The sequence below is a fragment of the Juglans microcarpa x Juglans regia genome, chromosome 8S, assembly GCF_004785595.1.
Source record: "Juglans microcarpa x Juglans regia isolate MS1-56 chromosome 8S, Jm3101_v1.0, whole genome shotgun sequence".
NCBI classification, from domain to species: domain Eukaryota; kingdom Viridiplantae; phylum Streptophyta; class Magnoliopsida; order Fagales; family Juglandaceae; genus Juglans; species Juglans microcarpa x Juglans regia.
In genome coordinates, this window is record NC_054609.1 from 4,684,819 (window position 1) to 4,756,907 (window position 72,089).

The 72,089-nt window shown below is 35.6% G+C and overlaps 6 protein-coding genes across 6 annotated transcripts; 5 read left to right on the top strand and 1 right to left on the bottom strand.

Annotated features, from left to right (window-relative positions):
• The first annotated feature begins 1,408 nt into the window (after positions 1-1,408).
• LOC121244139 (protein FAR1-RELATED SEQUENCE 5-like) lies at positions 1,409-3,416 on the top strand. Its single transcript, XM_041142180.1, has 6 exons — positions 1,409-2,021; positions 2,115-2,250; positions 2,404-2,537; positions 2,651-2,766; positions 2,940-3,088; positions 3,200-3,416. The coding sequence occupies exons 1-6, from the start codon at positions 1,409-1,411 to the stop codon at positions 3,414-3,416; spliced, it is 1,365 nt and encodes a 454-aa protein (XP_040998114.1).
• An 8,486-nt stretch (positions 3,417-11,902) lies between these two features.
• On the top strand, positions 11,903-20,249 carry LOC121244140. Its single transcript, XM_041142181.1, has 11 exons — positions 11,903-11,956; positions 12,052-12,187; positions 12,742-12,796; positions 12,935-13,376; positions 13,473-13,646; positions 13,704-14,009; positions 14,720-16,212; positions 16,547-16,677; positions 16,780-17,627; positions 19,093-19,203; positions 19,576-20,249. Exons 1-11 carry the CDS (start codon positions 11,903-11,905, stop codon positions 19,585-19,587), a joined length of 3,762 nt encoding a protein of 1,253 aa, XP_040998115.1. The 3' UTR covers positions 19,588-20,249.
• Positions 20,250-28,408: 8,159 nt separating this feature from the next.
• On the top strand, positions 28,409-43,268 carry LOC121244034 (ethylene-responsive transcription factor RAP2-1-like). Its single transcript, XM_041142079.1, has 3 exons — positions 28,409-28,421; positions 36,752-36,755; positions 42,149-43,268. The coding sequence occupies exon 3, from the start codon at positions 42,530-42,532 to the stop codon at positions 42,977-42,979; it is 450 nt and encodes a 149-aa protein (XP_040998013.1). The 5' UTR covers positions 28,409-28,421; positions 36,752-36,755; positions 42,149-42,529; the 3' UTR covers positions 42,980-43,268.
• On the top strand, positions 32,442-33,500 carry LOC121244141 (probable carbohydrate esterase At4g34215). Its single transcript, XM_041142182.1, has 2 exons — positions 32,442-33,038; positions 33,303-33,500. The coding sequence occupies exons 1-2, from the start codon at positions 32,442-32,444 to the stop codon at positions 33,498-33,500; spliced, it is 795 nt and encodes a 264-aa protein (XP_040998116.1).
• On the top strand, positions 34,501-36,203 carry LOC121244033. The gene has a single exon (XM_041142078.1). It carries the CDS (start codon positions 34,677-34,679, stop codon positions 35,922-35,924), a length of 1,248 nt encoding a protein of 415 aa, XP_040998012.1. The 5' UTR covers positions 34,501-34,676; the 3' UTR covers positions 35,925-36,203.
• Positions 43,269-61,997: 18,729 nt separating the features above from the next.
• LOC121244142 lies at positions 61,998-62,603 on the bottom strand. Its single transcript, XM_041142183.1, has one exon. The coding sequence runs from the start codon at positions 62,601-62,603 to the stop codon at positions 61,998-62,000; it is 606 nt and encodes a 201-aa protein (XP_040998117.1).
• Positions 62,604-72,089: the final 9,486 nt, after the last annotated feature.

Here is a 72,089-nt window from a genome sequence, read left to right on the forward strand (position 1 = left end):
CCCTCGACAGCCCCTCCCCAAGTTTCCATCGTAGCCCTTCAAAGAAATCCGAGACCTAACCTCGATAGCCTGCTGCCCCGCCTCCTCTGTCGCCTCCTCCAGCACCAGCATTGCCTCCTCATGGAAAAGAAGCCTCTCATCCCCCTCAACAGCCCCTACCCTCATTTTCGTTACAGCCCCTCATTTTCGCGGGGCATCATGTTGGGTTTTTTCTGAATTTGTTTTGTTGTTTAGATAGGATGATGTTGGGGTTTTCTGAATTTGTTTTGTTGTTTAGACGATGTTGGGTTCTTTTTCTGGATTTTTGTTATTGTTTAGATTGTTGTGTTTTTCTGGATTTATCTTGTTGTTTGGATGACACAATCCCTTTGTGCTCAAGTTTTCATTTACACCTTGTCATGTGAGTTTGGTTTGAATCTTTGAAAACTCCTGGTAAAGCTTATATATTTTATAAAAATGGTTTCTAGACTTTTATTGTGTATGTGTAGAATGAGGGAACATAAATCATTCCTAGACCATATTGAAATCTAAGATTTATTAGGATTGTGAGGGAATTAAATAACTAAGTGCCTAAAAGGTTCGAGCATTTTGCTGAAGTTTCATCTGTTTTTAAGGCAACATATTGTGAAGGTAAAATTAATTTTTCTCTTTAAAAAAGAAACAAATAAAAGAAATATTTTTTTGATAGGTAACAAATAAAAAAAATATAAGCACATCCTCATTAATATAGCCATATACACTATTAGTTTTAGTTGGTACGAACCTTTTATACATGCCATGCCATTCCAAACATACAAGTACACACGTCATGTGTTTAGCCCCACATTTAAAAGTATCCTCTAGCATGCACACTCTTCTTAGCACCTTTCCGGGACCAATGAATGAAAATGATGTTGATTAGTTTTAGTTTTGCAAAATTATTCAGTACACTCTTTTTCTGGTTCATGAAGTCTTCTTCCTAGTTATTATTTGATGGCAAGTTGTTTGCTTTACCATATGTTGTACGTTTTCATTGAGAAGTCATTGCAAAACCATGTCTTCCATTTAGATTATATTATCAATGCTACTTACAAAAAAGTATCATATTATCAATGCTTATTCATTTAGCCTTTAATTTATGGAAGCACTTTTTTTTTTTAACAATTATCAGCCAGCTCACAAAAATGAAAAATTCATGTAAAGATGCTTTGCCACTTTACTGCCATAAGGGCATATTATGCTAGTTTATCTATGTTACTTATCTAATAATTATGCTCATTTATCTATTGCTTCTATTTAAGTAGAGAATTCTGTCAGATGAACCTAGAAATTATTTATCAATCTTGAACTTGTTCTTTCATATACAATGAATCTCTCTTGTATTCAAATCTGTTGTATCTTTGTAGACAATTTCAAAGTTGGATGGACAATGGTTGCCGACATGCTTCATTCAGATAATGAGTGTAATGAGGTTAGAATTGATATAGATATTGAATGTGATGAAACTATTGAAGAACCTACGGTTGAAATGAAATTTTTAAATGTAGAAGAAGTTCGGTCTTACTATTTGAAGTATGGTAAGCAGAAGAGGTTTGGGGTGTGTAAAATGAATTCTAGACAAGATGACAATGGGAATATCAGATGGTTATGCTTAGCATGTGCGCAAGGAGGCAGTTCAAAGAGTAAGGCTGTCAATGTTATGAAACCAAGACAGATAGAAAAGATGGGATTTATGGCTAGGATTAATGCGATATTGAATTATGAAGGTGGATATATCCTATCTAAAGTGACCTTGGATCACACACATGTTTGTAGTCCAAGAAAGGCAAGACATTTCAGATACTTTAAAAAGGTTGATGCTCGTGTGGCTAAAAGACTTGAAATAAATGACGAAGTAGGAATAAAATTGTCTAAAAATTTCAAGGTTGTGGTTGTTGAGGTATGGGATAACGAGAATGTGCTATTCGGAGAGAAAGAGTGTCGAAACTACATTGACAAAGCACGACAACTTCGCCTCGGGGTTGGTGTTGTTGCAGCTCTATGTAACTATTTCCAAGATATGCAAAAATGAAATCCAGATTTTTATTATAAGATAAATGTTGACGAGATGCGCTTAAAGAATGTGTTTTGAGCAGACGCCCGAAGTAGAGCCGCGTATGAATCATTCGAAGATATGATTACATTTGACACAACATATCTGACTAATGCGTATAAGGTGCCTTTTGCACTATTTGTGGGTCTGAACCACCATTGGCAGTCAATCCTATTCAGGTGCATATTGATATCCAATGAATATGCAAATACATTCGAATGGTAGTTTGAGTCATGGTTGCAGTGTATGAATGACCAACCGCCAAATGCAATCATCACATACCAAGATAAAGCTATAAAAATTACAATTTCGAGGGTGTTTCCAATGTCTAGGCATCGCTTCTGCCTGTGGCATATAATGAAAATGCATCTTGAGAAATTTGGATCACATTATCGATATGAGGAAATCAAGAGTACTCTACGTAAATGTGTTTATGACTCTTTCAGTGAGCATGAATTCAAGGAACGTTAGCGTGATATACTCATACGTATGATCAACATGAGAATGCATGGTTGATATCACAATATACTGATCAGCATTTTTGGGTGCCGACCTATGTTAGAGACACATTTTGGGCAGGAATCTCAATTACACAGCAAAGTGAAGGCATGAATGCATTTTTCAATGACTACGTTAACTCTAGAATAACTCTGAAACAATTTGTTGACCAATACGATTCAACTCTTGGGAGGAAGGTAAAGAATGAAACAATTGTGAACTTTAATTCATTTAACACGGAAATTCCTCATCAGTCGCCATCCTCTTGAGAAACAATTTTAAAAAAGCATATACAATTGCTAAATTCAAAGAAGTACAAGAGGAATTGCAAGGATTTCTATATTTGACTACCTCATTATTGGGATGTGAGGGTGGTAAAACTACATTCGTAGTTGCCAACGAGGTTCAAGTTGGTGATGATTTGTTAAAACGTGCAATCTTTACTGTCAAAGTTGATCAAGATCCCCTTGATGTTAAATACAGTTGCAAGTTGTTTGAGTTTAGGGGCATATTATGCAGGTACGCTCTTCGTATCTTGACTCAACTAGCCAAGCATATAATACCATAAAAATACATTTTAGATCGGTGGAGGGAGGATGTAAAGCGAAAATACACCTTTGTGAAAAGTAGTTATGACACCAATAGCATTGATGATGCCCGAATGTACGATAGGATCCCGAATTGCTTCTATAAACTGTGTTCCAATGTTTCAAAGGCCGAGAGCAGTTGTGTGAAATTGATTAGCCAGATAAAACAGTTGAAGGTACAGTACCTTGGTATCGCTGATCCAGCTACTTCCATGGGGGACACGACAGTTGATCTAGCTATTTCCATGTGGGAACAATAGGTAGAGTTTTTAGTCCATTGGTAGTTTAGAGTAAAGGTAGACCACCATCTAAGATAAAAGTACACCCCGTTGAGAAGAGTCTTAAGAAATCTAGTACGAGAAGACGATTACACCACGACTCAGCCAAGGTTCCTTTTTGTTAATGTTGTATATAAAGTGTTATATTTCTTATAATGATAAATTATTATCTTCATTCCAATAAACAGTGGAGTAGTCACGCCCCAGATGAATTCACTGTTAGCGGCACACAACATGAGGCTCCTCAAACCGAGGATTAACAAAGTCAAGTTTGGACACATGCGCTAGATTTTTTTGCTACTTCTTCGACTTCTACAGATTATTCTGGCATTGGACAGACAGCTCCCCCCTCACAGATAACTCAAAGAACATAATCATGCAGAAATTGTTAACACAGTTCATTTAACACTTTTCTGCCACTCACAGTACACGCTTCATTAAATATACACTACGGATTTTTTTGGTATTGGACAGACTGCTCCTCGCTCATAGGTAATTCACACTACGAATTATATTATTTAGGTATTATTTTTTTAAAAGTGCCAGTTGCCACTTTTAACATTTTTTTAGCTCCCCCTTAGGACACAACTGATCAAGTATACACTATGGAGGCTCTGAATATCGGACCGAGTACTCCTATAATGCAGGTAATCTCTTCCATGAAATACATTACGTTAGTTTTTTAGGATTTCCTCGTTGATAGTAGTGAATTTTTTATCATTTAGACACAATGGAGAGGATTACATGTCTTGGTATAGGATAATGATCCGAGAAATTAATCATATATGATGCAGATATGGTGATTGGAAGACGCCACGCTTCTGGACGATAGCTGGTTGCTTTTCTATATTTTGTATATTTTGGGAGGGACCAATGATATATTTTGTATATATTGGGAGGGACCAATGGTTCATTTTTATTAATTTTGTAATGAAATACCATCTTTTGGAGGAAAGTTTAGAACATGAAAAATTTGTGCAATGACACAGTCTATTCCCAATTGACTTCTAGCTTGCAAGCACTAACAGAGAATGTGGTCGTCACAAGCCACACAAAAAAAAAAAAAGTAACCAACCAAATTTATACATCATTTAACCAGCCAAAATTTAAATAACATCTGCTCCACAAGTTTATACATCTTTCACTTTTTCCTATTACAAAAAATTACCAACCAAGCAGAGTCATATTACATCTACCAAGCAACCAACATCTTATTTTTTTCAGAATTTCCCAAAATACATGCCTAAACAAAGTATCTACGACATTGAAATTACTAAAACTACACTGACCCAAACTTTCTCTTGCGCCTCTCAGTCTCTATTTCTAGTTGATGTCGAGTTGTTTGGATATCCATTGCTAGTTGTATCTTTCGAATTTCAGTTTTTAAACAGTTGATTCTCTTCTCGTCATATGGTGCTATTTTCGGATCATACCTACAAAAAAACCCGCAAGAATGCCCAACCTGCAAAATCAACCAACACATATTAGCAAACAAAGATTACCCATATGATTTTCCAAAAGCAAACCATATTTTGGTATGAATAAGGTTCATATTGCTTTTGAAAAAAGAAGCAAGTAAAATAGACTTTCTTTCACAAAGTAAAATAGACAAAGATTAAAAAGTAACTTCTTAGCAAACAATTAAATAACATACCTCAAAGTTTTGGCAACTGAAAAATCGACGCCTCTCATTATCCTCCGTATATGCAGTTCGTCGACATGCTTTAATACTACAAAAGCATTTTGGGTATTCATTTTGGCAAGACATTGTATCAATATTGAGTGTGAGATATTGATATTGCTACTGCGTGCTTCAGACATTGTGTCAATATTAAGTGCCTTTATTTCAAGACTACAAAATGTCGAATAGTTGCTAGCTATTTCTGAACAACCTATCTGAATGCATTACCCATCAGTGTATTAATCATAGCCACACTCCGCTTCGCAACCAAACTTCATTATTAAAGATGCGTGGATCGAATACCGACTCTTCCAACTTTTCATGAATAATGGCACTCATTCATCATAATTAAACAAGTTTCTATTACAAATGACAATTAAACACTCAATTCCACTTTATCAACAAATCAACAACACTCAGTTCCCTCACTCAAGGAGACAGCAATACAACATGCATAAAGCAACCTTGCTGTAGGACTTAACCCAATTGTAATAGAAAGAATGGCTAACCCCAAAGCAACAAAAAAGACTCAGAAAACCAACCTTTTTTTCTGGTGCCTCAGGTAATTGTCTACATCCCCCTAAACCATTTGATCAATATTAATATAGGAACCACAAATCATATTATATTTTCTTCCACTAACTTTTCTCTCTCTCTCATATATTTTTACTGTTTTGGAAAGATGGTCAGGGTTCCCATTATTTCGGCTGATATTTATCATTTTCTTTAACTTAAAAAAATGATAAGAATGCATGTATTCTCTTGTACATGAGATTGAAGAAGATTAATGTAAATCAACTATAGTCTAAACAAAATATGGAATATGTGCCAAAAAAATAGTGTATATACACAAAATATAAAATGCCATAGGACAAAACTAAATTAATAAAACAAAAATACATTTTTTTTTCCCATGGATTATTCAGAATTGCAGAAAATAGACCCAACAATGTCATCCAGCCTATTCTCTCTTTGCAACTTCTTGATCTGTCAAATAAACTACAAACTATATAACCAGAGCTCAAAACACATTAAGGTACAAGCATCTTATTTCTTGAAAACTTGAAGTAACCGCATTGCAGAAATAGCTTGAACAAATATGGGCTATCAATAATTTGGATCACTAATATATACAAATGAAAACACAAATCAACTATAGTCTAAACAAAATATAGAATATGTGCCAAAAAAATAGCATATATACACAAAATATAAAATGCCAGAGCCCAAAACTAAATTATTAAAACAAAAATACGTTTTTCTTTCCCATAGATTATTCAAAATTGTAGAAAAATAGACTCAACAAAGTCATCTAGCCTATTCTCTCTTTGCAACTTCTTGATCTATCAAATAAACTACAAACTATATAACCAGAGCTCAAAACACATTAAGGTACAAACATCTCATTTTTTGAAAACTTGAAGTAACCGCATTGCAGAAATAGCTTAAACAAATATGGGCTATCAATAATTTGGAACACTGATATATATAAATGAAAACACAAATCAACTATAGTCTAAACAAAATATAGAATATGTGCAAAAAAAAAATAGCATATATACACAATATAAAATGCAGTAATAAAAGCATCCATACTTATAAAGAAAAAAACATCCAATAATAAAAGCATAACTCAATTACCTATAACTTAGAATCTAGTTCCAGAAAATGGTGCAAATGGATTTATTAAGACCAATCGATATGCAAGCATTTTGGAAGAACAAAAACTGATTCAAACTTTTTTTTTTTTTTTTTTTTTTTTTTTGAGTTGGGATGGAAGATTCGATGCTGAGATTAGCCCAGGGCAGGGGAAAATGCTACGAAGTGGAGAGTGGAGTTAGGGCTTTTTTTTTTTTTTCGAGAGAAGTACCTAATTTCTTTAAGGGTCTGCGACGGAAACTTCAGGAAGGGGCTGTCAAGGGGGGATGAGGGGCTGAGTTTGCCGCGTAGACTAGTGGTTGGTGTCAGAGGAGGCAACGAAGGAGGACACAATGGGGAAGAAATGGAACAGAGAAGGATTTCGGAGCAGAGGAGCTTCGTTCTAAGCGTTTCATCCAAAATGGAGAAGACGCGAGATTGCTTTTCGTTTTGACAAATCTTGGTTTTCTTATATATATGTTATTAAAATATTGCCACGTGGGCACGCCAGCTCAAGTGGGACTCATAGTGGGGGTTGTAGAATTATCCTTATTAAATTACATAGCATTCAATCCTTTTATGCAAATGGTGTCAGAGTCATTTATGGACTCCGACGAGGAATTTATGGCATGAATGTTTCATTCTTTTAGTTTAGGAAAATGCTACTCTTCCTGCTAGAAGTTACTACTGGTACTTTTTTAATTTTTTTTATTATTTTTACTTAATGATTAAGTAAGTATTTTTTAATAATATGATGATTTTCTTTTATTTTTTAAAAAATATCTAAAAGTGTTAAAAAATACATGTAAAAAAAAGCCAAAAAGAAAAAAACACAAAACAACTAGTGGGAGCCCCCAGCAGTGAGAGTAGCACCAATCATTGGTTTAAGTTCGTGTTTGATGTATGGTTACGGGTTGGGTTGGCATAGAGGTAAGCAAGGAATCAATGAACGATTTCTACTTAAATCCTTCGTGTGATTATTAGGTAGGAGAATCAGAGTTTTAAATACCGTGCTATACTGGTTGGTACAGTTGGTACTGCTGGTATTTATCGTGCCGGGCAGTGATCAGTATAGGGAAGGTATGTGTTTTGTACCGGATCAAATACCGGTCGTACTAGTGCGTTTTGATCAATACCGGTCAATTTTCAGTGTACCGGTCGATTTTCAGTGTGCCAATTGAAATTTTATGTTTTTCTATTTTTAGTGTATTTTCACAATTTTCATTCCAATTCTCACATCTAAAAATTATTTTCTTAACTTTTTTTAAACTCCTTTGCTCGAGGACTGAAAATCAAATCTCTATTCCCCTTTTCACGATGAAAATGAGTGATTATTTTTTTTAATAATTGGATTGAGAACTTAAAAGAATTATTAAGTTTTATAAATTTGTGTTTTAACTTTTTAAGACTTACATTGATATTATTTTGAAATATAATTTATACATATATAATTTATTTATTTATATATAGACTATCCCGAAACGGTACCGGTAATGAAATATTCCGTTCCAGTATCTTAACTGAAATGGTTACCAAAACGGTATTCAAAACTTCAAGCAGAATAGTTGGCAAAATGTATTCGTTGGATTAAAAAATTATAAATATTATTGTTAGATAATTAAGTTGGCAAAAATGAAAATTAGAGAAAAATTATTATTGTTTAAAAAATAATATAATAATCCAACGCGGAAATTTTTTTAAATGACAACATCCAAATTTGACATTTTTACTTTGCCTGCAGCATTGCTAGTGCTCTCAGTTTCACTTCTCACTTCACGGATTGAAACCCCAAGGTCCCTGCTCCCGCTACTGCTAGCCCGTCGTCAACTCGCCATCGATTGCCTTTGGATCTCTACATCATCGTGCAGACGTCGTCCATCGACTCCCTATTATGGTTCTCAATGTAAAATGTAAAATAGAATGACTGAAGAAATAAAAATGGATGTACTATTGTGGAATGGTTGTAATCAGGAAAATGAATCAAGAGAAAATGGTGCGTTGCATGAGAAAAGTGAAGAGCCTATGAAGTGTTTAATAAAATGGGAAGATGAACTCAGAAACCTCAAATCGTCATGGGAGTGCTTCAAGGGCCTCCCAACCTCCTTACAAGTTTCCAAAAAATTTCAAATTCAAGATGATTTCGTCTCTTTCCCAACAGGCACATATCTACTAACAAACATTCGTTGGTTTGGGGGGTGAGACAAAATATAAAATTCTTATCTCATCTCATTATTACATATTTTTTAAATTCTCATACAAAATATAATAAACAATTCAACTTTTTCAAATCTCAAAATAATAATAATATTAAAAAAATAATATTTTAAACTTTAATCCAAAACCAAAAGTTCTCATTTTATCCCCCAAACCAGCGTAGCCTTATAAGCAAAATGCACAATATTGAGAATTACACATAAAAAGCAAAATGTATAACAGAAGAGCATTGGCATTGGACTAGCCAAATGCCAATGCATCTTCATATTTTGGCTAGGTATGAGAAAAATCATCTACATTGAACTAACCAAATTACTAAAACTCAAGATATGAGCTACAGTAAATTAAGGGGGCTAGTCATATTTGGAGAGTGACTGTTCACATACCAAACAATTATTTTAATGTTTTCCACCAACCATCCCTCTCTCTTTCCCTCACTCTTTTCTCCCTTGCAGGAAATGTTTTCCACCTCTGTGCATTCTGTGCATTCTTCTTTTATTTTCTTTTTGAATATTTTCATTTCCTCCTTATTTCTTTATTTATATATTTCCAGTAGGTTTGAGAATTGGGATCATTGTTTTTATTAATATTTTAAGCTGAAAGAAAGTTTGGTTTGTATGTGTTTGTTGGATAATTAGGTTGAGGAAGAAAATAGTTGAAAAATAATAATTTTAAGTAAAAATTTAATTATTAATTAATATATGAAGTGTATTTATAAAATAAAAAAAATTATAAAAAATTATTAAAATATATAATATTATATTATTATTTTGACTTTAAGATGACTAGTCCAATATAAATTCACCTAGCTAAAAATTAATGCTATAACTAAAGCTTGAAATTATAGTCAAAATTTGAACTTATCAATGGCTAGACCATTGCCGATACTCTAAGAGCATCTCAATGGATTAGCTAAAAGCTAAATCTTTTGAGTATTTAACTATTAGAAAACAAAATATGTTCACAATGGATTAGCTAAATTCCAATATTTGGAATTTAGCTACAGTGACTTTGAAAAGTTTTTCTAAATTTGAAGGTTACTGTACATACATCAAATACATATTTTATCAATTATTTATCTGCCTTTCTTTCTATCACATATTTTATCATAATTGATATATTAATTTGAGTTAGTGATATATTCATTTAATTAGAATATGATTATTAGTTAATATATAATAGGTAGAATAGTAAAATATGATAAAATTAAATAAATTAATAATTAAAAAAATTAAATATTTTTGAAATTATTAGTTACTCATTACTATATAATGAATAAATAGATAATCCAATGTGTTGATTTGATGTGAATAATCAAAATTAAATTCATCTTATATTATTTTATTATTATATAATGAAAAAATAGTTATTCCAATATAGAAATTTATGTAAATTGTATATCCAAAAGTCAAATTTCTCTTAGAGTACTCTTAATGAATTAGCTAAAGTTAAAGTACATTTTTTATGAATATAAGATGAATTTAACTTTTGGCTATTCCATTCACATAAGTCTTTATATTGGAATAGCCATTTTTTCATTATATGATAATAAAATAATATAAGATGAATTTGGTTCTGACTATTCACATAAAATCTCTACATTGGATTATCCATTTATTCATTATATAGTAATGAGAAATTAATAATTTTAAAAATATTTTAATTTTTTTAATTATTAATTTATTTTATTTTATCATATTTTACTATTCATAATATTATATATTAATTAGTAATCATATTCTAATTATTTTTTTTCAATTGATATAAAAGGGAGAGAGAAATAATTGATTTAAAATGTATTTGATGTATAAATAGTTTATTTCAAATTTAAAAATTATTTTAGAAGTGATTGTAGCTTTGAAATTTAGCTTATTCATTATGATGCCATTTTTTGTTCTAATATTTAAATTCACTGAGAATTTAGTTTTTACCTATTCATTGAGGATGCTCTTACCTTCATAAAAAACGTCCTTTTAACTTTGGGTAATCCAGTGAGATGCTCTGAGTAAGCATAACGTTAAAACAGGAGTAAACGGTGCCGTTTGGAGCTGGCTTTATTCAGTTCTTCATGTCTTCCGCATCTCCTGTCTCTCGTCTTTCACTACCCGAAGTCCCCCTGTTTCTGTTGTCTTCCTCGTGGTCCATAACACTCTCCCTCGCCTCTTGGTCTCTTCCACTCTCAGCGTCCTTACCCACTGCCCATCGAAGTGTCCAAGTCGGTAAGTGCCTCTTTTACCCATGTCTCTGACTCTTTGTTTGTTAGTTGTTACTGCAAATCCAACGATCTATTCCAAACAGGCGACATGGCAATGAGATTTTTCTTGTTTTCTTTCCCGGTTTTATAATGATTTTACACTGATCTATGCAACTTTGTTTGATTTTCCGTTACCCATGATATTAATTTTTACAGTCACTGATGCTTTTGATGAGATGAACTTGGTGATAGTTTCTTGATGATTTTGCGTTACCCAAAATCCGACTTCGTTCCGACTCCTTTCCGACAAGTCGGAGTTGGAGTCAGAGCGGAGGATGTACATCTCGGAGTCGGAGGTCGAAAGCCCAATTAATTTCAAACCTTGGAAGTTTACAACCCTCGTGGCTGTGCCTAACACGCGCACCAATAGCAAAGCGTGTGACCATTTAGAATTGAACCTTAGGTACTCTTCTGCCTTTCTATCATTGCTTCTTGTGCTCTTTAGAGATCTTAGGGTTTAGGGTTTTTGTCTCTTATCATTACGTCATTCAATGGGGTATCTCATCAACAAATCCATTCCTTTTTCTTGCCGATAAGCTTTAGGAAAGAAAATTTACAGAAAACAACATTTCGAAACATTACGCTTCTTTATCACCCTAAATATTTTGTTAATATATTTTCGTGGCTTTTGGCCTTGTTTATTTGTTTGACTTTGTTTCCCAAAGTCGTGAACCTGTAGAGATGGCGGCAGATTTGGCAGTAAAGCTTGAGGCGGAGAATCCCTGCTGTAAAGGGGTATGTTTTTCGCTCGTGAGTTCATGTGTGTGTGTGTTTTTTTAATGCGGTTTTATTTCATGCTTTTTTGTAAACAACCTCTTAGTTTTGACCAGAAACAAAATCTTGGTCTTCAGTGGAGGGAGAAATACTTGAATCTTGAAAAGAAGAGGTATGCGCTGTGGCAAGCGGTGAACATCCTTACACCACAAATCGATACATTTCAATCTGAGAATGCCATTCTCAAGAAAGGTTAGTGGGTTAAATTTTGATTTTATTCAGTCGTTCCAAAGTGGGTTCAATTGTAGATGAGATAATTGGGCTGGTGATAGGTGCTCATGTGTAAAGCCTATTCTGCGGTCTACTGAGTAGCTTTTGATTTCAACCTAAATGTGTTTGATTTATTTACATGTTTTATCCTTTCTTGTTTCCTTTGTATGAATAATTTCATGATAGAGTGATATGGCTATGGCATATAAATATTATGGCCTAATATCGCACTCATTCATGTCGAAGACAATGATGAGTGTGTAATAAGAGATATGAAGCGTCTGCACATGCCACTAGGCAAGTGAGTCTTGACATTATATGGTATGAATTTCTAGGATAGAAACAAATAGAAAAATTCAGAAATACTGGGAGGCCAAAAAGGAAAGAATGAGCAAAATTTTATGAAAAGTACTTATGAAACAAGTCTTTATGCTTTATACTTCAACTTTTTATGCATGTGTGTGTGGGTGCACACTGTATCTTGGTTTCTACATTGCACTTGTCTGCCCCCTTTTTGTAACTTTGTGCTTTTGCAGCATTTGAGGAGGAGCAGGCAAAAGCAGACAATGAGAAAGAGGGGCGGCTAAAAGAGTCTATAGCTAGAGTATCTTTGGAGAATGAAATCTCTGTTTTGAAATCTGAGATCTCTCAAGTAAAGCAGAAAGCAAGCTTAAATGCTATAGATAAAGATAAAAAAGTGAGGCTTCTTTAAGATTGCATTTCTGAAAGGGAAAAAGAAATCAATCGGCTTGAGGAGCTTTTTGAGAAAGAGAAAAAAAGGGCAGATACCGAAAGGAAGAATGCTGAGGGGGAGAAAAAGAAAGCTGCAGAAATGTTCAAATCTTTAAAAGCCGAGAAGGATGAAGAAAGAAGGATTGCCAGAACTGGAGCAGAGAAGGCTGAGCAGTACAGGCTTCAGCTGGAGATTTTGAAGAAAGAGGCTGATGAAGCAAAGTCAAAGTTAGCCTCTGAAACAATGAAGTTTGAACGAGCAAACAAAAGACTTGTAGAAGAAAGAAAGAAGGCTCTCAAAGAGAGAAAGCGGGCAGATTTGGAGAGGGCCAAAGCAGAGGAGCGAAGGAAGCTTGCAGAAGCTAATGGGAAGAAGGCTGTTGAAGAGAAATGTAATGTTGATAACTTGTATCGGCAGTTGGAAGAGAATAGACAAAAGGTAGAGGAGTTACAGGGGATACATGAGTTTCAAAATTTGGCTTTTCTAGGTGGCCAGACTGATAATAAGTTGAATCCTTAATCTGTTAAAACAAAGAACAGGCTTCACTGCGAGATATTAAACAGAGAAGTGGATGAACACAAATCGGTTTTGGAGCACTTGAAAGAGTCAAACAACATGTTTGAGGTTGAAAACCAGAAGGCAATCAAGGAGAAAAAACTTGCAGATTCAGAGATGGCAAAAGCAGAAGAGCAGAAAAATCTTGCAGATGTGAATTGGAAAAAGGCCATGCTATAAAAATGTTGTGCTGATCGGTTGTCTCAACAGTTACAAGAAAACAAAAAAAATGAACTTCAGCCCTCTAGAAAGTTGGTTGAGAGATCTTCTGTAGCACCAGCTAAAACTGTCGCTTCTGAAAATGCAAATGTGAAGCTTTTGAAAAAAGAACTGAAGTTTGAGAAAAAGCAAGCAAAGCATGCCAAAAGAGTGGCCAAGTTGGAAAAAAGCCGTAACTGCATCCTTCAACAGGAACTTGGTCACTTGAAGCTGGAGTTTGATCAATTTGCAAATCGCTTGGATATACTGAATAAGTCATTAGCACGTAGAGCTGAAGGTATTGATGACCCAGAAAAGGTTATTTTCCTATTTCATTAAATAGAATTTTTTCATTTTTTATTTGATTTTCGAAGTAATGTTGCTTTCCTTGGGAATTATTATTGAAACATAGGGTACAGATTTTGCTCTCTTACTTTCATCTGCTAGTGGTTCATTTTTTCTTAGATGCGGGGTTGATGAGAGTTGAACCCAACTATTCATTTGAATGGCTTTCTAGTGTAATAATCTGGTCGGTAGAACATAAGTTTGCTTTTTAAAACTACTATTAATGCATGGACGGCTTCAGAATTGTTCTCTGCTACACAGCCTAAGTATTCTTTGAAAGAATCAGTTCTCAGCCTAAATAAACTGATTCTTTTTTTTTTTTGATAAATTTTTACTTATAAAAAAAGAAAAAGAATCAGTTTATTGAAGTAGCCTGCCTTCTTGTCCCTTTCTCTTCTTGGTAATCAGGAAGTACTAGTCTTATATCTCATTTATTCTGTTAAATAAGTCAATAGTCCCAATTGTGTACACATTTGCCTTCTTTTTAGCTAGAATCATTTAAATGCACTAGCTGTTTGCTGCACAGTTGTGAGCATTTACGTTTTATTTCTTATTATTGGCTTGAAAATTTGTTCTCATGTTTCCTACTGCCCTCAAAACATGAACAAGCATCCACTCATGTTTTTTTTATAAGTGCATCTACTCATGTTCTTATTTATTGGATGGTTTAATGCGCTTTGCAGAATGTCTCAATTGCATATATGCAAAGGTTAAACATGATGAAGAAGCTCTGCAGTTTGGAACCAACTCGGGCACACCTTCAAAGTGAAAATGAACTTGTGAGACCTAGTTGCATGGATATGGATGTCTCATATCCTCTCAGGCAAAGCCTCCAACATCCTGCACATTTGCTACCTATACCTGGAGGAAATTTTGATGAGCCCATTTCAGGTATTAATTCTAAATTGGAGTCTCCGCTTGGATGCTCTAACTGGAAAATGTTACAGACTTCTGCAATAAATTCGAGTATGGCATCTTTTTCTGATGGACAGTTAATGGGCTCACAGGAGAAGGGTGCTCTTTCTGGTACTACATCCACAAAATTAGTTGAAGAGAACTTGAATGCACAACCAACAATATCCAACTTGTCTGGCAAAGTTACTAAATTGAGGTGCTGTGAAAAATCTGCAGTGGTGGGTGAAAATAATGTCAAAATTGCTGATAGCGATGATGTTGGCAGAGGTTGTGATCGTAGTAGGAAGAGAAAGTGGTTACCTGATTCTGCTGAGCCCATTGAATATTTGTATTCCAAGGGTAAGAAGTTGTGTGTGCAGATAGAAGAGAATCTATCTTTGTTGCATGGTATGTTAGACAGACGAATAGGCAGTCCCTTGGAAGAAGTAAGATGTCTGGCTCCTAATCTGCAATGCATTCCACACGGTATGCTTGATGGGTTGCACAAAAAGAGCAAGGTATCTCCTGAAGACGCACATAAGAAGCATTTTTGTGTCAGTGATGAGCAAAAGAAGACAGAAAAATCTGGAACCGAAGTCTTGGAGGATTCAAGTGATCTTGAAACTATGGCAAGTTTTGAGGATGTAGCTGATGGTGACTACAAGAAACTGCTGGACTTGGATGACGCTGCTGACGAGCAACATTACAGGATGGCAGCCGAAAGGCCTGTGTCACCAAGTCTACCTATTATTGACTTTGATAACAGGCAAATATTTGATGTGGATTGTTCTGAAGCTTTAGTAGTGGAATGGACCTATAAAGAGGTATCGACTGAGCACAGCTTTGATGTTATTGATGTTGAAATTGAGTCCAATAAGCTAAAACATACTGCTCTAGGAACTTCCTGTAATCTGTCACTGCATAAGATTGTAGGCCCTGCTGATTCCGTTGCTGTCATTGGGAATGGTTTCTGGACTGTAGAGGCAGGAAATGCTAGTCCTCAGAAGGTCCAGGACTCAGGTCTGGTTGTGGGCATTAGTAATTTGCCTAGATCAAGAGAAGAGGAAGTTAATTTTCCATTTGAAAGTGAATTTGGATCTGCATGTGACACTGTTCCAAAATACTGTGTCGTGTCTCCCAACATGAGAGATCGTAACGTCATTTCTAGGATATTTAAAACTACCAAAACTTGTATAGCTCGGTGCTGTTTGCTTTCTCAAACGGAGTGGGTGGTGCCAAAGATTCTGCTTGCTCTTATGATGGAAGAAAATCTTTTACTTGTGTAAGTGATTCATTGCCATCCAAGTTGATACGATTTTCTTGCTGTTAATAAAACTATACAAGACTCTTTATGGGCGGATGGCATCCATCAATAGTTTTTCTTTTTGGTAACTTTGTAGAATTTATGGGTGCCTTTTTGTTCCTCTTTATAAGTGGGGGTTTCTCTAGTATATTATTTGATGTGTATTGTTGTGCCCCTCTATGCTTTGATAAGATTGATTTATTTATAAAAAACTGCATGACCGGTCTTTAGTATGGAGGCTTTGAAGTCAGTGAGACAATGAGTTTTTTAAGGTTGGAACCAATTTATTTTTCATATCATTGATATGTTTCAGGGAAAGGGTCTGCGTATTTTTTACATTGGTGCTGCTCAATTTGTCCACCGCTGCTCCAAGGAAAGTTGGAAACTGCTTGAATACGGATTCCATCCTCTGGTTGGATTCTTTCTCTGGGCACATACGTGCAGGTCTGTTCATTTATTACGCATTATATATAATTTCCATAGTTGATACAATTGCTTGATTTGATTGTTTAGATTTATGTTAACTGGTCATTTTCTTTTTGGCAGTGATGTCTGATGTGGAGACAAGAAGCATGCTTGCAGATTTTGATTTCTTGGATGAACTTCTTAGTCTCATTGAGGAATTCCTTATAGACGGAAGAGTTCTGGCGTACACAAATATATCATCTAACACATTTATCGAATGTGATACAAGAATTAACTTCCTCATGGATGGTGTGACTATTAGTTTTTCATATAAAGTTTCTTCTGCTGATCAGTTGGTGGCTGGGAGCATTATATTAGCATCAATATGTGCAGCAATAGACCAGATTGGTTTTATATGTGAGGCATCCTACAACATCTTTCGGAGGCATGCTTGTGATTCTTCATTGGTGCTTAGCATTCTTCATGTTTTTGCTTATCTGTGTGGACAAAAGCTTTTCAGTGCCACAAAGTATGGTTTGATGGTGACTGTCTTCAAATCAATAGTGATGTTACTTGAGGGAGTAAATTCTTCTGATCCTGCTGCTTCTCGTTCTTTGTCTGTAAGCAAGGATCAATTTCTTTTCCATCCATGCACCAAATGCCCATTTTTGAAGGATGCTGTTTCTATAGATACTGTGACATCATTTCTCTTGAAATTCATCTGGAATAATGCTGGGTTGGAAACATCAAACTATGATGTGATTAAATCCTTTGATATGTTGAATTCTGAAGTTCTGTATAACAGTTTTAACTCTGAAGTAAGTTCAAGCCATGAAGGGTTTTATTGTGCCACCGATGTGAATTTTGGTACCCCCTGTTGCTTGGAAAAGTATGAGATGCCCACTACTCAATCACACTCTGTTGCTTGTATGCGTCTCTGTCACCTTACTGATGTTCTATCGTTGGTGGAGCTGGTTGCATGCAACATGGTATGGGATTCACTTTCTTATTGTTCCGCTATCTTATCACTCTTTGCTTTGTGTGTTTTAGTTGTGGATCGACCACGTATATCTTATTATCTTACCACCCTGAAATGTGGATTGTCTTAGCAGCTCCCTGTGAGGCTGTTATATTGGACTAATTTTCTTGAGTTTCAAATATATTTACACATGGGGCATTAGGTTTTAAAATTCAACCTGAAATAACTTGTCAAAAAAAAAAAAAAAAAAAAAAAAAAAAAAAAAAAACAACCTGACATAAAAGAGCTATTTACTTTTATTGTTTAAGAGAAGAATTTCTTGTGTATAAGGAGGTGATATGCTAGCATCCTTGCTAAGTGGTTATGTTTGACTTGGGCTTGATAATCACATCAAAGGTAATATATGAACTTTGCTGGTATTAGGTAATCAGATTTAGAGGTCATCAGGGGTATGTATAGCTCTCATGAAAATTAAATTGGTAAAAATGTGCTTAAAAATAAAAAAACAGTGATTATTGTATTTTGCAAAAAGAGGTGTCTACTTAAAATTAAGTCAATGTGAATGATGTGTGCTGCTGAAACACAATGACTGGATCCTATGCTATAGTGCAGCTCATTGACTTGTTAAGACAAAAATTTAAATAATTAAATCTACCTTTTCCCATTAGCTAAAACTATTGAGACAAGTGGTGATTCAATGTGTTTTCAGAGCAGAGGCCTTGAGTTCGAACCTTGATTCTACACTCTACCCCATTTGGTTAAATATTTCACGTGTTGGAAGAGTTTGGCCCACAAGTGAATATTAGTGTTGAAACAAAAATATAAATAATTAAATGTACTTCTTTATATTAGTTTAAGCTTTTGGCACAAGTGGTAATTTAACGAAGAGCATAATAATATTGTATCTGTGAGGTTGAAAATTCTCTTTCTAAATAGGTGAATGACTTTTATATGCCCATTTATTTGGATTGTGCCTTTTGCACTTCCAATGATTTTATAATGCTAAAAAAAATTATTTTGTATGTCTTGATGTGTAATCTTAGCTACTGGCCTTGGAAACTTGGTCCTTGCGTTTGATGTGGTGGCTTTCCCACGTCGAAGAGTTTGTTTGGGGTTACGATAGGGGTCTTAAAAAAGACTTTCAATGGCCGAAAATACTTAATACAACTTTCAGATGACCTTTTTTATGTCATTTCTATCACAAAAAGTATTTTTTTATATTGTTTTCAAACAAATGTAACATGATTGAAAGTGCTTTAGGCCTCGTTTCTTTTCATACTCTTATGAACTCATCTCATCTCAAATTATGTTGAGAAGAATTTATGTTTGATATCTTTTGAATTGTTACGAGGTTGATGTAGTTCATGTGTCGAAAGCTAAATTCTTTAGAGACTTAGTTCATGCCTTGAAGATTTGTTCTTGCGCAGAGCTGTTCTTCTGATTGTTATCATCTGCCTATTTTGTTTTTTTATCAGAGATGGGACTGGACAAGCATCAAAATGATCCCTCAGCTGTTGAAAATTTTGGAGTTGTGTGTTGGAGGACTTTGCTGCTGCTATTGTTGTTCTCCTTGGACAACTTGGGAGGTAGGTTTATGTTTAGTTTACTTTAATGTATTTTTATGGGTAATTTACTTTAATGTTGGCTGACATTTATGTTTGTGATTTTGGATATTGCTCCACCTTATGCTAAATTGGCAGCCTTGAAGTTCTGCCTTCTGGTTATATTTTTTGTTTGCTCTTTGATTTTTTTTTTTTTTTTTAAATTAAGATTTGAAATAATTATATTGATGGTAAAAAATTACTGATATATTATTTATCACAGCAAGAAGCAAGACCTTTGGGCATATCTTGATTTCAACCAGCACTGAGACATTGATCTTCATATTGGGCTGTCAGACTCAGTTTCATCGAGGTACTTCCTTTTATCTAATAATGTAATTCTGATTTTAATTTCAGGCTTGGAGTTGATGCTGGTGGATATGAAGATAAAGGAGTTGAAAATTTGAGATGTAATTTATATACTTTTCTTAATCGTTATACTACCATGAAAGCAGGTCTACACCTTCAAATAGCCACTGCCACTGCTTTGCTTGGGCTTCTTCCTGATGATTTTGATACACTCGTTCAGAGTAATGTGAAGATTCAGGTAACTGCAACTCCGTCTCTTCTTGCTGATTCTATGAGGAAGTGGTTTTCTTTGCTGAGCAAGGAGCAACGGGACTTGTCAGTACGGCTTTTACAACCGGCTGGTGCAAAACAAAAATAGGAACAGAGAATCTCTACAGAGTTGCGACTGGGTTTTACTACTAGGGTATTCTTACCTGAGTTTGAAGTGGGATATTGTGCAAGTTCTTTTATTCAATTGGAATTGAAGTAAGAAATTTTATCATTCACCATTGGGAGCTAGTGTATCACCAGAAGATGAAGATGCTGGTACTGATTTTGCAAAGGCATTATTTACTTGTTTGCTTATTTGATGGAGAAGTTTTTGATTTTTTAGCCACCGTCTACAGTTGCATTGTTTTGATGGCATTGAGAGCTATCATATACGAAGATTCTGGGACAGATTATGCGAGGCAGCAAGGGCATTTTTAGTTACTTGTTTGCTCATTTGCCGGAGAGTTTTTGATCCTGTTGCCACTGCCTGCAGTTGCATTATGTCTCAACTTACCTGTTTCCCAATTTGTAAGTTATTTACGAATAATTGTTTGGAATATCAGTGAAAATTGACATTTTGGGGCGGCTCTTATTTTATTTTGGTGTACCAGATTTTCTTTTGAGTCGTTTACTCCCAAGATCTTTACTACTTAATAATGTTTCTTTTGGGGCAATTTTTCCGGTCTCCTCACTCTTTTAGAACGTTACCTTTCTTTTTTGTATAGTTTCTTCATGGTATCTGTAATTTTGTTCTCTCCTCAATACAGGTTAATGCTATCTGTTTTACATCATTTCTGGACAAGTTTTTGGTTCTGGCAGACGCTTCTTCCACCTTTCTTATGTTGCATTGACACTTCGCCTGATCTCCTTGAATAAGGGTAACTTCTTCCTTGAGCATTTTTCTTCTTCTATTTCTTCCAATGCTTATAAATTTCCTGACTATGATGGTTAAGCCTGTTGAATTGTTGGTCCCTTCCTAGGATTGGTCTTCGGCAGTATCAGAAGCTAAAAATTGACATCTAATTATCTCTGGACTGTAGCTTTTCACTGAGTGTGATGCACATCCACCAACATATTTGGAGGCTTAGGAGGAGGTTTAGATAGTGTGAGTTTAGATGAGATGAGTTGAGTTGAGTTGAGTTGAAAGTTAGATGTTAAATAAAATATTATTAGAATATTATCTTTTAATATTATTTTTGTTTTAATATTTGAAAATGTTGAATTGTTTATTGTATTTTGTTTGAAAATTTGAAAAAGTTGTAATGATTTAATGAGATGAGCTGAGATGAGTTAAGGTAATTTTGGTATCCATACCACCATTTAATGGAAACTTTGTTTTTATGTTTTCCCCTTCACCGGTCTTGTAATCTAGCATGGCAAGAAATAGTGGCTCTATTGTTTTGTCATTTATAATTTTATATTCTTTCTCCAATCGACACAAGTTACATTGAAAAGGTCAAAAGGGTAGAGGTCTAAAATAAGATGGCTCTATTTTTTTGTCATCTATATAGTTCAAAGTCCATATGTTAATTAAGAACTAAAATCTAATATTATAAAGATAACTTACAAATCTTTTATACTTATTTTATAATTCTATTTTAAACTAAAATTACGTTATTTATTTTTTTGGTTACAAAATTACCTTATTAAATTAGCACAATTAAATCTTTCAGTTATAAAAGAATTATAAATATATTATCTTGTATTAATTTATAATTTAAACTATACATAAAGAGAGATGATATTTGACATCTTAAAGTGAAAAAATTTACTTTGGCATTTATTTTGTATAGTTCCTGTGTACATAGACTTTGTACTCTCTTTAAGAAAGAGTGAAAAAGTTTAAGACACATAATCAAATCAATTTTTTAATAGTATTTTTCTTTTTATCTTTCTCAAAAGAAGTGCGTGAAATTTGCCCTTGTATGACTAAATCTATCATTTTGCTAAAAAAAATTAAAAGAGTATTGTCAACTCAACAATCAATGGAAAAATGTAAAAATACAAGAAAAATAAGAAAAATTTTACTTGTCATCTCAAGCATTATACACTAATATGTGATTTATAATTTTTATCATTTTATTTAAATGTATATATTAATGTGTAAATATATATATTTAAATAGAATGATAAAAATGACAAATCCTAAAACCAATTACCGATCGATGTGAATTGAGATATTCGTACCTTCATATAGATGAAATGGCGAGCACGCAAAGAGGATGAGAAACAGGGTCGGCTAAATAGGTATGGGCCCGAAGGCAAGAATTTTGATTGAGGCTATTTTTATATAAAAATAAAATAAAATAAAATAAATTTATTTTAATTTTAATTTTTATATTTCATTTTTATTTAAAAATAATTCATATCCTTTTGCAAAGTAAAATTACTTATTAAGATTTTATACTACCTTTATTAGAAAATTTTTTATTTAGAGGATTTTATCAAATTTAGTTTTACAATACATGCTTTAGACTCTTAGGACTCGTTTGGGAGTATAACTATTCTCAGATATTATCAATTTTTTTTTCTCATTCTCAAAACTTAATAAAATATCTTAACTCAAATTATTTCATTACTATTTATATATATTCTGAGATATTTTTAATATCTAAATGAGCCCTATAAGAAATTATAATCATTATTTTCAATAAAGTTCTATAAATAACTTAAAACATTTGGAAAAGAGTGGCCCTTGCCTCTTTAAAGGATCATACAAAAATTTTTTATCAACACCTAAAAATTAGATTTTGCTATTTATAATTCTCACATTATATATTAAACTAATAAGAAGAGTGTAATCTTAGAATAAGTGTACCTTAAATAATTATTATGTGGGATAGTTTTAAAACTTATAATGAAATAATATCTATTTGATATTTTTTATGCTCTCTCATGCATTGAGTTAATTAGTTTTTTTTTTTTTTTTTTTTAAAAAAAATTCTACTTTAGACTTTTTTTTTGCGCCTTATTCCACTAGGGGAAGAACCAGTCAGGATGAGAAAGCCAACTATCATACTGACTTCTTTCTCTTTTCTCTAATGGAGAGCAGAGGAAGAGTATATAATGAACCATGAATCTTCTCCTCACGGCAATGGACAATCTCCCTACAATTTTCCTCCATAGGCCTACCTTCCCTTCATCTCAATCTCCCTTCCTTAGCTCCCCCATCGTATCAATACCTTCTTCATCTCTGTTGATGTCGTGTTTCATACCCTGGGCAACGGGATGTCTTCATTCCTTTGTGCTTGCAAGATTTAATGGAAGGGGCTCAATGGGTATGTGATACGTCCAATGCCTAAGGGCTTGTTTGGAAAAATATTTTATCCCAAAATTCTCATCTCATCTCATTCCTAAACATCATTCAAATACAAAATTTTTTAAACTAATTATTACACTTTTTCCAAATTTTCAAAAAAAAAAAAACATCAACATTTTCAAATCTCTAAACAAAAATAATATAAAAACCTATATTCCAACAATATTTTAACTTTATAGTATTTTTTTTATTCAACATTTTCTCTCTCCTTTCCCAAAACCCCATAAAACATTAACTCAAATTATCTCACTACTATTCACGAATAATATTACTACTATTCACAAAATTATTATCTTATCTCATTCATCAAGCTTCTCCGTCAGTATCCTTGCTCACAGTGGATACGGGTTGTAAGTTCAAAGAGAGGAGAGAGTCCCCCTTACCTATGTCCTTGGTGTATGTATCAAAGTTTTGAATACCGTTCCGGTAACCGTTTCGTTTAAGACACTGGAACGAAGTATTTCATTACCATATCGTTTCGAGATTAATTATATATTATATATAAATATATATATATATATATAAACTAACAACTAATAGAATAAATACATATATATATGTAAGTGTATATCATTTATATGTGTGTGTATATATATATATATATGGAAGAATTGAAGATTTATAAAATGAATATATGTTAAAAAAATCACAAAATTGAGTTGAGACACAAAAACAAAGAAAAAAAAGAACAAATAAATTATTAAAAATAATGATATTTAAGAGAGAGAGAGAATGGGGGGATATATTTAAAGTTACAAAAAAATTACAACTATATAAATACATTTAATATTCTAGAATTAATTAAATACCTTATGGATTTAAAATTTACAAAAATGACATCAAAGTACAAGAAAATTACAAAAGCAATCTGAAACGGAATGGGGACCCAATGCTCATTCCAACCGAAATGGCCAAAACGGGACTGGAATGGCCAGAATTTTGAGCAAAATAGAACGAGGTGGTATAGTGTACCAGACACTACACCGAAAAGGACAATTCTGACCATATTGGCTAGTGCGGAATGGAATTCACAACATTGGTATGTATATGTATACTTGGTCGAGGTGGTCCCCTCGGTTATCAATAGATCGTGTTAAGTTGTACCATGCGCCGCTCTGTTTGCAGGTTCCTTTCTATCATGTCCACCATTGTTATGTTATGATGTGCACAATCCGTCCCCTCTCTCTTCTACTTGTCCTTAGTGGCAAGTGAGAGGTGGTGTTCCCACTACCCTGGTGGCAAGGGTGAGCGGGTGCTCATTTAATGCGGCATGTTAGTCCCTTGCATGATAGCTTCTTTATTCATTTAATGCGACGTGTATGTTGTCTACCAGTGCAGGCTACAAGTCATGCTGGTGACGTGACCCTCGTTCCCATTGGGTGGGCCTTCTTGGGCAAGACTTGGCCTACCCCTTTCCTTCCTTCCCTATTGGACTATTTGCTAGCCCGTTTGGGCCTTAAGTGGGGTGAACCTTGCACAGCCCATGAAGGGGCATTTATTCCCTTCTCAGTGTACCCCCCAAATTCATGTTGCACACGTGGGGTGAGAATTCAAAAGTCTTTCATCATGGTTAATCGTGGGCCATTTCACAATGCAACGGTTTGTTCCCCACGTTACTTACAACCTTTCTTGCCACACTTGGGAGGGGACAAGCCGTCACCTGATTGCGGTTGGCCCATGTTCCCCACGCATGCGATGCTTTTGTGTTCATGTTCGAGACGTGAGCAGCGGTTCATCTCCCCCATATCATTATCCACAGCGTGAACTTTGAGATTTGCTCTTGACGTTCCCTTTCACAACGTATGTCAGTTCTTGGAGTGGGAATTCAACCGATACGCCCCCTCTATTTATATCACATCCCTTCACTCTCGTTCCCTTCTAATCGCTCCTTATTCGAGTCTCTTCCTTCTCCGTGGTTCTTCTTATTGCTCTCTCTGGTTGGTTTTCATGAAGTCTCCTTCACATCGCTCATCTCGCTTTCCATCTTCTTCTTCCTCTACATGTTGTGAATGGCTTCCAAGGATGCTTCTCAGTCCTTTGGATGATGGCCTCTATACTTCGAAGGCCAAGGTTGGGAATCGTCAGACTCTGGTGCCGGTCTACATCCTTTGAAGAGGACCTATGACATTCCAAAGTCGATGGTTCTGGAAATCCCTGGGCACTAAGTCGCCACAGTGGACTCGGACAGAATGCTATTTCCTATGATGTTTGTGAATGGGCCACGCCTTCCTTTCTGTTGCCCAATCCGAGATGTCCTAGACTTTTTGGGGCTTGCTCTGGTGCAACTTCACCAGAATGCTTGGGGACTTTCAGTTAGAAATTATGTGATTTTCTTCATGATGCTGTGCTCAAGGCCAGAGGAGTACCTTGACCTGACAACCAGGGAGTTCCTGTCTATGTACATGGTGCTTCGCCTCGATGGTAGCCTGCGCAACTTCCAGGCACGCTTCGAAAGGCACATCTCCTGCCTAAAGGAGCTCTGTTCTCACATCAAAGATTGGTCCCCGGGGCTTCTTCTTCATGTCTAGTTCGGGATGGGAGTACCCTGAAGGGCCATCTAGTCGTATGTCCCTGACAGTAGGAGCCTATCTAGTGTGTTATCCTGGAAGGAAGGGACCAGGTTGGCGACCGTACTGTCTTGGACGACAGCTCATTCTGGTGAAGCTGAGATCGACATGGTGTTGATCGACACCAATGTCACGCGGTTCCTTACCACGCCCGACCGTTCATATGTTTTGGGGCAAAATTTCTTGGGGATTCTTCTTCGTTTTGGGGGCAGTAAATGGCATTCCAGCCCTTCTAAGGCCTATGGCAAGGAAAGATGACCTTGTGTCACTTGCGAGACAGCTAGCAGGGATCTGAGGAGCGAGGCTGGGAGCTTCGGTCCCTCCAGCCGCGACATAAGTGGTTTGTTTGACCCTCCCCACTGAGAGGCACTTGCAGGAGAGTAGCAACGTCATTGCACCGCTGCAATGGCGACTCTACCAGATTCGGGGTCAGCCGTTGCTATGGATAAGGATGATGCCATTCTTCGAATGGCCTTCTTCATCGCTTTCCTTAAACCCGCACCCTTTTGGAGGGGGGGGGGAGCGTTCCCAGATTTCGAAGAGATGCCTCCCTTGGCTTCATCCATGCCTTAATTCTTGGTTCTTGAGATCCTGATCTCTAGAGACCATTGGACTGGGAGATTTTCTCCCTGAATTACCTAAGGTATATTTGCGAAAACTCATTGTCGAGGGCTTGTGCTATCCCAGGGAATAATCTGGAAATCAAAAAGGAAAAATCATCCAAGTATGTTTTTTTCTTTTGAATATAGTTAGTAAAAGCATATAACTTCATTAATATTTTATAATGAGAATTGGTGCGATGCTGCAATCCAATTAGGACCCGCTTCTATTTTAGATTTTCCTTGGTGCGTTGTTTTAGTCCTGAAATTAGAATTAGTGCAAAAAGATGCTTAGTTATTGTCACATCATTTATTTCATATTTTTCTGCACGACTAGTCTTAGTATGCCTCAGGAAGCAAAGCTTTTGCACAATTATGCATATCTAGGTTGATTAGATAAGTTTCATGTTACAAAAGAATAGTGACTAATTTCTAGTCTTCTCTTAACCGTCTTCTGAAGGCGGTTGAGATGGAGTTTGTTGAGTCTGTTCCTGCTTTTGTTGGAGGAGGAAGGTGGAGTATCTGCTCACCAAGGTGGGTAGAGTGGGAGTTATGGAGGAAATATAAGAGATCAGGGATCGTCTGAAGCCAAGGGAGAAAGAGAATAGGCCTATTGAGGTCAATTGCAGTGAAGTGGAGTTGATTAAGATGAAAGGGGAAAGAAGTATTGTGGGAAAAATATGGTCAGATAGGAAGATTGGAAGGGAAACTGTTAGAGTGACGATAGAGAAAATTAGGAAGGTAGGTAAACCAATGGAATTTCAGGAGATTGGTTTTAACTGTTTTGTCATTATGTTAGCAAATCCAAGCGATAAATATAGAGTATTGGGAGGATGTCCATGACTCTTTGATAACCATTTGTTCGTGTTGAAAGAGTATTATGGTGATACTCAGATGAACCTGATGGATTTTGATTATGAGAAGTTTTGGGTTCAAACTAACCTCCCACTGAGTTATATGAATAAATGGATCAGAGAGCATATTGGAAGCTCAATCGGAAAGGTAAAGAGGTAGATGTCCAAGAAGATGGTCTGGCTTAGTGTCTCTATTTGAGGGTGAAGATTAAGTGTGATATGAAGAAATCGATGGCAAAGGGGAGAAAAGTGAATGTAGAAGGAGGAAGAATATGGGTGCCACTACAATATGAAAAACTACTGAAAATGTGATTTCGTTGTGGGAGAATTCTCCATGGAAAGCAGGGATGTATGAGTGGGAAGCTTAGAAATTCTCATAGAAGTGGTGGTGAGTCTCAGTACAGTACGTGGCTAAGAGCGATGGCTGTAAATCGAAGGTGGAATGAGAGGAGGGGTGAGCAAAGCAAAAGAGGGGTGACTTCGGGGATGGAGGAGAATGGTGTGATGCTTCGGAGGGAGAATGATGATCGAAGGGAGTATGGAGCTCAAGCGTCGAGGGAGAAGGTGAGGATGAAAAAAGGAAAGATGGGGAGGAGGACGAACTGGTGGTTGTTGGATCGAAGGAGAATGGGCTTTCGGATGATTCGAAGGGAGTAGGCCTGGCTCATTATAATACAACTCCATGCAACAGTACTCTGTCCAAACAAACAGAGAGGACTATGGATAATACGTCTTCATCAAGCCTAGCCCAGTTAGATTTGATCACTGGAGAAGAAGTGATTGTGAGCTCCATTGACCAGGGGAGAAACAAAGGGGGTATGAAGAGCTGCTAGAAGAGAGGAGCTCAAGGGAGAATCCCGATAGGTGAGTGACTTCATCTCTATCTCTATCTAAACGAGCTTTTGATCATGTGGAGGGCAGTTTTCGCTGGGAATTGCTGAGAAAAAAGCAAGAAAGGGAGATGGGAGGGTAGTTTTCGTTGGGGATTCCTAACATTATGAAAATCATAAGTTGGAACTACCGAGGGCTTGGGAACCCTCGGACAGTTCAAGATCTTTATCCGATGCCTAATGGTAAAAGATAAGCAGGCCAAATTGGTGTTCTTGATGGAAACTATGGTTAATGTAGGGATGTTGGAGAGTCTGAAAAGGAAATTGCAAATGGATGATTGCTTTGTGGTAGATCCAATGTGTAGGAGATGTGGTCTAGCTTTATTTTGGAAAAGTGAGAATGAAGTGGAAGTATTGAATTACTTTCAATGGCATATAAACATGTTAATCAAGGGTGAGAGGAATAAAAGGGAGTGGTTTTTCTAAGGGTTTTATGGATACCTGATACTGGGAAGAAGAATTATTAATGGGAATTACTGAGAAGTTTAAAACCTACGAATCACGCAACAAGGTGTGTGGCTGGGGATTTTAATGAAATTTTATTTCAATCAGAGAAGGTTGGGGGAATATAGAGGGTTGAAAACGAAATGTGTCAGTTTCAAGAGGTGCTAAAGGAAAACAATTTGTTTGATCTAGGTTGTAGTGGTGGATTTTTCACATGGAGTAATAAGCTTACAAACCATACATTTACAAAGGAAAGGCTAAATAGGTGTGTGGCAAACAACCTTTGGAGATCAATGTTTAAGGAGGTAATAGTGGAGGGGCTTGCAGGCAGATGCTTAGACCACATTCCTACTCTATTATCTATGGTTGGGTTTGACTTTAGGTTGAGAAGAAAGAAATACCCATTCAAATTTGAAACTAGTTGGATTAAAGATGAAGGGTGTGAACAAATGTTTAGATAAAGGTGGTCAGGAAAGGATTTAATATCTAATCCTATAGAGAAGGTCCAAACTCTTATGAGGTCATGTAGTGGAGCTTTGGTGAGTTGGTTCAAGAGGAAGGATAGGGATCATGTGAATGATATTGAGCAATTGACTAAGAGAATAAAAGAAGTGCAAGATGTGGAGGGGCCTCGGAATGTTGAGGAGCTTAAACAACTACAGAAAGATGTTGGAGTTTTATTGGAACAGGAGGATATAAAATGGAAAGCAAAGAGCAAAGATGAACTGGTGTAGTATGGGGGATAAGAATACAAAGTTCTTCCATGCATGTGCTACTCAGAGAAGGACAAGAAATTAGATTGTATCAGTAGTTCATTCCCACTCCAATATGTGGATGGATCAAGAAGGAATTGTTGAGGCTTTCAAGGAGCATTTTTTTGAGGTATATAAAACAGCAACACCATCCAATAGTGTGGTTGAAACTTGCCTAGAAGCTCTGGAAGTTCGTGTGACAAGAGCTATGAATGACCTCTTACAAAAAGAGTTCACAAGAGAGGAAGAGGAGGAAGCCTTGAAATTGATGTGGAGGAAGCCTTGAAATTGATTGGTCCCTAGAAATCCCTAGGGTCTAATGGGTTCGAGGCTTGCTTTTACCAAACTTATTGGAGCATTGTAGGAGATGATGTGTGTGCTGCAGCTCTTAAGTTTCTTAATGGTGGGGGCATGGAGAAGTCTTTGAACCATACTTATGTTGCTTTAATCCCCAAGGTAAAAGACCCCAAGACAGTTAATGACTTTAGGCCTATACGTTTGTGCAATACTATGTATAAGGTTATAGCTAAAACCATAGCCAATAGACTGAAAGTGGTGTTGAACGATGTAATTTCCAAAAGTCAGAGTGCTTTTATTCCAGGGAGACTCATATATGACAACATTATTGCTGCTTATGAAGTCTTTCATTCAATGAAATTGAGGCAGAAGGATAAAATGGGTAGTATGGCTCCAAAGTTAGATATTTCAAAGGCATATGATAGAGTATAATGGACTTGTCTTGAGGTAATGATGAAAAAATTGGGCTTTGGAGACCAGTGGCTTAGTCTGATTATGAGGTGTGTTACATTTGTTTCGTATGTTGTTTTGACAAATGACAATCTAGGGGAGATGATTATTCCTTCTAGGGGTTTGAGATAGGGAGATCCACATTTTCCCTACTTATTCTTATGTGTACTAAAGGGTTGAGCACTATGATAAACCAGACTTAAGCTAAGGAAGAATTAAAGGGTGTGTATGTTGCCAGAGGAGGGACAAAAGTGATCCACCTTCTTTTTACTAATGATTTTATTATTTTTGGGAACGCAAGATGGGTAGAGTGGAAGAAGATTAGTGGTATTCTGGAGTTGTATGAAAAGGCGTTTGGACAGAGTTTAAATAAATAAATAAAAAATTACATTTGTTTTTAGCCCAAATTCAAAAGCTTCTATGAAGGGAATGATAGCAAAGGAGATAGGGGAAATGTTGCAAAATAACTATGAGAAGTATTTGGGACTGCCTATTATGGTTGGAAGGTCTCGAAATAATACTTTTAGAGACATCAAAGATAAAGTGTGGCAAAAGATAAGTAATTGGAAAAATTAATTGTTGTCACCTTCGGGGAAGGAAGCTATTTCTTAAGGCTATGATCCAGGCTATTCCAAATTATCATATGAATGCTTTTAGACTACCTAAGAAATTGTGCAAGAAATTGCCGTTGTCATTACTAAGTTTTGGTAGGGGTATAAAAATAATGATAATAAGATCCAATGGAGAAGCTTGTAAAAAATGTGCATGTCTAAAGTTGGAGGGGAATTGGGTTTTAGAGAGCTAGAGAGTTTTAACAATGCTCTACTAGCACTCAATATCAGGAGTTTTCGACCACCAAAAAGATAGTGCATAAACTTCATTTTTAGCCTCATCTCTACAACTGAGAAAACAAATCAGTTTTCAGTATTTTGTAAAATTTGATTATTGTTATATCATGGAAGTCATTAATTCTCTGAGAAAGTTATGAACATTGAATGCTCTGTACCAGTTGTCAGGTGCTAATTTATAACCAAAATGAAATTGTCGTAATAATCCCATAAAATTAAATTAAAATTTGGCTGCATGTTTGGAAGCCGCTCCCCATAGTTATAATCAATATAACTTTCTTCGATTGTTTTCTTCTAAGAGTACTTACATGGACTATTTACCCAAAATCATTTTTTAGGGTAATGTTAGATCATACAGTCCTAACTAGAGTATACAAGTTCCGCTCACTCTATTGAAAAAAAAAAGTCTATAAATAATGCTAAGTACAAGTCCAGTATATGCCTTTTGTAAAAAAGTGAATCTTATTAAAAAAGAATGATTTTTTTACACTTTTTTAAAGTAGAATTTCATAAAGACTTGCGTAAAATTTATCTATTTAAAAATTATAAAAATTATTTATTTTCTTCAAATTATGTCGGCCATATATATGTTTTGACTGTCGTACAGCTCTCACCAATCAAAGATGAATGAGGCATAATTAGCCAACTGAAAAGTCATAATAATACGTCAAGAGCCTGATGACCTGATGGCATATTCAAATGAAAAACTTGGTTCAAAATCCCCACTCCACTTTATTAAAATAATAATAATAATAATAATAATAATTAAAAAAAGGGTCGTAATATCGGCCTTCATATTCTTTCCACTTGATTACCCATTTATCGTGCTTCTCGTCTCGTGCACTTTTTGGTAGTTGCTACTAATTTATTAATTATTACGCTCATCCTCTATTACCATGCACATTATTACATATCTAGCTCTTGCATTTCTCGTTTCTTGTACTTCATGCTAGTTACCGCTTTAAACATGATCTTTGTTATGTTATGTACTAATAGCATGCATTCTGTACCATCTTGCTCATGTTTACACACTCTGAATGGATGGACTCACCTATTTATCTTCATTATTTTTTTCATATGACTTTGATAGTTATGACAGTTAGCCGGATCAATAGATGGCACGTGACAAGATTAAAAGATAAATGTTAGATAAGTGTCAAGTGGCATAAGTTGATTGGTGAGATTTTAGAGACGTGGTAGAGTTTAGTTTATTTTACTTAAAAAATTTTTTTTAGGTACTTGGTTTGTTAGGAAATATTATATTAAAGCTTTCTTATTATTATGGATTTAGGTTAAAAGGTTCCCATGGTACGGGGCGTGACGAAAAGAGTATTATATTTACGAAAATAGCCTCAATGGGTAGTAAAAATGTTGTAAAAAATATTATGTCTCAATCATTTTCCTAAATTAAAATAAAAAGATCTCAAGACAAGCGAACATGCTATCTTTTTTGTGGTCGAAAATTCCTCATATTGAGTACTAGTAATTTGTTTTCTTAGTTAGAGAGTTGAGGGTTAGAAACAAATCATACACTCTGTACGACACCTAAAATGGAGTTCCAACTCATATAAATGTAAGATCTCTTGCTTCTCTTCCATCACTGCACAACTATTACTCCTGCAATATCTAAAAGACAAGAAAAAGGATGTTTCTTTCCTTCATCTTCTTCGTATTTGTTCCTAATGTTGGGTCTGTTACACCCGGAGGGCTCAAACCCGACACCATATTCCTTTTAGCAGGACAAAGCAACATGGCCGGACGTGGAGGCATTTACAATGACACCAAAACCAACTTGCTCAAGTGGGATGGAATGTTTCCTCCACAATGCAATCCCACCCCTAACATCCTCACACTATCTTTAAACAAGACTTGGGACATAGCTAGTGAACCTCTCCATAAGGAAATTGATAATTTGAAGACCTGCGGGGTGGGACCAGGCATGCCCTTTTCCAATCAAATATTGGCAAAACGTCCAAACTTTGGAGTGATTGGTCTGGTCCCTTGCGCAGTTGGAGGAACAAAGATAGAAATGTGGCAAAAGGGTACTATACTATACAATCAGTTGGTTGATAGAGCAAAAGCTGCGAGGGAAAGTGTTGGTGGTAATATTCGTGCACTGCTTTGGTATCAAGGAGAGAGTGATTGTGGAGAGCAAGACTCTATGCTCTATAAAGGAAGGCTGGAGAAGTTCTTCAATGATCTTCGAGACGATCTTTACTCTCCTGACCTCCCCATTCTTTTGGTACATACTAATTTCTTTCAGTTATTATTGCTTAGTTCAATTAGTTTACTAACATGATTTTATATGATATGTTAGATCTTGTTTATAATAAAAATAATTTTACAATCTAACATACCACATCAAATCACGTCAGTTTGTAGATTTATTTTTGTAAAATTTATTTGTAACAAAAGTATTTCTCTTTTTACAAATTGGTTACACTTCAACATAGTGCACCTTTGCAAATCATTATAAAAATTCTAAAAATTTACATGTGTTTTGCAGGTTGTAATTTGTTCCGGAGAAGGAAACTTCCTAAGCAATGTAAGAGATGCTCAACTGAATATAAACCTGAAGAATGTCGTGCACGTTGATTCCTTGGGATCAACCCTTTTAGCAGATCACCTGCATTTGGATACAAATTCTGCTGTTCGCATTGGTCAGAAGCTAGCTGATAGTTTTCTAAACAACTTTTTTCACTAAAAGTAATTAAACCTAATTGATCCTCGAAATTCAATAATCTAAATAAATAATGTATTTGTATGAAACTAATGTTAGATTTAGTATTAGGGTATGCAAGGATTGAACACTCATTTTAAAAAAGAATAAGCCTCACTATAAATAATAGTGCCTGAAGTTTGTACACTCTAAAACTATACCTAGTATTATTCGTTTGTAATATCTTAAATAAAAGTAGTTATCAATGTCTTATTTCCATCATTGGTCTTTCTTTCTATGTTTGCGATGTTCTTCGTCCATATGTTGCACGAAATCTTTCAGCATGCTTATCTATTATCTTCTATATATCAAATCTTTTATCCTTGTGTGGTTCTAATAAAATGCTTTGATAGTCTATCCCATGGTTACCTCAAAGTCAATATGTTAATTAATAACTAAAATCTAAAATTATAAAAATAACTTACAACTCTTTTACATTTATTTTAGAATTCTTTTTTAAATTAAAATTATTTTATCAAATTAACACAATTAGATTGGTCAGTTATAAAAATAAATTATAAAAAATTATAAGTATATAATTATGTGTATATAATTTACACCAATGATATTAAAAAAAAAATACACCAATGATATAATAAGGATTATTTTATAAATAAATTTAATTTAAACTTATATTATAAAGCAAATTATATTATACCAATGATTATAAATAAGTGGTAAAGGTCTTAGTATTAGTGGTATATTCCCTCCAAGGTTGAAAGCTTGAATTTAATTAAGTGCAACAATCTCTCAGATTTGAATAATATTATATATAATTGTAAAGTGTGTAAATACATACAATTATTTAAAAAATTAATTATTTTTTATATAAATTTTATATATTTATTTTAAATAATTATACAACATTTGCCTACTCCATTCCGAAACGTGCTGGGCCGATAAAAATAAAAATCTCTTGAAAAAATTAATAGATATTGCTAGCTGAACCGAAAAATGAAAAATTACAATAATAAAAAAAAAAAAATCTAAAAACAATTACCGATCGATGCGAATGCTACCCTGTGGATTGAGATATCGTCCCAGCTTGAGCTCTGAAGATATGATAATGGCGAGCACACAAAGAGGAGGAGAAAGCCAAATATCGCTCTGACTTCTTTCTCTTTCTCTAACGGAGAGCAGAGGAAGAGCATATAATGAACCATGAATCTTCTCGTCACGGCAATGGACAATCTCCCTTCACTTTTCCTCCACAGGCCTACCTTCCCTTCATCCCAATCTCACTTCCTTAGCTTCCCCATCGTTTCAATACCTCCTTCCTCCCAATCTATAGCCCCACGTCTGTGGAGAACGAGACGCTTCGCCTCCAACGGGGTCGTATCCTCGGCGGCCTCAGAAATCGACATGGTCAAGAACAGGCATGGGGTCTATACGCCAAAGCAGAAGAAGGTTGTGGTTCTGTGGGACCTCGATAACAAGCCCCCGCGGGGCCCGCCGTACCAGGCTGCCATGGCGCTGAAGCAGGTGGCCCAAAGGTTCGGCGATGTGATTGACTTCGCGGCCTACGCCAACCGCCACGCCTTCATCCATTTGCCCCAGTGGGTACTCGAGCAACGGCGTGAGCGCAAGCAGTTGGACATTTTGGAACGCAAGGGTCTGGCTATCCAGTCCGAACCCTACATCTGTGGTGTCTGCGGCCGCAAGTGTAAGACCAATCTCGACCTCAAGAAGCACTTCAAGCAGCTCCACGAGCGGGAGCGCCAGAAGAAGCTGAACCGGATGAGGTCGCTGAAGGGAAAGAAGCGGCAGCGTTACAAGGAGAGATTCGTGTCCGGTAATCACAAGTACAACGAGGCAGAGAGGTCGTTGATTACGCCGAAGCTTGGGTACGGGTTGGCATCGGAGCTGAGGCGCGCCGGAGTGTTTGTAAAGACAGTGGAGGACAAGCCTCAGGCGGCGGATTGGGCGGTGAAGAGGCAAATGCAACACTCGATGAGCCGAGGGGTTGATTGGTTATTTCTAGTATCGGACGATTCGGATTTCTCGGAGATGTTGAGGAGGGCGAGGGACGCGAATTTGGGGACGGTGGTGGTGGGGGATTGGGATAGGGCATTGGGTAGGCATGCGGATTTGTGGTTCCCGTGGATTCAGGTGGAGAATGGGGAGGTGTCGGAGGAGGATTTGGTGCCGAAGAGTCAAAGGAGGAGGGAGGAGGATGAGCTGTTCTCTGTTACTAGTTTGGATGACAATGTTGCTAATGAGAGCCATTTTTTGGACGATGTAGTGGATGAACTTGTTGCAGCGAGGACCAGCATTAATGGTGTAAAGATTTCTGCTTTTTCTGAAGTGGTAGAGGAGGAGGTAGAGAGAGGGGGGCAATGGGAAACAGAGGAAGAGAACCTGGAGAATTTGTTGTGGGATAGTGAAGATGAGGAGGATGAGTATTACTGATATAGCCATTCTTGGTTTGAGTTATACAAGGCATTTATGAGCCATTTAATTCTTTTATGGAACCAGTATGTTTTGCTTAAAGTAGAAGAATTAGGCATAGGTAATGGTGGGAAGATATTGAAAACGGAAGCACCTAATATGCAGTTAACTGGTTTGGGAGTATACAGTGTTAATAGGTTGACCTTTGCCTAAAAATTACGACAATGTTTCACTTATGGGATATTTTGGCTGTTCGCTTTGAAGGAGCTTAAGGTTGTAATTGAATGTTTCTTTCATCAACAAACTCTCGAGGTTGCTGCTATTAGTGTCGTATTCGAGTTTTTTCAGAAATAGCATTTGTCTGCTCCAAATCATCCAAGTATGTTTATTTCTTTCAAGTAGAGTTAGTAAAAGCATATAACTTAATTAAGGTTTTATAATGAGAATTGGTGCGATGCTGCAATCCAATTAGGACCAGTTTCTGTTTTAGAATTTGCCTTGGTGTGTTGTTTAGTCCTGAAATTAGAATTAGTGGCAGAAAGATGCTTAGTTATTGTCGCATCGTTTATTTCATATTTGCCTGCAGGACTAGACTTAGTATGCCTCAGGAAGCAAAACTTTTGCACAATCATGCATATCTAGGCTGATTAGGTAAGTTTCATGTTGCTTCACTTTTTTAAACGATGGTCTGGTTGGTTTTGTCTTGGTGCCATGATATTATATTCTGGTTTTGATTCAGTGGTTCTTCTTTTCCTGAATTACTTAAAAGTTTATGTATAAAACCCCTATAGCTAAAAAATAGGTAACTAATACCAACGTTATAGATTGAAAGGAATCTGCTGTGGCAGAGAAGTTTTTAAGGGAAAGCAATCCTTTGATTTTCTAGAAGATGCAGCCCTAGATAAGGTTGTATTAATTATTAATGTATTTTCTCAGAAGATAGCTACCCACTTTAAATAGATGGGATAAGAAGCTTTGTTGAGTTTTAGACGAACTTGAACCTCAACCTATTTTATTTCTTCTACTCATATTTAATGTTGTATTAAAGTTTGAATAGCTGAATGTTAAAGTAGTAGTGATATATGAATTTTTTAGATGTAAATAGTATCTGTAACAGATATTAGTGCATGAGTTTGACTGCGCATGCACACGCACATGCACATAGAAGAGGTTATCTACAGCCCTTAGCCACACATAATTTTGTTAAGAGTTCATTTAATGGGCTAAGGATCTTGATCAGGAGCAACAACAAACTGAGCCAGTTTGAAACCTAGTTGCAAACAACTTTCTTAGCGTGATATAGTTTCCTAACATAGTTCTCAGACTCTGATGATGTTTTGTGATGTAATGCAGACCTTTGAACTTTGTTGCATTTACAAATCCTTAATTATTTAACTGTAATTTTGATCGAGGTTATGAGTTCTCTAATTTGAACTGATTATCTTAGCGTCTGTGGACATCTTCGCTCCAAGGCTTAGGGTCAGGACTAGAAGCAACCACAAAGAACGCAAGTTACACGCCTGAAAAAATCGTATGTATTCTTTTGTAGCATGAAAACAGTGACCTATTGCCAGATCTAATCTTGAACTCTTCTCCCTTTATCAGCTCTCACAGAACAGGTGGCTGGTATGTCACCATAATGAACTGCCTTTATTATTATTATTATTATTATTATGATCACCGTAATATTTATTGATATTACTATTAATATTATTTTTTTAATTTGTTGCTCTTATATGTGCATGTCCAACAATGTCAAGTAGGTTTTCCTTAGGCTCACACCTATAGAATACTTTTTTTTTATCAGTTCTTCATAACCTATAGAATACTATTAGATTGAACCTGTTGTATAAGTTTCAATTTATGGTACATTTTTCAGTGTATGACAATAATAACTTGTACAAAAAAAAAAAACTTACGAAGTTTGTCGAACATTATATGCTGTAGAATACTCTTCGATCTGTGAAAACTTGTCTGAACATTCAGCTTATATGAGCATGCTCATAACTTTCTGTTTAATCCATCTTCATCATAGGCACCACGTATTTTCCACTAGGATTTTACCTGTTTTGTTGCTTTACAAAGTTGTAGACAAAAAGGATGTGCTCCTATGGATTTCTAACATGAGTTTTGCTACAAATCAGCAACTGTTCACATCACACACTCCACACATGACATGAATTTTTTTTTTTTTTTTTTTTAATAGGGTATGGGGGTGATTTTCTGTAGGAGTGTTTTTCATAGGGTGTGGGGTGTGGAGTGGTGAATAGTGGCTGATGAGAAGAATTTTTTTCTAATATATCGGCTATTCCATGCAAGGAGTGAAAAATCATTATGTGCATCGTGTTCAATTGTAGTTGCTCGCTATTATTTTTATAAATTGGGGTTAATGACTAAGTCATTGAAAAACCCAGTCAGTCTTGCAGGTTGTGTTTGTTGACCAAATATTTCAGGATTCATTGTTTTGGCTGAGTGGCTTAGGATTTTGTTCATTGACTGTCGGAAATGACAAAACCCTCCTTGTTTAAGGAGGCCATTTTTTTTCATCTCTTTTTGTTTTTACTTTTTCTAAAAGTAAATTTTTTTTTTATTATTTTTATGTCTTTTTAATAATAAAAGAATTATGGGGCTGAACAGCCCCTTACAAAAACAGAGAAGAAAGCCCAATACACAGCAGCTAGATCTGAACGCTGAGTGCAGTGAGCCAAAACATGCAGCACCCGAATACTGCATCCATAGAATTCAGCACTTTAACTTCCCATTCTTACAAAAACAGGAAGATGAATTTTCTTCTTCCATTGTGACTCAATAAGAAAACAGAAGCAAGCTAAGAGATGATACGTCCATTAAAACCAGCACCTGATCAAAGCCTCCATATCATCCACTTCCAGCCTCACCCTAGCTATATATGCATGGAGTTTTGCACCCAACATCTCCAAGGAGGACATCTCTGAAGATATGGCTAGCACATAAAAAAAAAGAGTCCGTGACCAGCAGATTCATCACCCAATCGTCCATGATCTAGCTAGATGGATGCCTGATAAAAGGCAATGCAATAACATTAAGCAACGCATCATGAACAACATCAATCTTAGTGAGTTTTTTCTACCAACTTTTGATTATATAATGTTTACATGAGAAGCACGAAAAGGTGTAGGAGTTCTATTTTAGTGCAGCACTTCCATGATATGAGAATATTATATGTCCACTTGTTGCTGGGAATTCCTGGTCCATGATTGACATGATTAATTTGCAGTCAAGAGGCAAAACTAAAGTGATCTCAAGCTAGACTGACCCATTTCTTTTATTTTATTCTGATTTCTGGTGCTGCCGACTGATGACTCAATTTAGACAGTTAGCCAAATTCCTACGTCTTCCAAGTTCTTCCGTCTCTCTCTCTCTCTCTCTCTCTCTCTCTCTCATGCAATTTATATATATATATATATATATATATATATATATTAAGGGTAATACCAACGTTGGCCAACATCTGACAGTTTGTGTCTGTCTCATTTTTTGCTTAGTTTGAATGATTGCAGAGTGCAGACGTACAGTTGCTATCACATTCCAGATTTTTGCAGCAATTGCTTAGTGCTGAGTTTTTCTTTCCCTTCGTTTTATTATTTCTTTCCAATAGCAGCTTCTGCAATTCAGTGCTTCGGTACAAGTGAAGTATTTATGTCCAAAAAATTAATTTTGCATTTATTATTGATATAGTTAATACATTACTAATCTACAAATTTAATATGTCAAATTAAAAAATTAATTTTATTGTAAAGTAGACATAAAATTACCATAAAATTATATTAATTTATGAGTTTATTATTATAAAATATTTTGTGGCCGTACCATATTTTTAGTTTAATAGAGAGGATTTTGAAATCCTTCATCATTAAGGAATGGGATATTAATAAAACTTTTCTTTCATACTCGTATTAAAAGAAATAAATTGATATTGAGTAAATTTAACTTTTATTCCTATTTGAAACAGTGATTTATATATATATATATATTTATACACGCGTATATATATATATATATATATATATATATATATATATATATATATATATGAGAGAAATGCTATAATTATAAAGAGGTTTTATAAAAATAAATATATGATGTAATGTGATGTATTGTGTTAGATTGTAAAATTATTGTTATCGTAAAATAGATCTAATATATCATATGAAGTTAATTTAGATTATAAATTTATTTTTATGAGATGTATCTATAGTTGTCGCACTTTTATATATGTGTGTAGCTTGGAAAGACGATTTAATAGAGTGGATTTCTAATTAAGCTATATATTATTCCTCCATGCCATCTATCTCCATCATTAATGAGATAATTTAATAAAACTTAATTAGCTGTCGAACTCTTCTTAAATAATAAGGCTATTCAGTAGTTAACAAGTCAAAATAATGAAACTGATTGCCTCGAACCTTTTCGCCAAACCATTACCCAAGTGCCACGTTTCTATGATAGATATTGATCATTGTTAGTCACCGCTAGCTAGCAAGCTAATTAAGCACTCTATAATAAATAATGCTAATAATTTTCAATTAAAATTTAAAAATAAAGAAAATTAAATTAAATTAATATTTATTACATCATGAGTGATGTATCACCAATCATGTCTTGAAGTTTGTAAAATTTTTATTTTTTGTGGTAAGATTTGTACGAACAATATATAGCTCAAGCATATGATTAATTGGCTTCATTTTCATTTACATCTCCATTTACAACAACCACCATAAGGCTAGGGAACCACAAGAAAGTGAGTTACATTGGATCTAAAATGACTATAATGATGGAGTGAGATATACTTCTTAGTAGAAGAGAGAGATATCTCATGAGGTTCACACATTGAGAGAGAGGAGATAAAAAAAATAATGTTGATGATGGATTGCGACGAGAGGCATCTATAGGTGGTCGTGAGTTGCAAGTGACGTACAACATATATGATCGCAAGCTTCTCCCAATAAAGAGAAAAGCTTGTAATCAAAGTTTTTTTAAACATAGAAGAATTCGAGCTAAAATTAATAATATAGGAAAAAATCAATTTAAATCTTACAATAAAATTGTGCGTAGATGCCATGTGAGTTAGCGATAGCGTGTTTTTTACATGAGTTAGAATTTTCATTTGACGCATGAAAAATTTTGAAAAATAAGAGGATAGAGAGTTCAATCGACGCGTCGCGTGACGGATGATGCATGCATGGTAGCTCTATGTTAGAGGCACTAGTTTTTGTTTGGTCAAAGAGAAGAGAAATTGAGAAAGAAAGGGGGAAAGAGATAAGGGAAAAGGTGGTACGGTTTGAGGAGAGAGAATGAGTTGGAAGGAGGAGGAGGGGGAGGAAGAAGAAGAAGAAGAAGAGGAGGTGGGCAGAAACCGAATATATAATATTATATTTTTCTAAACTGTGTTATGATCTCACTGCTAGAAAGAGATAGAATAATAACAATGCTTAATGACAAGAAGGTTGTGCAGAATTCCTTCTGCACTTAAAAAAAAAAAAGGAAAATTTACTTTTCCACCCTCCCAAAGAGAAATTAAAGGTGGCCCCCCCACCTTCGTAATTTCCACAGCCTAGGTTCATTCGCCATTTGCGTGGACGGAAGTACTCATTTTCACAGCCGCAAAAATCCATCTAAGCACCGACCCCTCTCTCTTTCTATCCCAAAAACTACCTCCCACTTGTCCACAAAAACCAAACTCCTCGTCACCATCATCATTCACTCTTCAATCATATAAAGATTCTACGAAACATATTGAAAAACTGATATAATTTTACATAATATTTTAGATTTATTTTATTATAAAATTAATTTTATAATTTAATATACAACATTAAATTATCTCACTTTATGAATTTATTTTTATGAAATTTATTTATAATTAAAGTATTTTTTATATAATTAAAGATATTAATAACATGTATAAGGTTATGTCATGGTTCGACAAACAAAGGCATCTTAATGAGCATCAAATTAAGGGCGGGGGCTTTGGAGTCGGGTTGTTGCTTTGATTGTTTGCTTGCGTACAAGAGGCGTAACCATCCAAGTCGGCTCTCACATGCCCACAAAACCGCTACGTGCATTTTCTTTTTTCTTTTTCTTTTTTTATGAACTCTCCAAAGAAATTGCCCTTTCAGACCCACCAAAAGTGATCAGCAAAATATATATATACATATATATATATAGTTTACATGCATATTGCGTCACCTACTATTATATAAGAGAGAGAGAGAGGGAGAGAGAGAGGGAGGGAGAGATCAGACAGAAGGGATGGGAGATGATGGATTTTGTCGGCCAGTTTTGGACTTATCTTCAAGGAAGATCAACGTGGCGGCCGTTCCCAGAACAGAGACTATAGCAGCCAAATAGGAAACTCTCCAGCCCGCCTCTTTCTCTCTCTGCATTTCCCTATATATATATATATATATTGCACTCTGCATATTCCAGGAAATTGTTTGTGGCATGGACTTTCTGCAACTGAAAACGGTATCTTCCTGGGTTTTGTTTTCGTTTTTGGGTTATATGCTGTAGCTGTTGAGATTTTACGAGAAAGTAAGAGAGGGAGGGAAAAAGGCTAGGGGTGCTAGAGTAGTGATTATTCTGTGATGGAAGGAGCTGCGTGTTGTTCGACGTCAACAAGTGTAGAAAAGCGAAAGCAGAGGCAAAACCAGGAGAAGCCATACAGGGGAATAAGGATGAGGAAGTGGGGGAAGTGGGTGGCCGAGATTAGAGAGCCCAACAAGAGGTCTAGGATTTGGCTTGGCTCCTACACGACTCCGGTCGCCGCCGCACGAGCCTACGACACCGCCGTGTTCTATCTCCGAGGCCCTTCCGCTCGGCTTAACTTTCCCGATTTAATCTTCCAAGAAGACGATGACGAGCTCCGGGACATCTCCGCTGCTTCTATACGCAAGAAAGCCACCGAAGTCGGAGCCAGAGTCGACGCCCTTCAGACCGCGCGCGCTCTCCATGCATCGCAACCGAAGCCTAGTCGAGTCTCGGAGACGCCCGATTTAAACGAGTATCCGGGACCGGAAAACTCCGACGAAGAATGATCAATATTAATACACACTTAGTTATTAGTTTCTTCATGTCTTTTTCCATGATCTTCCGGCGGTGTGCAAGAAAAAAGAAATTGCATCTCGCACACCGCTAAGAGAAATTTAGGAGGAAGGAGTTGAAGTTGGCTGTGAAAACACAATCAACAGGTCCTGTTTGATAAGTTTGGATTCCCAGTTGTAACCAGAATTAAGCAGAAATAGTTTTGATAGTGATCAGATTAGTTTTCTTTTTCTTTTTCTTTTTTCTTAATTTCTCATCGATTAAACAACTTCTCATTTATCATGTCTCTGGGTATATAAATTCTCTTAGAAATGATCCCTGCACTTAAGTTTTGGCCAGAAATTTGAGGAGCAGACCAAGGAAAGATGAATGGCCGTGGAATGAGGGAAACAGCGATGGCCTACCAAACAAGCTTTTTTATTTTCCATTATTTCTTTTTCCCAGGACGCAAAGGAGATAAGATCAAGATAAGGCAGACTCGGGGCACCAAGAACTGCTACTTATGACGTGCCTGTGGACACCACAAAAACCATGAAAAGGAGAGAGAGAGAGAGAAAGAGAGAGAGACAGAGAGAGTGTGGTGGTCCTTAATCAGAGAGGAGGGCCCGGTGTCACCGTCATGGCATGGTGGAAGCTTACGAAAGCTTTGCTTACTAGAAGTTGATGGGTGATGTGGCGGTGATAGTTTGTGTGTTTTTTTTTTTTGTCTTCATGTTTTGTTAATTAATGTAATTGTAAATATTTTGTGTTTAGTTTTTTTTTTGTGCTTTTTTTTTTATTTTTTGTTCTTTCTTGTTTTGGATTGCATTTTTGAGTTAATGATAGTATGTTCTCACTTCCCTTCATGCCTATTTAATTATGTTATTGATAATAAATATCTTGGCTTTACGTGCATCGGAACTTTGTTCTCAAACATCCTACGCTGATAAAAAAAAAATTTATAAATATCTTAATTTTCGCGTATCATATAATTTTATACGAAATAGGTCGATCAGATATGTTTGATTACTTTTTAAATAGCTCTTTCTTTTAAAAAAAATATTGAATTTTGTAAAAATTTCTAAAGGTGGATAGCTAAAATAAATTATAATTTCAATAAAAAAAAATTTGAAATGTATTTTACATTGAGATTTGTAAAAACAAGAGAGAATAAAAGTTATTTCTCAAAAAAATATGTTTTCAATGAAGTTTTTATTTATCATTAATTTTCCAAGTTGTCTAGCCCTAGGAAGGAAACATGTATTACTAAAGGGTGATAATTTTATCTTTTTATGAGTATTTCCAAAATTTTAAAATGAGTCCAATTGTCTGATAGATTTTTATCATCGGTGACGATTTATGGGGAGAAAATGTAGTATTTTTTTTTATTTTTTTATTTTTTTGTCTTGATTTGGTTCATTAAAATAGTTTCAAACCGATGATAATGTTTTGTTTTTTTAATTTGGTCGGTTAATTTTTTTATGGCCGGATTTCTTTCTTGCAAAAACAATACATATATGTTGCTGACCCAACAGTCCTTGATACATTAACCTTTTGACTTTCTTTCATTATACATATAAATTAAGTAAATCTACATGGTTTATGGATCTTAGTGCTCTATTATTAATTATTTTTCTCGTTGGCTTATGTTAATTAATTGTTCCACAATTATTTTCTTTTCTTTACTTGATCGGTTAAATTTCCCCTTTTGTTTCTTTTTTCTTTCCTTTTCCCATCACCAAAGAACGAAAAACGTTGTATGTTCTATTATTATTTTTATTTTTTTTGGTATTAAAAACGTTCTATGTTCACCCCAACCCCATTAGATAAACATTACAAACGAGCTATTTCCTGTAAAATAATTATTTTTTATTAAAATGAGTTTATTTTCGTCGTAAATAATCATTTTTGTTACAAATAATTTGTCATAAATGTTCGTTTTTCTTGTATTCGAGAGGCCAACATTACTAGATGAGAAGTGTTACAATCACAAATAAATTTTATAAAAGTACACTCACAAATTAATGTGATTTCATATAAAACATTATATCTATTTTACAACAAAGTAACTTTACAATTTAATGTACTACATCAAACTACCTGTTTAGGAAAAAGTTCTGTCATTGGTGGGGAAAAGTGCAAAATATCACGCAGCTAGTGTTTCTTCATCGATAGCTTTCTGTTAATGGCATAGGAATATTGCGGTTTTCCTTTTCATTGACGTTGGTGGTTGTGGGTGTTTGATAGTGTCTTGTTGCACTGGATAATGCCCTTCATGAAATGTGTTGTGATTGAGGCTAAGCTTTTTGAGGTGGTAGGGATGGGCGTTATGTATTTTTGAGTGAGAAATGGCGGAAAGGGGTGAAACATATGAGAGTGGGGGTGGGGACTGCTAGGTGGTTTTGTAGAGCTCTGGAGGGTGGTCTGAAGGCTACAGGTTGGGGCTTCTACTCTACTCATGGGGATGGGGACAGAGGCTATATTACTCAAAGTTGCTCCAATGCTCAAGGGACTTACATGGTTCTTACGGAGTATAAAGGTGGTGGGAGAAGGAGTTTCATCTTTATCCCTGAAGGCAGAGGTGGTATGGGCTGGAGGAACCTAATGGTGATATTGTAGGATGTTGTTAAAGGAGATGTTGTTGTTTTGATTGTACTTGCGAAACCTTTGTATGGAGTTCTTCCGTCGCCATTCAAGGAGGCGCTAGTAGGTCAACATGAGGAGCCTTGAGTTGCGGAGGGGTCAGAGATGACATGATTGCCCAAGTCTGGTGGTGTTCCATCTTTAGAGAGGGGTCAGTGCAGCAACGTTAATTGCAGGGATGGTGTTGGTCCGAATAAGGAAACTTTTGTAGAGGCCATAGCTATTATCGAAACACGCTTGGGAGAACTAAATGATTTAGTTGGTTGGCTGAAACGCAGCGTTTTGGGGCAGGATATGGAACTTCACGGGAGCTTAGGAAAGCGACAGGCCTTGGGCCCAGTAGATGGGCCTCAGCCCAAGGTCATTCTCGATCCAGCAGTTGACTTTGTTGGGGGATTTCCAAAGGCCGATGTTGACCCATTGGCCCATGGGCCCAAATCAATATCGTCGATGAGGCCTCAGGTGGTCTTGCCGTAGGTGATCGCGTCGATGGTCTCACCGCAGGCCATCGCTCCATCGACGACGACAACTACGCCGATGGGTCCTCTTCCAGAGCATGAGGGTCTAGTTCAAAGCCAAATCGAGGGAATACTTCCTCCTTTGGCAGTGGGACCTTTACAGACATGTCAGACAGTGGTCGCCGACATGGTCTCAACTCAGGTAATGCCGACGAGGGTGGTAGATCAAATTCTACCGTGGCGCGAGGAGGAGAAATCGCAGATTCCGTCTACATTCTGTAGCTTTCAAGAAGTTGACTCCCAAAAATCGTCGAGCCATAACTTAGAACCCTTTTTTATCGTCGGTGACAATTTATGGTGAGAAAATGAAGTATTTTTTTTTTTTATGTCTTGATTTGGTTCATTAAAATAGTTTCAAACCGATGATAATGTTTTGTTTTTTTAATTTGGTCGGTTAATTTTTTTATGGCCGGATTTCTTTCTTGCAAAAACAATATATATGTTGCTGACCCAACTGTCCTTGATACATTAACCTTTTGACTTTCTTTCATTATATATATAAATTAAGTAAATCTACATGGTTTATGTATCTTAGTGCTCTATTATTAATTATTTTTCTCGGTGGCTTATGTTAATCAATTGAAATAATTGGCTTCAACAATTATTTTCTCTTCTTTAATTGATCGGTTAAATTTCCCCTTTCCATTTCTTTTTCTTTCCTTTTCCCATCACCAAGAAACTAAAAACGTTGTATGTCCTATTTTTTTTGTTTTGTATTAAAAACGTTCTATGTTCACCCCAACTCCATTAGATAAACATTACAAACGAGCTATTTTCTGTAAAAATAACTATTTTCTGTTAAAATGAGTTTATTTTTATCACAAATAATTATTTTTGTTATAAATAATCTGTCATAAATATTCATTTTTCTTGTATTCGAGAGTCCAGCATTACGAGATGAGAAGTGTTACAATCATAAATAGATTTTATAAAAGTACACTCATAAATGAACCTGATTTCATATGAAACATTAAATCTGTTTTACAACAAAGTAACTTTACAATTTAATATACTACATCAAACTAACTGTTTAGGAGAAGGTTCTGTTATTGGTGGGGAAAAGTGCGAAATATCACACAGCTAGTGTTTCTTCGTCGATAGCTTTCTATTAATGGCGTAGGAATATTGCGGCTTTCCTTTTCATTGATGTTGGTGGTTGTGGGTGCTTGATAGTGTACTGTTGCACTGGATAATGCCTTTCATGAAATGTGTTGTGATTGAGGCTAAGCTTTTTGAGGTGCTAAGGATGGGTGTTATGTATTTTTGAGTGAGAAAGGGCAGAAAGGGGTGAAAAATATGAGAGTGGCGGTGGGGACTGCCAGGTGATTTTGTATAGCTCTGGAAGGTGGTCTGAAGGCTACAAATAGGGGCTTATACTCTGCTCATAGGGATGGGGACAGAGGCTATATTACTCAAAGCTGCTCCAATGCTCAAGGGACTTACATGGTTCTGGCGGAATATGGAGGTGGTGGGAGAAGAAGTTTCATCTTTATCCTTGAAGGCAGAGGTGGTATGGCCTGGAGGAACCTAACGGTGGTATTGCAGGACGCTGTTAAAGGAGATGTTGTTGTTTTGATTGTACCTGCGAAACCTTCGTATGGAGTTCTTCCGTCACCATTCAAGGAGGTGCTAGTAGGTCAACATGAGGGGCCTTGAGTTGCGAAGGGGTCAGAGATGACAGGATTGCCCAAGTCTGGTGATGTTCCATCTTTGGAGAGGGGTCAATGCAGCGATGTTAATGGCAGGGATGGTGTTGGTCCGAATAAGGAAACTTTTGTAGAGGCCTTAGCTGTTATCATAATATGCTTGGGAGAACTAAATGATTTAGTTTGTTGGCTGAAACATAGCGTTTTGGGGCAGGATATGGAACTTCATGGGGGCTTAGGAAAGCGACAGGCCTTGGGCCCAGCAGATGGGCCTTAGCCCTAGGTCATTCTCGACCCAGCAGTTGACTTCATTGGAAGATTTCCAAAGGCCGCTACTGACCCATTGGTCCGTGGGCCCAAATCAATATTGTCGATGAGGCCTCAGGTGGTCTTGCTGCAGGCTGTCACTCCATCGGCGATGGCAACTATGCTGATAGGTACTCTTCCAGAGCGTGAGGGTCTAGTTCGAAGCCAAATAGAGGGAACTCTTCCTCCTTTGGTAGTGGGACCTTTGTAGACATGTCCAACGGTGGTTGCCGACACGGTCTCGACTCAGGTAACGTCGGCGAGGGTGGTAGGTCAAATTCTACCGTTGCGCGAGGAGGAGAATTCGCAGATTCTGTCTACATTTTGTAGATTTCAAGAAGTTGACTCCCAGAAATCATTGATCCATAACTTAGAACCTTTTTTTATCATCGGTGACGATTTATGGTGTGAGAATGTAGTATTTTTTTTTTTTTTTGTCTTGATTTGTTCATTAAACTAGTTTCAAACGATGATAATGTTTTGTTTTTTTAATTTGGTCTGTTAATTTTTTTATGGCCGGATTTCTTTCTTGCAAAAACAATATATATGTTGCTGACCCAACTGTCCTTGATACGTTTACCTTTTGACTTTCTTTCATTATATATATAAATTAAGTAAATCTACATGGTTTATGGATCTTAGTGCTCTATTATTAATTATTTTTCTCGGTGGCTTATGTTAATCAATTGAAATAATTAGCTTCCACAATTATTTTCTTTTCTTTAATTGATCGGTGAAATTTCCCCTTTTGTTTTTTTTTTTTCTTTCCTTTTTCCCATCACCAAGGAACTAAAAACGTTGTACGTTCCTTTTTTTTTTTTAATTCTTTTTTATTAAAAACGTTCTATGTTCACCCCAACCCCATTAGATAAACATTACAAATGAGTTATTTTTTGTAAAAATAACTATTTTTTATTAAAATGAATTTATTTTCGTCGCAAATATATAATCATTTTCGTTACAAATAATCCGTCATAAATGCTCGTTTTTCTTATAGTCGAGAGGCCAACATTACGAGATGAGAAGTATGACAATCATAAATAAATTTTATAAAAGTACACTCACAAATTACATGATTTCATATAATACATTAGATCTATTTTATAAACAAAATAACTTTGTAATTTAATATACTACATTAAATTATATTAATTTATAAGCTTACTTTTATAAAATCCCTACATACCTAAAATATTTCTCAAGATAAAATACACATCTTTCATTTAACGAAGACTATTTCAACAAGAGCTAGTCAAAGTCCCTTAGCCCTTTCTAAAACCTACTACTAAAAACAATGCGTATCTTATTTAATTAAGTCTGGTCAATCAATCTAGAGTTCCACTGCAGTACAGTACGAGTATATGAGGAAAAACAGAAAGAAAGAAGGAAAGCGATTAATGTTGGATTGCTTGCAAATAAGGTCATCCACCCTATAGTTTTACTTTCTACGAAAACGAAACAGTTCAACAATTCAACAATTCGGTGAGAAAGCTGCCAATATTGTTTTTTGGAGTCGTATTTGTCGAATGACATGACAGGAAAACAATGTCTAGAGGCATCAAAGTCATACAATTGCAGGCACCGCCGAGAACATGCCACATAACCTTCAGGTTCCCATCAAAGCCACAATTCTCATGACCAAGTACTGAAAGATAGATAAGGATCGTCTTATTTCATAACTTTTCTAAGGTCCAGTATGCAGCTAACAGCACATGACACCTATGTAAGCATATTCTCTCGTTTAGATATTATTATCTTTAATGGATAAAGCTAAGCTGTACTTAAACCATTTGTAATAAAAGTAATAACCCATATTCATATCCAACCAGCCTGCATAAATACAATTTGTACAAGTGTTAAATAAATAAATCTCGGACATTTTCTTTGTAAAAAAATAAATCTCACTATAAAGTGTGAAAAAACTTATTATTTTTTAGTTAGACCTATTTTTATATAAAGATTTGTGCAAGACTTATCTATTTAAAATTTATACCTAGAATTACTCTAAATACATTTTTACTTAGTCAGAAGGTCATTCATTCATGAAATTGCTAGTAGAAGAAATACCATCTTTTGTTAAGATAATAAATAATAAGTGGTTAAATTAATAAATAATAAGTAGTGATTTCATATAGTATTAGAGCAGAGGTCATGAATTTAAACCTTGACTCTACACTTTAACCCATTTAATTAAATATTTCATATGTTGGGCTATTCATTGAGGGAAAGTCTGACCCACATACGAGGGGGAGTGTTAAGCTGCGTTTGGATGTTTAGCTGAGTTGAGATGAGTTGAATTTTTTATGAATAATAGTGAGTTGAGATGGTGAAGTAAGTTTTGTGAAGCCCACTTAAGATGAGTTTAGAAGTGTTTGAATGTTAAAATGAATTTAGATATATTTATGAGAATTTGAAAAAGGTTGTTGGTCCCGCGTGTAAAGAGGTGTTGAATTGAAAAAAGTTATAAGTCCCACGTGTAAAGAGATTTTGAGTTGAAATGAATTTAGTGATTTGAGAGTTGAGTGTTTGGATGTTAGACTTAACTTAAAATTAGACTGAACTAAGTTGATCTCAGCACATTCCAACAACCAAACGGAGTTTAAGATATAAAATAAATAATAAAATCTCTCTTTCCATCAGCTTAAACTTTTAAGATAAGCGGTGATTTCACATCTTTCCGTATTAGATTTTATCATCACCAATCGTACATATGTATATCATTTAAATGGATATGAAACCATTTAAGACTAACAATTTAATAAACAATTCTTCTACGCACAGTCGAGGATGCAAGCAGTAGGGAGTCGACTGATTTTTGTAATGCCACGTCGATATTTTACAAAAATAAGAACTACAAATACTGTGTGAAATCGTTATCCAGAAGTGAAAAGGAAATATCTTATGCGCATCCTAAGCCCCATCAATCCCAAACCTTACCACCAGCTCCAAAACCAAAAGACCAAGAAAATCTCTTCTTCAAAGCCAAGAGACCAACGCACGAAAAATCTCTTCCAAGAAAAGTGATCAAGATGGATTATCGGATTACGAGCATGAAAATCCTGCTTCGTCTAGATATTTGTTGAGCGACATTGTATACTTCGATGGGTTATCGGATTATGACCCGGTTTTCTCGTTGGTTCCAGTTGCACAAAAGAAGAAGACTCAAGCTGTAAATGATCAAGATGAATCCTCTATTTTGAAACCTGTCTCTTCGTCATCTCGCGCAAAATCTTCTTCGTCCGACCAGGTTCATTCACAAACTAGCTCTCTTTTCATTTGAATACAGGAATCAAAGAAATGAGAGAATCATTGGCAAGATTGTTTTCATACGATCCACATTGATATTCATGAAATATTTGTATCTATCTATCTAGCTATGGGATTGTTCTACATATACAAGTTTAAAAAATTGGATGGACGCAACAGCAAGTTGCAATTTTATTTTTGTTCTTTTTCTTAAATCTAAAATTGCTCCCTTTATAAACCATTCAAAAGAGAGAAGCAAAATTTCAAAATTTTGCAAATTTTTTTTGTGGGGTTGTTACTGTAACGTATTATGATGGAGGGAGGGAGGGAGGACCCGAGGGAGCTGGCTTCAGGGGAAAGAAACGCAAAGGAGGGAAGACGAAACTGATGTAGGCTAAGGAGAGCTTGAATGGAGGGGGGATAAATGTTTGGAGGTCAAACGGTGGGTTTTCATTTTTTTCACCAAATAATGCGTTTTCATTTTACCACATCAGTCGTGTTTTTCCTGCGCTTATGCGAGGCAACTGAGTTTAACTTTTTTCTTTAATAAATATGAGGATGAGAAGATTTAAAATGAAAAATAGTATTAGTAGTAGAATAAAGCTGTTTTGCCGCTTGAGGGTTACTGCCATTCTTGACCGCTTGAGAAAAAAAGTTTATTTTTTATTTTTATTTAATAATTAAGAAAGTTATTTTCTCGGGGGTTCTACATTCTAGTAACATTTTGAAGATGTTTCCTTTGGTTGACATGGAGAGTGCCACGACCTCCATGGAGCCAGCATCACGACAAACAAGAACCCATCAATGCAACTTCACCAGGTTGTCACTTCCTGTGACCAGGTTGTCATTCTCTTACACAGCCAACTTAAAATGTCATTCACAAGGAAAGGATCTTTTCCTTTGTTCGTTAAGCGGCAAAAGCAGATATTGCATTCCCACCTATAGAAGTTCACATATAAAAAAAAAAAGAATAAAAATTATCATAGTATAAGAAATTCCGTGAGAGGAATGATATTTCATGATCTACATAAATTGGCTCCAATTCTTTTCCTGTAATAACGGTTACTTTGATATCAGCACATATCACAAGGTTCAGAAAAGCAGAATGTTTCCATTATCATTACTTGTAATTGCCTGTATCACATTTCTGCTCTGTTTCTTTTGTAACTGGAAAGCTTTTTTCTTCTTATTTTGGTTTGAATGTCAAATATGTATATGATCAAATCAAGCCTTACAATAAGCCGTCAACTGCAATGAAAGAACTCAAGTCAAATTCATGGATTGCAATATTTTCATCAAGCAGCTTTATACTCGAGGAAAAACTAATCTAATAAATTACGAGGATAACAATTCAATTTTTGGAGAAACAAAAAAATTAGTGAAGCTAACCAGGCTTAGAACTTTGGCTCTTAAGAGAAACTATTGTGTGGTCTGATGTTATTAGATCTTCCGGATAACGCCCTGTTGTAGGAGGAAGCAGTAGGTGAGTTACTTTCGACGAGGCTTAGTTTGTTCTTTAGGAGAACTTAATCATAATGTGGTCCTGGCAGGAAGCAGTCGGTTTGTTTCTTTTCACAGGGCTTAGTTTGTCCTCTAAGAAAATAATCGGGTGGTCCAATGTCATCAGATTTTCCAGCTAACAACCTGTTGCAGAGGGAAGCAGTCAGCATGCATTCTTTTTTTTTTTTTTTTTTTTTTTTTTTATAACAGTCAGCATGCATTCTAAACTTGTGATCTGTAGAATGCACATAAAAAGGTAGGAAAGACACGACAAATAACACAAAGAAACTTGCAATTGTTTATCCATTGTACTGCAATCAACAGCCTGTATGAAGTCAAATCATGCCGCTTCATGCTTGGAATGAGCAGCACCTCTTAATTCTCCTGAAATGCAAGGGACAATCTAATATTAACTCTTCTCTTTGGTGAAATGTTGGATATATTCATCTACCATGATGATGCACTTGTGATAGCAACTAGATCGCCATTCAGCAAAATGTCAAGATCTGTTGGAGAGGATGAAATATGTACAGTGATAGATACCATGTGCAAAATGTTAATGGAAATTGACACAGTTTAAAGGAAATTGAGGCTTATACAGCAGATTTCTAGACATAAAGTTAATGGACCACATCACCATGAAAATCGAGTGATCCGAACATGATTTGCATGATTACTTCAGCAAGCAAACAAAAGCAAATTAGGGTTCCATTCTATATACAAAAGAATAATGGTCTAAATTAAAAGCATTATATATTCCATAAGGCTGGCCAATTAATGTGTGTGCATGTGTGTGTGTGTGTGTGTGTGTGTGGTCCAAAACCAAGGGAAAGGTTCTGATCATCCTTAAAATGCAATTCCCGCCAGACAAGAGATCAGTAGCAAATAATTTTTACTGTTCTTTGGAAGAAAACCAACATTCAAAATCGTAACTCTGCTTTCATGAAGTAAAATAACTTGCAAATTCAGAAATTTAGAGCAACATTGAATACCGATACAAAGTCCACAAAGTCATATGACAGTCTCTACCTGTCTAAAACTTTCCCTGTCAAGGAAGTAGATTGATATTTTTTTTATAGGTAATCAAGAATTTTTATTTATAAGAAATGCCCAAGTACACAAGAAAGTATATTGATATACACAACCAGAGCCTAAATAAAAGGGCCAATCATGTAGATCCCAAAAAAGTAATAAGTAGAAAGTCAACTGAAAAGTTAATTCCATTGCTAGCTCAATTTTGGTATGGTGACTACAGCATGTTTGATGCTTATTCAAGTATTTTTATGTTTCTTAAAGGACATACGCTGCAAGGCCACCACATAGGGGTCATCTGAACCCTTTAAAACCATCAACAAACAAACAAATGTTAAATAATTGCATGAATTTAAGGATGGTGTTCAGTCACCTAAGTCGTCCATACTATATCGGTCAGAGAAAATCAAGAGGTAAAGATGGTTATTTGCTTCAACCTGACCGAGGATGAACCTTGATAGCAAAAAGTTAGAGTAAGTGTCAATCTACCATGCCCAGTAACAGCCTTTTTCATGGTAGTCTTAATTGGTTATCTATGCAAGAGTACTGTGCCAACCTTGTAAAAATTGCTGTGGATAACAGAGTTTCACAGGATTTTTTCATGGTTCTATATGTCATTTTAATCAATGCACCATGTAGGCTTTATCAGGTCTTGGGAAGGACCCAATTTGACAAAAAGCATAACAAAAGAAGGATCTTGTCAAGGATAATAATACATCAGATTGTGATAAGCCCAACTCAGATCCACCTCTGGAAGATAAATGCTTAACTTGGTTAGATAGAGTTTCAATGTGTTTCAACTATTAGTGTTATCATCTGGTGTAATTCGTAGACTTCCAGTTGGACTATCTAACGACTTTCTCTATTAATAGCACCACCTGCACACTGGTTTAGGTGCAACAGATATTACCTTAACAGATCTAATAGGCAATAACACTTGGTTTAAGTTCTCAACTCTACTAAAGTTTGAGGCTACCTATAATAGACTAGGAAGCACCCCACCTGTGTTGAGCCCACTGTCCAGGCTTAATCAAAGTGATCCAGCCACCTTAAGACAATCATGTCCTCTTCCAACTAGCCAATCTATGCTCAATCTTCTCAATCACACCATTCCAAATAAAATTTGTTCTTTCAGGCTATTGCTATAGATTGTAATGGACTAAGCTCCATGACTTCCTTGTTTCAGTTTCAAATTCTAACTAGGTGTTTCTCTTGTATATGATCCATGTACATTAGGCATAGGCTATGCCTAATGTTACTATCAATAAAACTTACAATTTCTTAAAAAAGATGAAGCTGCATAGCACGAACTCCTCAAGTTCATTAGTCGATTTAAGGAGCTGTGCCACGCAGCAGTAAATTCAAAACCATACCCTTAACCCCATCTGTGAAATCAGGGACCATGCTTAGTTTATTATCACTCATACTATACTGCGGTATTGACAAAGATAAAATCCATCTTGCACGAACCTATTTTTCTGTTTGAATCTAATGCCAAATTACATTCCTATTTCCCTGTTCAAATCAAACACGGCTAAGGAGTTCCATCAACATTATTTACATAGCAGAAATCAAAGCATGGGCATTATATTAAACATTAGCATTGTGGTATTGGCTAGATGGCAGAAAAATAACATCTATCTTGCAGCAACCAAAATCCACTTGCTTAGCACTGAAACTCAAAATAATCTCAATGCTTGTCCACTGCTGCCACAAATAACCCTACCCAAGTTAAGCTGTCATATCATTGACCAGTTCATGTGCGTAATCAAGATTGGAGCACGTCTTTATTCAGTGAAGACTTTTAGGAGATGGCCTGATGGGTAAAAAGTACTCCAAAAGCTTAACATTCAAAAACTGGGAAATACAAAGAAAGGAGTAAACTAACCGGAAAAGCGCTGCCTTTAGAGAGGCAGCGGAGTAAGACAGAGACAGTGAACTCCCTTCGACTTCGACTTTGAGGTTTGAAGGAAACCCGGAGCGAAGCTTCGAGGAGAAGTACGACGTGTCGCTTGTCTCACTAAGGTGAGTTGGACGATTGGTTCACGTTTCCTTTTACTCTTCGAGTTATCGCCAGCCCAATCCAAGCAAAACGTGTTCGTAGCCATACCCCCACTAGACCAGTCCAGTTTGATCTGATTTTAGATAAAATTTGAAATAGAGTCGGTATATATCGATTTTATATTTTTAAAAATCGATTCCGTACCTGTTACCTCTTAAATCGGTAATTTTGATTTTATCGGTTCCGGTCCAATTCGATCTGATTTTTCGATTTTAATATACTATATATTATATTATATAATATATATAATAATATATTATAATATATAACACTATAGTGATAATATATTATAATATATATTATAATTGTATTATATTCTATAGTGATATATTATAGTATATTATAATATATAGTGATATAGTATTAGTATAACTATTAATATAATAGATTATAGTTATATAAGATTTTAAAATTTAATATTATATTAATTAGTAATTTATCATATAATACAAAACTATTTTATATATAATTATATATAAAAATTATATCCAATATAAAAAAAATTATAATATATATATGTACCAGTCCGGTCTGATTTTAGAAAAAGAAAAATCAAACCGAAACCAGACTGATTTTGACTGGTTTTAAGAAAAATAAAACCAGTACCAAACCAAACCAAATTCGATACCGGATCAAACCCACCGATTTGATCCTGTCCGGTCTGGTTCGGTCCAATTTATTGATTCACCAGTTATTTTTTACACCCCTACCAACTAGTAATACTCTACTACTCCTTCAAAAGAATAATGCTAATATCTTCTTCGTTTTATTCTCTCATTTCAATTGTTATATTTTTTTAATTTTATTTATTTATTAATCAAGAAAGTGACTATTAGTGTATTAATATTTTTTTATTTTTTTTTAAAAAATATTTAAAGATATTAAAAAAATATGAATAAAAAAAGAAAAAAATATATATTTTACCTAGGGGTACTCTAGCGGTACCCTAGTAGTACATATTTCAAAATCTAATGGATTTTCTTTATAAAAATTTCCCACAAATCAGCAGATATAATTATGGAAATTTTGCAAGTGAATTATGGCAAATATTATTGTATTCCTTTATTTATTTATTTAATGCAACCTCTCTCCTCTGTCAACAATACTAAAACTCTAAACTCATTTGTTAGAAACATGGAGAGAAATAAAAATAGGGATTAGAAGTTTAAATTTTGCTACTTAGTACAAGCATGTGTATTTACACACCACTTTAATACGAGACCTACATCAGTTTTAAAAGAACAAGTTAAACAGCAATTATTTCTTAAAATAACTTTTATATATATATATATATATATATATATGAAAGGCTTCCAATCTGCTGTGTTGGGAGTGTAAAAAAATAGATTTATAACTTTTTTTCTTTTTCTAAAATGTTTCAAGTATATGGAGAAAAAATTCATACAATTTTATAAAGAGAAATGATATTTGTAGCTTTAGGGTATTCAAGCCCCCGCACTTCATTTGAAAAAAAGTGGATAAATCTAAAACCTACATGAAAATATTAATTTTCAATGGTGGATCCTACATTTTTTAAAAAAAAAATGCACATAATTTGTACACTCTAGAACATATCTAAGGAAATTAAATAATAGTCAATGGAGGTATTTGTCCTGACAATTCCAACATTTATATTAACCATAAGTTGATCATTGAAGGTGAAGATACAATATTAAATTACAAAAAGGAAAAGATAGCATATTAATAATTAAATTGTATGGTTAACATGTTAGTAAACATTTCATTAACATGGTAGTTGGTCTAAAGACTGCCTGGGCCACAAATCTAAGGACTAAGAAGAAACCTATAAATTCTAGCAGGTTTACCAAGTAGAATGAGACACAAAATTTTTTATTTTTTTTAAAAGTAAGAGATAAATATTATTGATATGAATGAAATAGGCATAACTCATGTACACATGAAGTATACAGAAGAACACCTAAAAATATTCTAAGAGTGATAAATTAAAGATAAAAAATCATGAACATTGTCCTCGTTTAATACAATAGTGGAAAACCAAAGCACTAAGGTGTCGAGAAAAAAAATTCTTTAGCTCAGTCATTTTGCGTTCCTTATCTTCAAAGCAGCTTGCATTCCTTTCCGTCCAAATACACCACATGATGCACAACGGAATCATCTTCCACATTGTTGCCACTTGCTGACATCCTTGCATCTTCCTCCAACAATCCAACAATTCCACCACCCTCAAAGGTATAACCCAAGCAACATCAACCCTTTAAAAAATCTCATCCCACAACACCCCTGTTACCTCATAACGTACTAAGAGATGATCCACAGATTCTCTATTCTTTTTACACATGTAACATCAATTCATCACTACGCATCCTTTCTTCCTCAGATTGTCCGTAGTCAAGATCTTTCCAAGAGCGGCATTCCATACAAGAAATGCTACTTTAAAAGGCACATGAGACCTCCAGATATTCTTCTAGGGGAACGGAGAATGATCCTGTGTTGAAAAAATATTATAATACGCCTTAATTGTACATTTCTTGTGATTATTATACCTCCACTTCAATTTATCACGCACCATAGGAGTCTCATGGAATATAGTAGACTGAAAAAATTTGAAACAATAGATAGTTCCCAATCATGAAAATCTCTATTAAAAATAATATTCCGCTGATGAGAACCATGAGAAAATAACTGCATATCCGCCACTAAAGCCTCTCAATTAGTTGTAATACAATGGAGAGCCGAAAAATCCCTTTCCAATGCGTGATCACCACACCACACGTCCCACCAAAAACTGATTTGATTACCCTCTCCAGTTACAAAGTGAATCTGTTTTTCAAAGCAAGGACACCTCTTCCTTATAAACTTCCATAAACCCACACCATACCCCATCTCACTTCATTGGAGCACCAACCACTCCAAGCAGCACCATGTCTAGCGTCGATAATTTTCTTCCACAATAATCCCCCCTCCGATTGATATCTCCATAGTCATTTCTCCAATAAAACTTTATTAAAAGTTCTCAAGTTACATACTCACAGCCCCTCATACATAATTACGGCACATATTGTGTGAGATCCCTATTTTTTTATGGGTTTTTTTTAATTATTTATTTAATTATGTTATTGTGTTATTTTATTTATGTTATTTTTAAGGGTATTATTTTATTGTTAATTATTTTGGTATGTTGGGTTTTTAATTTCCTTATTATTATTTATTTTTTATATATGTGTTAGTATTTTTTTGTGTAATTTTATTGTAGTGATTATTTATTGTGGGCTGTGTGTGAGTGTTTGTTTTTGGGCTTAGTGTTGTGTGAAGCCCGAAGCCCAACTCAGCCTTGTGTGTGTGTGTGTGATTAAGCCGAAGCCCAGCCCAGCAGGGACCAGCCCGTGCGGCCCATGAGAACCCAGCCCCACTTATCAATACAACGCTGTTTTGGGTCAAGGAATTAGGGTTTTATTCTTTCCCCCTTGCGCCATGCTCCTTCTTCTTCCTTTCTTCTAGTTTCTTCTGCAGTCTTCTTCTTCTTCCTCTTCCTCCACGCAGTTGCAGCCGACGCCATGGGCCTTTGTTCCGCAATTCAGCCGCTAGCCGCCACCTCCACCTTGCCTCTTCCTCTCCGTGTCGTTCGATGGAGGCTCCGAAGCCTTGCTGTCAAGCCGTGGCTTCACACGGCCACCACCACCTTCCACCTCCATCTTCCATGGCTTTTCTCGTGTTGATCTGCAGTGCTTTCCGCAACATGCACCATCACACGTCTCTCCTCCACGGCTTGAGCTGTCGTTTTCACCTTTCTTCCACCTGTGTGACACGCGGCCTCGCAAACCGCCGTGCTTGGCCTATAAATAGGCCATGGGTTTCTCATTTTTAACGTCTCCATAATTCTTGCTCCTTCTTGTGTTAGGCTTTCCCAATCTTGATGCTTAACTTATTATTTTGTGCGGTGGATTTTGGTTGTAAATCCAAGTGGGTTAGATTAATTTTGCCGTGCTCCGCCGTGAGTTTCATTTTGCGCCGCCGTGTGCACCACAACAACCCACCACATCTGAACCCTCTCTCCATTTAGCTAACCCTAGACCGAGTTTTTCCTTGTGAAATTTCCCATAAAACTGTCACTGTTTTACTCTTGAAACTGTCGTGTGCCGCCGTTGAGCCGCCATCTTGAGCAACGCTCTTTCGAGTGATCTTTCAGAAATACTCATCTTCGTGTGTATGTAATTTCTCAGTTTTTAATAATAAAGTTGTTGCAATTGTATTTTGTAAACTGTCATTTTTGTTGTAACTGTTGATTGTAATGATCTGTTGGATTTGGGCCATAGGCCGTTAAAGCGTTTGGTTGTAACTGTTGTAATTGTTGGAATTGGGCCTTGGGCCGGTTTGGAGGACGGGGTATGACGTGTATTGTGGAAATGGTGAAATTGTAAATAAATGATTAATTTTATAAATGAATTATATATTCCTATTAAATGATTAAACTGTATATTTATGGTTTTATTAAAATGTGCTGTGATGTTACGTGGTCTGTTGCATTGGTTACTGAATATGTGGGTGCGTGTGTATCACGACCCCAAGCCGAGATGGGGTATTATCTCGGTGGAGCTCCTCTGGTCACTTGGGAGGGTAACAGACTGACGTGACATCCCCTGAGTTGTCGCAGGGCGACGACGGGAACGGACGAGACGGTAACGCTCTCGTACCGATTCCGTGACCTTTTGGCTGGCAAGGTTAGGGGATGCTTGGCCATGTATGCGCTGGGCGCAGAACTGGGCATCGCTCGTTACGAAGTCTCATGCACGGACGTTACCCGTGATGTGACGAAGAGAGCCAGGGTGTGCGGACGGTCCATAGGAGAGACCGTGGTGCATGCGTAATTTCATAATAAATATGATTGGGACCAAAAATGAGATTTTTGGTGTAAGTATAAAAATGGCATTTTTGGGAAGTTGAATGTGGGTTATTATTCTGTCCGTATGGGGACGCGTGTTTATATAAATGTGTTTTAAATCTCTTGGATGTTGTTATGGTTAATTACTTGCTGAGATGTCATAATCTCATTGTGGTGTTTTACCCTACGGTTCCGTTTTATGGTGTCGTAGAGTTTGACGCAGAGCCCGAGTATGAACCTGAAAGACCGACTCTGCCAAAGGCTTAAGTCGCTGATATGTTGTTCAGTGTTTTGGGATTTGTTTCCCTTATCTTATTTGTTTTCTTTAAGTTATTTGTCGGAAGACTGTAAAATTCTTGTAAAGTTATTTTACTGCTTTTTGTACAATTCTGGTACTTAATAAAGAAAGACCTTTTATTTTCTCCGTTGCGAATATTATGTTGTACATTTATTGTATGTTGTACACACTTTGAGCACTGGTCGTTAGGGTGCGTGATCCTTGTCGTCATCATCCCGGTGTCACGAACTCCACAAAAAATAACACGTGGGGGTCGAGGGCGCCACATATTGTCTTCCATCTAACTAAATGGAACTTCTTCTCCTCCCCTAAACCCCCCATAAGAACGCTCTAAAGAGTTTATTGATCCTATTCACCACTCTTGCAGGCATAGTAAACAAAGATTAAAAAAAAAAATGTTAGGAGGTTAGTAAGAGTACTCTTGATAAGAGTGAGGCGGCCCCCTTTCCATAAATACATCTGTTTCCAACCAGCCAACATTTTCTCTATTTTTTTCACAACCCCATCCCATATAGTCTAGCCTTAAGAGTTGCTTCCAACGGAAGACCCAAATATTTCATTGGTAAAGAGGACACCTTACAATCCAAGAGGCTTGCTAAACTGAGGATATTTGAGACTGCACCCACCGAAACCATCTCAGACTTACCAAGATTCACTTTAAGCCCCAACACTGCTTCGAAGCAAAGAATGTGTAAAAATGATAATAAGACTACTAGAGCTAATGCCCATCTGAAAACTAGATAAGAAACCTCCACCAATAGCAGCCTGCACCATCCGACTTAAAACCTCCATAATTCTAACAAATAAAAGAGGAGAAAGAGGATCTCCCTACCGCAAACCCCGAGAACTATAAAAAAAAAATTGACAAGTGTACCGTTAACTAGAATTGAGAACCGGGTGGTTGAAATACAATGATGTATCTAGAAAATCCAAATATCCCCAAAGCCACACCTCTCAAGCAAGTATAAGAGGAATTCCCAATTCACATAATCATAAGCCTTCTCCATGTCAAGCTTGCAAATAATACCTGAACCTCCTTTCCGCAATCTATGATCCAAGTACTCATTTGCAATAAGTACTGAAAAAAAAAATTGTCTCCCACGGATAAATGAGTTCTGAGACTTGTAAATAATATCTTTCAGCATAGGGCTTAATCGGTTGACAAGAACTTTCGAAATAATCTTATAAACACCACTAACCAGGCTTATAAGGTGAAAATCCTCAATAATCGAAACCCCGTGTTTCTTATAAATGAGCGAAATGAACGTCGCATTAAGGGATTTTTCAAATTTTTGAAAATAGTGAAATTCATTAAAGACCTGCAAAACATCACCTTTCACTATGTCCCAACAAGTTTGAAAAAATCCCATAGAAAAACCATCCGGGTCCGGTGCTTTATTCTCAGTCATCACAGAGATAACCTTGTAGATCTCTTTTTCATCAAAATGTCTCTCCAAAACACTAACACTCTGAGAGTCACTTGCTTCAAAAGACAAGGCATCAAGCTTTGGCCTCCAAGAAGCCATTTCTGAGAGAAGGGTTTCATAATAGTGCACAATATGGTTTTCTAGCACAAGAAGAGAAGATAGCACCTGAGAAACTGAATGTAGTGACTCAATAGTGTTGTTGAGCCGATGTGAATTAACTACTTTGTGAAAGAACTTTGTACACTTATCACCTTCTTTCAACTAAAGGGTCCTAGATTTTTGGTGCCATGAAGTCTCCTCCGACAACAAAACCCTTTCCAAATTTGCCATAACCGTACTCTTCCTCCATAACGCATTCTCTAAGGTATCTCCCAATAATTTATTGCCCTATAACTCTTGCAATTCCTCATCACAAAATTCTCATCTCTCATCTCATCATTACAACTTTTTCAAATTTTCACACAAAAAATAATAAACAATTCAACTTTTTCAAATCTCAAAACAATAATAATATTAAAAAATAATATTTTAAACTTTTATCTAAAATCAAAAATTTTCATCTCACTATCCAAACCTAGTTACTTAGTACTGTTCATCCAAGTTCTGGCTTGAGAACCCTAGTTGCAAAATATGGCTGGAACCTAGATCAGGTTAGCTCGAGTCAAACCTGGGCCGGAACTCAAATTGAAACTAGTTTTTAAAAACCCAAAACCCGGGTTTCTAGTTGCACCCGATTTTTTTTTTTTTTTTTAATCAAAGCCTATATGTTCCTTGACTACCAATAAAAAGCCTCATGGAGAAGAGAGTCAAACTCACCCATTCCCCTTTATTTTTTTATAGATGACACTTTACTGAAGAACCAAGACTAAGAATTTTTCAAGTGTTGCAATCACTATCATTGTAGATAATCATTATTCAAATGCCTAATGGAAATTTGTGAATTTTTCTTAGACAGACACTTGTTCAAGAATAATTAATGACCAATGGTAGAACGTATGGGGAAACCAAGGGTTTCTCTCTAACCTCCTAATAGTCGAGATATACCAGCCTTGGGCAACACCCACCAACACTTGCGCATAGTGATCCCTGCTCTTCCACCAGGAAATGAGTTTCCAGACTTTCCTATGGAGGACCTTTCTGGTGAGGATGGGGATCTGAGTGGAGTTTATCCTTAGGATGGATAGGATTAGTACCATTGTTGTCCAAAAAAAGGAATTTTGTTGTATGTTATAACCCTTTATGTTTGAGAACATTTTGTAATCTTTTTTCAGTCACTTTTGCTTGTAAGAAAAATCTATTTTTTTGTTTAATGCATCTTCATTATCTATCACCTTTTTTTAGCTAGCATATTTACTTTATTAGCCGATAATCACACGTGCAAAGTACTCGCCACCAGGCAAGTATTATAGGATGTAAGTGCTTGCCACGAGCAACGTGGGGAGAAATAGTGCTCACCATCTTGGCAAGGAATATAAAGAAGGATAAAGCTCAGGCAGTAAGCAAGCAATAGCACAAGCAAAGTGCTCGCCACTAAGAGATCATTATGGGATGCAAGTGCTCACCACTTGGCGGGCAACGTAGGGAGGAATAATGCTCACCATCTTAGCAAGGAACATAAAGAGGGATAGAGCTCGGGCGGTAAATGAGAAATACAGCAAACAAAGTACTCGCCACAGGCATTACAAGATACAATTGCTCGCCACTTGGCGAGCAATGTGGGGAGGAATAATGCTCGCTCAGGGTGAACACATCAACGAGGAACGTAAATAGGGATAGAGTACGAGTAGTAGGCGAGCAATAACACGAGCAAAGTACTTACCATCAAGCAAGCAATTCGAGGAACAAAGTGATTGCCACTAGGCAAGCAATATAATTTTTTTTTTTTTAAAAAATCTCAATCGTGACAACTTTCTCGTAGCCAGGCTAGTCACCCTAGTGACTTTCTTTAATTTTTTTTTATTTGAGAAAATGTATTTACTTTTTTAGAGGTTTTGAAAATCCTTTTGATTGGAGAGAGAATTTTACGAGTACTTTGAATTTTTGGGAAGAAAATTCTCCGACATATAAAAAATCTCAATAATTTAAGAGGGGATTTTGATACCCAAACGCAAACATGGACTCAATTATACATGTAAGCTAAAGAAATCCTAACCAATTCAAGTTGTGAGCATATTGTTGGGCCATATTACTTTTTCCAAAGGCTTAGTTGATTAAAAAAAAAATTGAATTACTTGCTAATTTGCCCAATCACTTAATGGGATGTAGATAATAGCTTCCAAACACAAATTTTTATAGAGATTTTTCAACATTGTAGGTTTTATAGAGCCTGATTTATTTTTGTGGCAGCCCGATTTGATAACTCAACCTGATAAGGATAAGCTACATTTTTTTGTGACCCTATTCATGATTCCAGAATCACAAGATAAAAGTTTGCTCGACGTTTGTTAGAGAGAAATACAAGCAGATAGTTCGCTCGACACTCACTCGACATGTCGCTAGAGCAAACATCAAACAGAGAGTTCGCTCAAGCAAATAATGTGATAATTGAATAATTAGAGCTTCCGCCATGGAATCCTATATATATATATATAATAAATATAGATAGAAGCCACTATTGGAAGCATCCATTTTGCACACATGATGTGGCGTCATCTAGACCACACATCTCCTCAAGTGAGTGTTGGGAACAATCAACTAGAAGCAGCCATGCAGTGAGTGCAAAATGTGCACTGCTACAATAGCTTCTCTCTAGCATTACTCATATATATATATATATATATGTTTATTATAAACAGTATGGTCGTTTGGAACAGTATATTTCGTTACAAAGTATATTTTGTCATTCTTCATAATAATAAAATCATCTGCAGCTCTGTAGACATAGGCATATTACCAAACCACGTAATTTTTTGTGTCGTGTGATTATTTGTTTATTTTCCTTTTTTATTTTTCTGTCATTATTTTTCACAATAATAGACATTTACCCCATTTTGCTTTCCCCATATATAAGATAATTGTTGTCCTTAGTGTCAACCATAAAGACTACATGTTATTAAGTATAGAAGTTGAGTATAAATATCCCGAACTTTAGCATTGTTGGGTGAAGGTTTAATATACCATATAAAATAGGGTTGATTTAATAATCAACCAATGGGCTTAATTTGAGCCTATTTTCAAAAGGTTTACTTAGTTTAAAAAATTATCACCAGCATCCTTGGGTTTTTATTAATTTATGAAATCGATCATTTGCATATAAATCTGCCGTTCAAAAATTTACACACGTGTGCATGAAAGTCCCAAGTAAGATGTTTCAAAACGTCGAGACTGGCCTATATATAATTTTTGTCATGTCCATGAAGTCCATTTAAAACAAGAAATTAAGAAAATTAATAACATGTAGAAATAAATAAGAAAATCTATTCAAAAAGGAAGAGAAAGAAAAGGCGCCAAAAGAGTCATGCACCTATATATAATATGCATATGTGCATGTGTGTGTGGTGGAATTTGATGCATGAACGGTGATTGGTGAACCTGCAGTCACCAAAATTGGACTCTCTCTATCTCTCCAAGTTCTTTTGGCGGGGATTAAAGCAAGAAATTGATCGTGCAAGCTAGCTTTCATGTATATGTATGTATATATGTATGTATGCAAGAGAAATTGGGATATAGATAGATCATGACATATGCGTGTGGGACATGTAGTACTACTTGGACTTGAACTGATGATCTATTCTTGGAAAGTGATTTTGAGGCATTGAGAATTATAACATTTTAAGGAAATGCGTATCTGATTATCTTTTAGCATGAAGAAGAAGAAGAGACAGAGACGTTTTAGACTCTTGTAAGCTAAGTGGTCAAGATTTTTAACTCTTCGAGTTTGTGCAAATGCCACAAGAGGGGGGGGGGGTGGTTTAAAAGAACATGGGAGAGGAAAAGGAAAAGGAATTAAAGGAGGAAAATAAAACAAAAAACAAAGAATATGTGAAAGAAAAAGAATAATTCTACTTATCATTCTCACACATCCCAGTACCTATTTTAATTTTTTTTTTATTTTTCTTATAATAAGTATGTGGTGTATGAATGATAAGTAGAACAACTTAATTAGTTTAACAAAATAAAATAAAATAAAAAATAATTTTAAAATATGTAAAGTATGCAGTGTGATGAGCATAGCATCCCTCGAAGGAAAAAAGGTTTGATTTATAGTAAGGATCAGCTTTCAGTGCCATCATCAATGGATGCAATTAATTGTGCTTGGACTGTCATCCATTTACTTCCCAGCTCCCCCCCTTAATTATAAAATACCATTCCCCTCCACATTTGCACCCACTTTCCCTTACACGACATGACTATTTTTCTCACCAAGTGATCATGCTTCTCATCCCATCCACTCAACTTTTCTTTCTCTTTCTCGAGAAAAAAGGAAAAAGAAGGATGAAAAAGAAAAAGGGGAAATTAACACTGTAGATACATAAAGTCATGAGCTAAGTGTGTGTATAAAGATGCGCATGAAAATCTAGTTGGGAATATATTTCAATCCAAACAATGATGCCTACCTTCATTCACTTTATTTGGCATTATGCATTTAAGGGTCAGTGACATTGGCATCTATCCTTTTCCATCAATTTCCAAGCTAAAAAGGCTTCTAAGCAAAATGAGGACTAGAGTATAGAAATATAAAGTCACAAGCAAAAAAAAAAAAAAAGTTAGGTGATCAAGATCATGACCTTTCTCAATCCACACATAGATTTTGTGATGTCGTGGTGGATTTTTTTCTTTTTTGTTAATATATATATATATATATATATATATATATAATATATATTTATTTATTTATTGTGATGGATGCATGACTTTTCTCTTACCAACATGTCTCGTCTCAGCTAGCCCGAGATCATGATGAAGTTGAAGGTGCAAATAATTTTTTTCTTTTTCCTTTGGTCATGCACTTTCATTTTCTTCTCTATCTATCATCATTTGCATTTTCATGATTGGATTTACTTTTGGCTTTGAAGCCAATTAATCGGATCATTACCCTCGAACCTAGAAGACAATCATATATATATATATGTGGCTCAAGTAGTACCTGATGATCTCTCTGCATGCATATATATTTGAGGAAGTATTATTATTAATTAATATCGATCATAATTTTATAATGAAAATTTAATTACAAAACTTTACTTTTTCTTTCACTTGAGTATTGGAATCTAAGACTAATTAATCCCACTTTCATTAATTAATCACTCTCACTCCTTATGATGATCATCTGGGTTTTAATAGTAATATTCATGTTAGAGATTTGAGCATTATTTTTCATCTAAAATTTTTATTATTTTGGTTCACATAAGGACCCGAAAACAACCCTTTTATGTGTCAAAACATGCATGCATGCAAACATTAGGGACTGGTTTGGGTTCATAAATGAGATGGTTTTGGATAAAAGATAAAAGTTAAAAGTTAAAAATAATATTTTTAGAATATTATTTTTTAATATTATTATCGTTTTAGGATTTAAAAAAGTTAAATTGAGATTTGAAAAAAGTTAAATTATTTATTATATTTTGTATAAAAATTTAAAAAAATTATAACGATAACATGAAATACTTTCAAAGTCTAAATGAGACCTATATGATAGATTTTCAAGCAAAGTTCGAATTATTTTCCCCCTTTTTCCTTCCTTTTCCTTTTGAAGCTACAGTCTGATATGTTCATTTATAGTGGTGTACAAGTACCTTTATATATATGGACTGGAATGTGTGGTCCATAGACACGTGCAAATGATGGCATTGCAAATGATGGCATTGTCTTCCCTAATGATGGATTCCCACCGCTTCTTCCACTGTGTGGGATCCACTCCTATCATGCGAACCAACTTCGCATAATCTCATGCCCATTAACTTTGACCGACAAAACACCATTTTCATTCTCCCGTCCTCCTCCGTGTTAAAACTTACGAAAAATGCTACATGACAATGTGTTCATGTGTTGGCAACATGGAAAATCCAAAGAGATAATTGCAACAAGCTGTGTCAGTGTGTGTTTCTGCAGAAAAAGAAGCCTGCAGTAACGTATTGCATTGGCTGTCCCATGAAATAATTGCGTGGCAACTTTTGATTTGGAATTTGTCAAGACTCTTGGCTCAATCAGCTACTTTGATTGGTACATGCAGATGATGATGATGATCTCAGTTCTTTAATTGACAAAATAATTAACATGGCTTATAGCTATAGCTGGCTACATCAGTGCTGGAAATGATCTGTAAAATCTCTGACATCTAAACTGCAAATGTTTTTGTTGATCATTAGTCATGGAGACAGCTACTTACATTCTGCAGTATATTTTTCCAAAGCATAGATATATCTGGGTGAAATCCATGTGTAATTACTTTAACTAACAGAGTATATATAGTTTTAATCCAAGTCTGATATATAACAACTATTTAATCACAATTTATTTAAAAAAAAATGATAAAAAAAAAAATACCATGATTACAATTCCGAGCACTTTAATATCATACCAGAGCGCTAAAGAACTGCCTAAACAAAGTTCACAGACAAGATGAAGGAGACAGTGTCAATCACAGCTCATTTAATACTTCTCCATCATCCCATAGAATTAATTGCCTTGTGGGTCCTTGACAATTAATTTTTCGCCATGGTGTCTTTGAGTTTGATTCTCTTCACTAGCTAGCATCCAACCAGCTCATTAATGGAGTTTAGCCATTCTTAATTATAAGGATATCCTTCTGCTAATATCGTATGAGACCAAAGTACTGCATATGCATATGATCTGAGAGCGCGCACGATGATCAGTTAATGATGAATGCATGCAAGAGTACGACTAGAAATACATTACATTTCACGTTTTCCCTACCTGAGATCTGTGTCTCAAACGTGTATATATATAAATATGCGTCGGTTTCACACTAGAAATGTGTGGAAGAATAATGATCACTATTAATATCAGTGAAAGAAAAATAAATTAAGGTAACTCAAGCCTATATGTTATAGAAAAAAAACCAAGTTAGGTACAGAATCATGAGTCCCTATAGCTAGCTCGCTAAAGAGCTGGGAAAAGATGTCTGAAAGTGATCAAAACTTATTAATATTGTTTGGTCGTGATTTAAGGAGCTTGTTAGATATTGATTCCGACCAAAAATAAAAGAGGGAGGAGGTAGGAGCTGTTATTGGTGAAACCAGATATGATCTGATATCTGGCTATTTGCTACTTACTTGACGCCAAATAGAAAAGAAAAAATGGACTCAAGCTCATGATCCCAAATGTCAACATTGTCATCATTATCCCAAGAATTGACGTCAAGCTAGAATGACATCTGTCCAATGTAATTTAAATTTAAAAGGAGCTTGCTAGGAGTGATCTGCACCTTTCAGATCAGCTATCTTTTTCTTTTCTTTTTTAAAGTTGTAGCTGGGGAAAAAGAGTTCCAGCATGCAACTTATAACTCGACAAACTCTCTGTCGGAGTATTATACAATTACCAAGACAACAGGATTATTATCGAATTAGTATATAATTTCGTTTTTGGAGTACCGCGCCCTCCCTAAAGTTTAATCTTCGTATCAGTATATTATATGGAGGTTTTTGAGGAATGCTACCTACGTTAGTTTATTTAAGCTTTTTATAAAAATATCGTTTCGTTAAGAAAAAAAAAGAGTTTTTCCTCCTTTTTTTTTTTTTTTCCTATTGTGGAGTCACTACAAGAAATCAGGTCTTTTTCAACGCTCAAAATCACCACAAATAACCATAATAATCGATGCATTTGATCATTTCCGGCGATTTATAAATCGCTACAGGTTCACCGAAATCCTAAAGCTGTTAAGAAGGATAAATATGAAGAAAAAGAAAAAGAAAAACCAAAATCAATCATACATGAATAAAAGATTTACGCGGTTCGGTAACATACCTACTTTTATGAAACTATATATAAAAGATTCTATTCTCTTGAAAGTCGAATATACTTATATGCAGTAATACAATATTTGGCCATACGGAAATACGTGACTATATGTGTGTGTACACATGTGTGACGAAAACCTAATTAAGGTAATCTAAATGCTAATTATGGGTCGGGTCGTACCGGTTGAAGAGCTAAACTGAGTCAAAAAACCACTCAAGTTTGCGCTCCATGATCCAAGCCTCATTGGAAATCCATTAAAAAGCCGTAACAAATTCTTGTTGGGCCAGATCATCAAATCGGCTTGCCACAAAATAAAACCAAAATCCACACAAAAAACCTAACAAAAAGAAAAGAGAATAGCTATATATACAAAAAGATTACACAAAAGTAAACCCACAAAATGACGTACGTAGCTTTATGTGATTCATTAAATTTACTTTATGATAAAAGTAATTTTACATCTAACATACCACGTCAAGTCACGTCACTTTGTCGATTTAATTTGATGTAATTTTTTTATGGCTAAAGTATTTATTAAAAGAAAATACAAAATTTCCTTCATCTAAACTGATTGATTCAAGCATAACATCATTGAAGACATTTTGTTAGAGTTATACTCAGCATCGATCTTCTCCACCTAAGGTTTATCCATCGGGAGCGCGGCTCATAAATTATAAGATATTCTTGTTCATTCATGAACTTGTACTGATCATCAGCATATTCTGTGCAGGCAAATTACTTGCCAATACCTTCTAATACCCGAGATTGAGTATATTATAAGTCGAAACAAACTTCTACCCTCTAATACCCGAGATTGAGTATATGGTTAAGTAGTAATTAAAATGTTATTTTCTAGAATGATTTTGAGACTATAAATTATAATATTGACTAATATTCTTTTTAGAATAATACGTATTGATCATATTTCCTCGAATTCATCATGTTAGACTTGACTTTTTAGATTGTGTATTACAGAAATGCAAAACGTACAATATCTGATCTATATACTAAGAAACCGCAATCATGAGCTGTTGAGCATATGGACATCCAAATATTACGCAACTACATTATTGTCATAAGATACCTTCCAAATTACAACACGTATAGACGTGTTCAAGTCATGTGAGATCTAAAGATAGGCGATGAGGAAAAAGGGTCACATCAAGATGGCAACCGAATTATTATGGTAGAGTACTACCCTAATTATTTAATTACTGGCTGCATGCGATGAAATGGCAATCAGATGCATGAAAGTTACTCGATCTACAGTCTGCATGCAGCATGCATGCATGCAAGTTCTTTGCTTGTTTTTACTGAGGAGACTGTTCTATGATATTTTAGGAGTTAAACTTTGTACGAAATTATTTCTTCTGCAATGATAGATCAGATAGCGGTCTAATTCCGGAATCCGGTGCCTTCTCTTCTAACAGCAGCTTGTTATTGAAAACAGGAGGCTTCGTTAGTAAAGTGTGGGGGAAACGGTGTAGCATCAAAGCTACTTCCCGACAATAATTGCAACACCTACGGAAAAATATCAAATAGAAGACAGACATCTCTGGATTCCTTGTTTTAAAGCAAGCATGTTTTTAACCCATGCAAAATAATGACAGAAATGCACAATGTCAACACGTATGTACAGTAGTGGCCCAATAATATTTATATATA

Excerpts from the sequence above, each read along its gene's own strand:
- LOC121244142 (XM_041142183.1), bottom strand. The coding sequence starts at position 62,603 with ATGGCTTCTTGGAGGCCAAAGCTTGATGCCTTGTCTTTTGAAGCAAGT.
- LOC121244141 (XM_041142182.1), top strand. The coding sequence starts at position 32,442 with ATGTTTCTTTCCTTCATCTTCTTCGTATTTGTTCCTAATGTTGGGTCT. Across the intron at positions 33,039-33,302 it reads CTGACCTCCCCATTCTTTTG|GTTGTAATTTGTTCCGGAGA; the intron begins GTACATACTAAT and ends TGTGTTTTGCAG.
- LOC121244034 (XM_041142079.1), top strand. The coding sequence starts at position 42,530 with ATGGAAGGAGCTGCGTGTTGTTCGACGTCAACAAGTGTAGAAAAGCGA.
- LOC121244033 (XM_041142078.1), top strand. The coding sequence starts at position 34,677 with ATGAATCTTCTCGTCACGGCAATGGACAATCTCCCTTCACTTTTCCTC.
- LOC121244140 (XM_041142181.1), top strand. The coding sequence starts at position 11,903 with ATGGCGGCAGATTTGGCAGTAAAGCTTGAGGCGGAGAATCCCTGCTGT. Across the intron at positions 13,377-13,472 it reads TGGAAGAGAATAGACAAAAG|AACAGGCTTCACTGCGAGAT; the intron begins GTAGAGGAGTTA and ends GTTAAAACAAAG. Across the intron at positions 13,647-13,703 it reads AGCAGAAAAATCTTGCAGAT|TTACAAGAAAACAAAAAAAA; the intron begins GTGAATTGGAAA and ends TTGTCTCAACAG.
- LOC121244139 (XM_041142180.1), top strand. The coding sequence starts at position 1,409 with ATGGTTGCCGACATGCTTCATTCAGATAATGAGTGTAATGAGGTTAGA. Across the intron at positions 2,022-2,114 it reads TGGTGTTGTTGCAGCTCTAT|ACGCCCGAAGTAGAGCCGCG; the intron begins GTAACTATTTCC and ends TGTTTTGAGCAG. Across the intron at positions 2,538-2,650 it reads TGAGCATGAATTCAAGGAAC|GAATCTCAATTACACAGCAA; the intron begins GTTAGCGTGATA and ends CATTTTGGGCAG.